We start from the raw sequence: 72,089 nt of genomic DNA, 5'->3' as shown, positions 1-72,089 counted from the left end.
AACCAGGCCATTTCGGGTCTGAGAGCCATATTCTGTGCTTCATTTTATCCCATTAATTTTGGACTTTTATTGACCTCTCCACAAAGTAAGGCATGGATTCTGCATGAAACTTTCTTTGAATGTTATGATTGAATACAGGTAGTTCAAATATACATTTTACATTTTTGAAACATGGCTGAACCATCTTTTTGAGCATGGTTAAACTAAGAGCATTTATTTAAAGGAAAAACATGAGTAGAAGAGCAAAAATTGCATCCTGAGTTGACTGAAAATTCAGGAACTTACTTGAAAGGTTAATTAATTAAAACAGCAACAACAGCAATAAAAAACTTGTTACTAATTCAGAGAGACATTGACATTATTTTATTTAAAATTCTTCACAAATTTAATATCCACAATCTGTGGAACAATGTGGAAACCTTAAAGTGCATTTATAAGGTTCAATAAACTATATTGTGGTTGCTCATCTCAGCCCTGGGTTAATAACTAGCTAGGAAGAACTGGCCCATGATACAGGCCAAGAGGTAAAATGTCTGTCAATCACCTGGTCCTTCATTCATTTAGAAATATTCATTGAGCACCTTATATTTGCTAGGCTCTGCTTATTTGTTTCTTTACATTATTATTTGTTTACATTTGAGGGATTTTTATACTTTTAGGCAGAGGAGGGTTTTTTTTTTGTTATTTTAGATTTTTTTTTGCAATAAGAAAATATTTCTGAAACTTATAGACAGTATTCTTTCCATTGAATCACAGCCGAATTTTAAAATCAAAGACAATTGATAGAGTACTTTTTGGGTAATATTCAACTATTAGATAGTATAACGCTGTTATTTTTACTTTTTCATCATTTTCTGGGAATATTACTGTCCCTCTCCAAAATCAAACTTGATTATGCTCAAAGAAGCACATTTGGACTAAAAAGAATTAGAAAAGATGATCAGTGTTCCTGGATGGCTCAGTCGTTTAAGCGTCTGACTCCTGATTTTGACTCAGGTCATGAGCTCACAGTTCATTAGATCAAGCCCTGTGTCAGGCTCTGTGCTGACAAGACAGAGCCTACATGGTATTCCCTCTCTCTGCCTACTGCTTTTCTCTCAAATTAAATTAAAAAACTTTAAAAAAAGAAAATATGATCAAAATCAGTTTTCCAGAAAGAAAATCTCCATAAACATTTAAAATATATATTTAAGGGTAAACATTAAAATGACAAGCATCAAAATAAAAATGATATGTTTATATTATTTATAATATGTGTTATATATTATACTGTATGTATACTTATATATTGTATATAATGTTATTATATATTATATTAATATATAGATATAAATCTATATCTACATTTACATCTATAATGAATTGCTGTTATCAGGTATGATACAGGTATGGGCCCCAAGGCCCATAAACTTCCTTTTGAAAATTCTTTAGAGAAGACTTGCAACCTCTGAGTAATTTATCATGATCACTCTCCAAGGAAGTTCTGAGTTCACAAGTCTTTTTTCTCAATTTATTTCTGATGTCATTTCAGGTGATACTCGGGATAATTCTACTCCTAGAGCAGAGTCTAAGGAACAAGATGCAGGATTATAGGTTCTATAATGGAGCCTGCATTTTATAGTTTCCTTAAAGCCAAATAATATTAATCAGAAAGTCATGCAGGCAAGCCATTGTTGTAGTTATCAAAATTCTGAGTAAAGCAGAACCTAAGGACCCCAAGTATGTAATGAAGAAGAGGGGAAGGTAAAGAAAGAGATAAAGGAGATAAAGTGGATAATACCAGCTATGAGGGCATTCAGAATCATATGAACATCATTTTTTTATTTGTCTTTACATTAAGTCATTATAAGCCAATGTTGGTCCAGAAAGCAAAATTGTGCTTTTCAAGATTCCCGGTAGAGTAACTCCTGATCCCTTTATTCTATTCTTTCACAACCCAAAGTGGTAATGAGCATTAGAAATTATAGAGATGAAATGCTTCATAGAAAATGCAAATATGTCTTTAATTTTTAGCTGAGTGATAGCTATCAATGAATAAAATCTTATTCAAAGAACATTTTATAGTCGTCATTTTTAAACTGAGAAAATGAAGTACCATCATCATTCACTTTAGTGTTGGTTAAGAATTGAAAATTGGATTCAGTCAATGATAATGAAGATAAGTGTTAACAGTAGCTTTCATGTACAAGATAGGTCACTCTCTGTCTCACACACACATATGGAATGAAGAGTTAGGCAGGCTAGGATTGGATTTTTGCATCTAGAAAGACATCTAAGTTTGCCCTAGGTTCCACCCCCAAAATCACAAGATAGCCATCTGTGCAAGAAAGAGTTAACTAAGCAGGCCTGTATTGCTCAAACCTTGCACAGCAGGCCCAACACTGGACCTGTCTGTGAGTGGATTGGCCCTCAGCTGCTCCTAACAAATGAGGTCTTTGAATGTTCTAATTGATGAAAGTGTTTTGTAGGCTTGGAGCCTTTAACCATGCTGTACCAGTTTTTCCAGATAACCTGTGCAAGTGTGATTTACAGTGAACACCTGCTTTGGGGATCTGGAGGAACTGTGGCAAGTCCTGTAGGCATTGTATGTCCACGTGACCAATCCCCACTGAAAGCCCTGGGCTCCTAGGTCCAGGCACAGGTGAGCTTTCCTGATAGAAAACACTGTGTGCATGTTTTCATATATTGTTGCTAGGGAAATTAAGCACATGCTATGCAACCCCACAGAAAGCAGAATCTGGGAAGCTTCAGACTGGTTTCCTTTAGACTTTGTCCCATGAACATTTTTTTTCTTTGATAATGTTGTACTATATCATTTTGCTATAATAAACTATAACCATGAAAATAAGAACCCCTGGCTCCTGTGAGTCCCTTGAGCAAATCAACAAATCTGAGGGTTATTTGGGAACTCTTAACACACATAATATTCTCATATGAGGCATTAGAAAGGAAGATGTACAGGGGGAAGAAAAAAAAATCCTTATCTTGAATCTTCACACAACATCTGTTTAAATCTCCATTTGCTCTCTTATCTTTATCTTCATCTGGGCACAATGCCCAGGGTTCTGTTGGCAAGAAAAGGAGAATGAATATTGGGCAGGCAACCAGCTGCATATTTGCCCACTCAAACATCAACATGCCCCTTATTCCACCCCCCCATATATGGAAGAAACACAACCTTCTCTCAGAGAAAACCACCCCATAATTCTCATAGGATTTCTACACAGACCTCAAGGCCCAGGATCTCTGAGTTACATGCAGATCTGTTCACATTATGTTGGGGGTGGTTCTTGTGACTTGTAGATTAAATTACTATAAGGGAAGAATGAGAAATACATAGCAGTCAAATGCCACCTAATAAAAATAGCCTTGAGACTTGGCTCTAGCAGTGGAATTTGTTTCTTGATTAGCCAGTATGATAGGCCTTGATTCATCTCTTGCATAGATTATCACCTGCTCATTTTCCTGCAAGGCCCTGACTTTGACCTCTGAGAGAATTTTCCTTGCCCAAGATCTCCTGATTGTATCTGAGGTGAGTATTGAACAGTATGCCCTTCTTGGGGGTTGTATAAAACCCATGGCTTGCTTCCTACTGTTACAATTTTAAAGGCCCAGAGATTTATTTGTAAATTGAACTGTCATACCTCCTTGAGACAAACATTTGGGATTTCAGCAACACAGTTGCCTAAAATTTAATATGCTTCTGGTCTATTTGTGTCCAATCATCATGACAAGTGTCCATGTGGAATGATTATTTTGTCATTGTTACCATATTTCATTCATTATTTATGACACTAGTGCATCAAAGAAAATCAAAATATTGTTTGTCTCCACCCTTCAGGGGCTTACAGTCTACTGAATGAGATGATACTTCAAAAAATGAAGCATTAAGAAAATAAGATGACAGCCTATATGTATATATTTAAAAAAAAGTAGATCAGGTGATAGGTGCTATAAATACAATTCAATAAATACAGAGAGTCTCTGCTGGAGTAGTCCTGAAAGGCTTTGTGGAGGAGATTTAGAGGTGATCCTATGAAGGACAGATATTTAAAATAGCTGGAGAGAAAGAGAAAAGAACTGCTAAAGATTCAGACCAACCCACGTATAGGATGGCATAGATAATGAATGCAGAGTATTTCCCTAAGGAAAAAGAAAGCATGATGAGATATGGACCTACAGATTGGTCTCAAAGATGTCTGTGTTTAGAGAATAAATATAAAATGGATAAAACATAAGGGATATGCTATCCCAGATGGAGATTTGGCTACACCTGAACTGCTGTTGTTCAAATAAGAGTAGGCAACCTTAAGGAGTCTTGGGATACTCGGGCAGGATGGTAGGGAACTGGGTAAGGTGTCTAGGCATTTGACACTACAGGAAGCAATGGAGCACAGAAGTGATCCAGTTAGTATCTGAATGCTATAAGCAAGTTCTAATAGCCTGTGACCCCAAATTTAAAGGCAGCCTTCTTTTATCACCAGCATCAGTTAATATGATGGAAACTTTTCACCAACATTTCTGAGGCTATCGCAATGCCCGCAACTCCTTATTGCTTCCCCCAACTCTTTCCATCTCTTTTGCCACCTCCTCTTCTCCTTCCTTCTAGGATTTGGCCTTCCTCTACCCACCCTCATGTCCTTAGGGACCAACAAGGTATACCCTTTTTAATCCAAGTGTAGTTTTTAGCCTAAATAAGTTTATCTTTCATTATTAGCCTCTGTCTTTTGTTCTCTTTCTCTGGCTAGTTTAAGTAGAAAGAGGTTTATTAGAGTGCTAGAAGAAGAATCTACAATAAGTCCAGCAGCAATAAAAGTTAGGAAAAGCTCACCCTTTTTTTTAATGTATTTTGAGACAATGTGTGCAAGCAGGGGTAGGTATAGGAGGAGAGAGAGAGAGAGGCAGAGGGAGGGAGGGAGGGAGGGAGGGAGAGAGAGAGAGAGAGAGAGAGAGTGAGAGAATGAGAGAAAGAGAGAGAGGGAGAGAATCTTAAGCAGGCTCCCCACCCCGTGTAGAGCTGATGCAACAGGGCTTGACCCCACAATGCTGAGATCATGACCTGAGCTGAAATCAAGAGTCTGACACTTAAAACAATTGATCACCCAGGTGTCCCGTATTTTTCTCTTTGAAAGTAAGCTCCAACTCTGCTCATCATAGCATTAGGCACTTAGGATGCTAGAAACTGTATATTAGAACTTGTACTAAAGATGAAGATAAGGCATTAGTGCAGTAAGTATCTCCCAGTCCCTGACTATACTTGCTTCTTTGTATATTTTTCATTGCTCACTTCCCCCTTCTAAGTTCATGTATCTGTACCTACTTAGAAGAACCATAACTGCAAGGAAATCCACCTTCAAGGGAATCTGAAAATATTATCTATCTATCTATCTATCTATCATCTATCTATCTATCTATCTATCTATCTATCTATCTATCTATTATCTGTCTATGTAGCTATCTAGCTAGCTAGCTATCACCTATCTAATTTATTTATTTACTTTCAGTTTACCAGTTTATTCATTATAGGAAATTTCATTAGAAAGGGGTTGAAATATTATTGACTTAACTCCTAATTCTCTTAAAACATCTCACTTCAATTTGTTGGAAACTATTGAAAGATTAAAATCATTCCCAATAGCAAAAAATAACCAATTTGATGAACCATATATGTGTATATGTATACTATATATAATACATGATATATAAACATGTATATGCTATCTTTGAATTAAATATAGAGAACTTTACAAATATATTTAATCAAATTGTTCAAATCAAGCATTATTCAGAATATTAAAATATGTTTCATTTGTCTTGTTCTCAGTTGCCTAAGTACAGATTTAACATTAAGTTCAAGGGCTATTAGGCCCATTCATACTTCCAGGATAAGTATCCTTGAAGACACATAATACTGGTTTGTTGTCAATTATTTTCTTTCTGGACCTGTTCAGGTTGCAGGAGTTACCAAGTTTAGAATAGCATTAATAAAGGTTGAAGAAAAAAGACCACAAACATGAAAAAGTTCAATGGAAACACCTATAATGTAGAATTAAAGATAATAATGTTGGGGCACCTGGGTGGCTCAGGTAGTTAAGCAGGCAACTCTTGATTTTGGCTCAGGTCATGATCTCACAGTTGGTGAGTTGGAGCTTGTGTGCTGACAGCGTGGAGACTGCTTGGGATTCTCTCCCTTTCTTTTTGCCCCTGCCCCACTCATGTGCGCGCGCTCTCTCTCTCTGTCTCTCAAATAAATTAAAAAAACATTTTAAAAAGATAATGTTAATAAAGGGACTTGACCTGAAGCATTCAGATGAAACAAAATTTTGAAAGCTATTGTATGAGCCCTAAAGTGATCGGTTTACTTTTTCCCATCGTTTGCAAAATGTTGCCATTTTTTTCATCAGTACTTTTACAGACTTCAGAGCACAAGGGCATGAACATTAGGTGATTTAGAATCTCAAAGACCATATTCACTATGGTGTTTGCTTTTCATTTTCCTACCCAAACTAAAATACAAACATGCTAGGCCACTTATTTTCAGAATAAATCCTGAAACAACAGAGTTTTAACAAAAGATTGAAATAATTGCTCAATTATCAACACAAACTAAAGTTGCAAGTTCTTATTAAGAACTGAATATTCAAAATAAAGTCCAGAAAGAAAGAATGAGTAGCTACAGACATCTATTTCACTCAAGTATCCAGGTCTCAGGTCGTTGGTGCAAGGGGTTATGAACAAGATTGTAAGCCAGTGGACCAAATGGAGATATTAGGTTCTATATGTTTGTTTACTTTCATATAATTAAAAATATATATTATAGAACCTTTTTTGGGTTCTATGTTTTTACATATGCTTCCTGTTTCTTTCTGCCAAAGTTTTCTCCAGCCCAGTTTTTAATTCATTATATTTTCTCTCTTGATATCTCAAAAATTATAACACTATTTTATTTTTCAATCTAGAAATCCAAAACATAATGATCTTTTTCTGCTTCCAGAAATGTGGTTTTTGCATTTGGATGTATAATCTATAATCTGTAATCTATATATATGGATATATGCTCTGTCCCCCGTGTGTGTGTGTGTGTGTGTGTGTGTGTTTTCTTTTCCCCATCTTTCCTTTCCCATCGTCTCTATTTTCATGTATCTTGCTTTATGGATCATCCTATAATTCATCTGTGGCTCTAAATTTCTCACTCTATTGTGCCTTTCAAGGAGTAAACATTTTCATCATCTCCAAAAATAAACACAAATTTTTATTTGACCTTTACATAGTTGTAATCTACTAGAGCTACACCATCTCTCTCTTTCATAGCTAAGGGTCTAGAAGCAGTATTTTCCTCTTCCTGTATTTACCACATTCCAATTCCCATTTGTTTTTCAGCTCACTACAGTGTGGCTTCAACTATTCAAGTGGAAAATGTCCTTAGAAAATTACAAGTCTCCCCACATTGCCAAATCTCAGACACGCTTTTAAGTTGGGATCCTCTCTCTTTTCAATGGCATATAGTCTTCTTAGATTGCTTCATATCCTGACTCTTGAAATGTACTCATTCCTGGCTCCCAGGAAACTAGTGTTTCATGACACAGCATCTCAAAAATTTTCCTCAATTTTTCTGAACATTCCTTCTCAATTAGTTTTCTGGGCTCTTCTTCTTGTACATATTATTTAGTTGGTGTCATATAGCATTCTTTTCTTGGTTCAGTTTTCTTTTCACTCTACAAATTCCCTTCTAAGTGATCTTATGCATATCTGTGTACTAATAAGTGATAAATCTATGGTTGTATCCATATAAGAAATAGTTTGGAGTAGTGTATATAGAGTTTTAGGTGTACATAGTTTAGAACTTGTATATTATATATATATATATATATATATATATATATATACACGTATATATACACCTACAGTATATATGTGTATGCATACATATGCACATATATGTGTGTATGTATATGTGTGTGTGTGTGTGTGTGTGTATACATGCATTGAGTAGCATTGATTGGGTTTCTTATATAAATCTCACCCTTAGGCTGTCCAAAACTAAATTTAACACTCTCTTCCACTATTGCCCTCATGTCCTCTCTCAACAATCTTTTTTTCTCTGTACTAAGGGGATTGTTAAGCAATTATTCAGTATTCCAACCACTGGAAATAATCCTATTTATTTATTCTCCCCTTGTCCTACACATGCAGTCTTAAAAATCAGTGAAGCTCATTTCCAAAAGACCATTCCATCCACATCTATTACCATTTCGTTAGTTCACACCCTCCCTACTTCATGCCTAAATTACCATGGCAGCCATCTGTCAGGTATTCCTGTCTATATGCCCTAAACATCACTTCACTGCTCTTCTTAAAAAGTATTTTATCAATTCTTATTAATTCCTGAGTCTTTATTCCCAACCAGTAAGTATTTTGTCTGGAGCTGGGAGGGTGGGGAGAAGAGAAATATGGAATTGGAGTATGGTTGAGGAATCAGGGCTCAAGTAAACATTCCATGTTGATTAAATGCTTACAGCACACTATGTATTTTACTCATATTATCTCATATTAATCTTATCAGTATCCCTATGGGCAAAGTATTATGATCCTCAAAATTCTACAGATAGAGAAACTGAAGTATGAAGACATTAAATTTCCCACCCAAGGTCACATATCTACTAACTGGAGTGAAAACTGAATCCGAGAAGTGTCAGTACAGGGCCATATTCCTTAGGGCTACGTGCAATCATGAAATCACAGTAAGTGACACCTTTTGTCTTCCTGGATGAATATAAAATATCAAAAATCTAGTATAACAGACTGTTCTTTGAAAAACAACTGCACTAAGATAGAGTGAGTTAGAGGAGAAGAAAGGTAAATGGACCAGAATAAAACATAAAAAAAAAATCAAAAAAGGAAAATTTTCTTCAGACAAAAGGATGCGACCCACAATGTTAAGACTACTAAAATGGTAGACACAAGCTATTTCTTTAAAAGCTTTCCAATTTTTCTTAGACAATAATTCATTACAGTTGGAAGTACACTATTATTAGAGTGTGAATTGTTTTTAATAACTATGGGTTACAACATTTTAATATTTTATCATAGTTGATAATTTGCAAAAACAAAATAAAAGAAGCAGTTTTCCAAAATTTTCAATGTGGCCTTTTATGCTAACAACAAAACACTTTATTTGCTACTAAAAAAGCACAAATACAGAGAATAGAGAAACTGTGTCATGTTATTTTAATAACTATTTCAATATGAATAGAATGAGACATAATGAAGAACACATGTTTGCTTGGTGCTAATGACATAACATTTTACAGTTTTATAGATAAAGCAAAATGCATAATTTGAACCAGATGTTGAAAAACTTTAGGATTAGTATCTAAGGACAAATATTTCAGAAAATATGTGGAAAGGTTACCACACATTTGCTACTGGGAGTCTTCTATGCGAGTGTCTTTATATTGAACTTTACTCTGTTTCTCAAAATAAAATTGCAATCTGTTCTCAATACTATATGTATTTTTTAAATCCCATAGGAGAAGCAGTTAAGCAAAGTGGTTAAGTGCTCAGATTCTGTAGTCACATTTTTGGCTTCATCATTTTCTGGCTGTGGGATATTGAGAAACTTAACCTCTCTGAGCCTGATCCATCATTTGCAAAATGCAAATGAAAAGTTGAACTTACCTCATAGGAAAATTGTGTGGCTAAGATTAAGTTAATGCCTGAAGTACTCTCCACTAGAACATAGCACTCGATAAAAAGTAGCTAGTATTATTGTCATTGTTATTACTAGTACTTTTTTTTTCATTATTACTGCTAGTAAAACATTCTTCAAAATTATTTACTGCTAAATCATTTCAGTCTCGCTCAGTTTCAGTATTAGTTTGGATCCTGAGAAGTGTATCGATTAGGCTTAAAATTTGATGGTACAGAATCACATTAGTTATCCTCAGGTAATTGGGGCTTTTTTTTTTTTTTTTTTTTTTACAATATACAGGGAAGTTTGAAAAAAATAGGAAGTGGCCTTAGAAGCCATTCCAGACCTAAAATACAATTTATTCCCATTCCTTGTACACCTCTGGTTCTGTGTATCCGGCTATAGCTGCACGGATTCAGAAGCATCTCTACTGGTGATTTTTGCAGAAACAGGTACTGCCTGGGCTTTAGGGAAATGCTTCTGCCTATCAGGCACCCAGCTGCTTCTGCTGAGCCTGCTCTCCTGAACTGACTCTAATGTCAGTGTGATTTCAATTCAAGCTCATCTAGAAGGACTGCCTTGAAAGATTGGCCACCATAATCTAGCATGGTGTGTCTCTCCTATGTGGGGTTCTCCCCTTCATTACTACATAAACTGCTAGGCAGTAATGCTTTGTTAACCATGTAGCTAGTGGAAAGGGAACAGGATGTGGCAAGACAATACAGACATGTTTTATTATTTTCAGGCTTCTCAAACGGATCAGTGTAACTGGTAGATGTGTTGTGTAGAGTCACAACACTCTTGTTTAACTCAATGGTTTCTCTGATAACTCATTGGTTTTCTCTACAGTTTTAAGGCAAAGTGTTTATATTCATAACAGATTCCTCCAGGGAAGTCATTTGGTCCCATCTTTCCATGCCATCTTTGGGGACCACCTTTCCTTTGCTTCCACAGCTTGGCCAGGGACAGTCTGGACAGACATTTTACACACCATGACCTTGTTCTCTCACCAGGCCAGGCAAGCTCATCAGATTCTATTCCCTAAGGATAATCACTTTGCCGAGATACTTATGGTTCACTTCCTGAGAAATTAAAATTGGGATTGAGAAAGAAAAATCTGCTAAAGGGTACAACATGTCAGCTCAGGATTCATCAGCAGCGATGTTTTCTCTGATTTTATTTTGTGTTTTGTTTTCCTTTTGTTTGATTGTTTGTTTTAATTTGCTGTATTTATGGTCAGGAAAATAAGAATAGGCTTATTTTGAGAGAGAGAAAATTGAAGCAGCCATAAAGAGAGGCACAAGCCTTGAAGTTCCCATTCCCAGGCATTTCCTGAGAGTTAAATGTACACCTGTTGTCAGTTATGTGAGGTATTCTTGCACCATAGTAAGATCCCACTTGCGTAAGCTAGTGCCTGTTAGTATTTATTGTTTGAAACTAAGAGTCCTAATAACCAGTACAAAGATAATTTTTTTCCTTAAATTAGGCATTGAAATGGCATAGATTATATATAAAATTTCTAGAACAAATTTTGCAACCAATTTTCTGTCATAAAAAGGGGGAAATCTTTAATTATAAAGTTACGGGAATAATATGGTTTCTATGACCTCAGCTTCTCATTCTACCTTTAAGTTTTTTTGTTTCATCCTTGTTATTGAACTGTTTATACTTTTCAGTAACATACAATAAAAAATATTTAATTATCTTGGATCTTCAACTCAAATAGACACTAATTCTCATTGTTTAGAAATATAGATATAAATGTAGACAATATAAGATGGTATGTGGTTTGCACTAAATCTAGGATATATGTTAAATTTTTAAGATGAGTATCTATTACTAAATCCAAACTTTGATGTAAATTTTTTTTTTGGCCATTTGCCTTTTTCTCTAAATAAGTGTGTCTGTGAATGCATGTGTACATGTGTCTTATATATATAATTTTTGTATTATAAAATTTTTGTATTATACATATATTCGCATTCTAAGACATAGACACAGAACTGGTCAGGTGGGTGATATTTAGTACAACCTGGCCTTAGTCATCCCCCAATCACAGTCCTAAAGACATTTCAAATTCCCTCTAATAGCTGTTTATAAATATTAGAGCTTTAGTTTTTAATAATCTATCCTGAATGGTTAGATCCAGATAAAACCTACAGAACTCCTAAAAATGATATACATATCTAATAATTCTCTTTCCCAGGAATTTTTTCTTTGTATGCTTCATCTGATGCCTAACCATATTGTTGGAGACTAGGGGAAAGTTTTTTTGATTTCCCTTCATCCACACTTTTTCTCCAGCTGTTCTAGTCATTATTTCTGGAAAACAAACTATCTCTAACTTAGTGGCTTGAAACAATCACCACCTGGTAGGTGCACAGGTTCTGTGGGTCAGGGATTAAGATAGGGTCTTGCAAATATGTCTAGTCTCTGCTCCACGATTCTGGACCCTCAGCTGAGCAGACACAAATAGCTGGGGATCACTCAAGTATTTTGGTACTAGATTATTCTGGAGCCTTCTTGGGATAAGAGACTTAATCCTGGGCTCAGTTTTACTGTCAACTGGGCTCTGAGATACCCAAGAGAAAGCATCTGGAGAGTGAGTGTTCAAAGAGAACAAAGTAGAAGGCATGTGGCTTTGTTATGCTATAGCCTCAGAAGTCATATAGCATCACTTTCCCACTCAGTTGCTAGGAGAAGGGATATAGACATCATTTTTTAAACAATTTTTCATGTTTTTATTTATTTTTGAGAGACAGAGTATGAATGGGGGAGGGGCAGAGAGAGAAGGAGACACAAGCTGAAGGAGGCCCCAGGCACTGAGCTGTCAGCACAGAGCCCAAAGTGGGGCTCAAATTCAAGAACCGTGAAATCATGACTTGAGTTGAAGTTGGACACTTAACCAACTGAGCCACCCAGGCGTCCCTAGACATCAGGTTTTTTTAACGTTTATGTATTTTTGAGAGAGAGAGTGAGAATCAGTGGGGGAGGGGCGGAGACAGAAGGAGATACAGAATCCAAAGGCAGCTCCAGGCTCTGAGCTGTCAGCACAGAGCCCAACACAGGGCTCGAACTCACAAACTGAGTTCATGAACTGAGCTGAAGTTGGACGCTAAACTGACTAAGCTACCCAGGCACCCCAACACCAATTTTCAATGGAAGGAATGTCAAGGAATTTGCAACCATTCTAAATCCAATCAATTGAAAGTGGACATGAGAAGCCAAATGAGAATCTAAATATACATCATTGGTAAAACTAGATTGGAAATACTGCAGGGACATGTTACTTCCTCTTTCTATTTGAATTTGCATACCTAGTTGCAGTTAAAATCTCAGAGCATCAGCCTCTTCCATATCTCTCCATTCCATTATAGAGGAGGATAGGTCCCAGGATATTTATTACTTTGGAAGAGGAATGAGAAAAGAATTCATTCTGCTTGAAGGCAGGCAAGTCAGGGAAGAGAGCTTTTGATACACCAATGGTTTCCATGGACAAATTAGATGGTTCTCTGACCCAAATTCAGTGAAAGAGGAATCTCAAAGAGATTAATAGTAAACCAGTCTTCAGTTGAGTTCATGTGCCAATTAAATGAAGTTGTGCTTTAATTTTCATGCTTTTGTGGTCATGATTCTCAGAAAGAGACCAAAAGGTTTACAAACTAAAATAATATCGGTTAGATTATAAATATAATACAACAGAATAGAAAATATGAGGCTGCATCAAATCAGAATAATTTTTGTTGTTTGGGGAGAATTTTGTTATTCACTATGTAAAATAAATTTCATATTATGTGCCATGGTTAAACATTATTGAAAGCCACTTCAGGGGCACCTGGGTGGCTCAGTTGGTTAAGCGTCTGACTCTTGGTTTTGGCTCAGGTCATGATCTCATGGCTTCATGGGTTCCATGCTGGCAGTGTAGAGCCTACTTGGAATTCTCTCTCTCCCTCTCTCTTTGCCCCTTCCCCACTCAGGCTGTGTCTTTCTCAAAATAATTAAATAAAAACTTTTAAAAAGAGAGAGAGAGAGAGAGAGAGCCACCTTACCAGGAAAACTCCTATATATAACCAGAAAAAAAGCATGAGAGCATTCAAATAGCATTGTTCACTTTAGAAAAACAACCAGACACATTCAAACATCTGTAAGAATTTACAAAAGAATGGTAAATAAATTGTGGTATATCCAGGTAATGGATACTATGCAGCAGAAAGAATCATGAATAGCAGTGAAAAGGACCAATATGGCTAAATCTTAGGGACAACTTAAAAATCATGCTTTTGAAGAATATTTATAGTATGATTTCATTAATATGCATTAAAACATGCAAACTATTAAAAAATAAATATAAAACAGATGCAATTAAACTTTAAAAATGCAACACAAATTTTACAAGGCTCAACAGGCTTGCATTTTCTTGAATCTTTGTTTACCAAAGTCCCTGATTTACTGATGCCCTAATATTAAATTCACCCAATGTGATTGTAATTTCTGTGTATTATTTTGGTCCCTAAGTGCCAGACCTTGTCTATTTCTTAATGTTCCTGACAAAGAAAACAAGTTATAAAGGTTTGGGTGCCCCAAAATTAAAGATCCCTCCTCCCACTTCATGGAACTTATTTGCTCCAATAAGCACTAGGTAGAGAGGGAAAATCAAAATTAAAAACCACATCAAACAAGACTCCCTGACCTTATTGTAAATTCTGGAAAAAGGGCAACAATTTTGTAAATTCCATTAATTCTTTGACATGATAACAAGCATTAATGATCTTTCCCCCCTCTAGCTATGATAAAACATGACACCCTGGTTATCCCTGATAGACAGACTTATGTCAGCTGAGCTTAGGTTCACAGATCAGGGGCTCTGGATAACTGGCCCTGAATAACTGGCACATTAGCAAAAGTAAAAATCAAGATTCTCCTTCTCTCTCCACCCTTCATCCTGCAGTTGTTCTCAGGCTCTTTTTCTTTGGTGCATCTCTTGTTTCTGGGAATCAAATTTTGCTTGAATGACTGCTGAATACACAGTTGCTACCTCGTAGAGCCAAACCATGAATAGGCAGACAGAATCAAGAATGTAGTAATCACTATATCATGGAGAAAACATTTTATTTTCTGGGAAAATGTACTTTAAAGCTCACTCCTTCCTTTTATAATGAAAGAAATAGCACTGGTTATATTTCATAGCATTTTCATGTTTTATGGATTTATTAGGCATAAAATAGCTTTTAAAAGGAAATTATCAAAGTGATGAGTCAGCTTCAAGAAGTTCAGTGTTTTGGTTCAACTGAGTACAATTACTCACATTTGATAATTCATTATAAATTCCAGGCTCCATATCTCATTTTTCTTCCAACTATTCAAATTTTATGTTCCTCCAACAGCTGTATTCAAGGTAAATTTGCCAAATGTGAAAATCATTTTCTATGCTGCAGGGACCAGTTGCTAGGAATGATGCTTCATTGTTTTTCTCTTCAATGGCATCATTAAAACTCCAGTCAGTTAATCATCAAAGGAATTACACAAACAAGTTTTTCAATTGCACAAAACATAACAAAGCTTGTCAAATTTATTTTTATACAAAATTTCCATGACAATAATGAAGCAAACACCAATGTCTGTCAGGCATCACAGTTTCTGCATCAGTTTTACATTTATCCATCCTCAACTTGTCAAAATATCATGACCATCCCCAAGCAAATGTATTTGCTTGAGATTTTTTATGTACTTTTGCCAAAACAAGTTGTTTAAACACTGTGTATATCTGTAAGAGCTCAAACCTAAATGATAACTAAACATAAACAGGAATGGAAGTGGGCGCTTTTAGCTTTGTGTTAAATCTTTTAAAAAAAACCTCTCACTTGCATTAATGCTCTAATATAGTCTCATCAATCATCCATTACTAACTAGATTATGAGCTATTTCTCTGATGTTGCACTTTATTTTTTTTGTTTATTTATTTTAAGAGAGGGAGATCGAGCAAGGGAGGGGCAGAGAGACAGGGAGAGAGAGAATCCCAAGCAGTCTCCACACTATCAGCGCAGAGCCCAATGTGGGGCTGGAACTCATGAACTGCAAGATCGTGACCCAAGCCCGAGTCTGATGCTTAACCAACTGAGCCATCCAGGCACCTCTGATGTTGCACTGTAAGCGGATACCTAGATGTATTTCTATGACATTAGAAAAGAAAAGGGAAAGAGGTTAAGTGAACTTCTTTTTTTCCCTTCTGCCAGGCCCCACCATTTTCTCGATTAGAGAGTCTCAGACTGAAGGCTACAAAATACATAACACAGGGCTCTGAGGTAGTAGCAGAAGTCCCAAGTTTAGACATATACCAAGAATATCTTCTGATTTTATGACTCAAAGTTGAATACACGGGAGGGTGTTTGAATATAATAAAGATCTGTCCGCTAACTGGTCCACAGGGTGAGCCACACTGATCTTGGTAAATTATTTGCCTTTCTCTATGATTCCAAAGATTATTTCTAGGTTTTTTATTCCAGCATGAATCAACTCTACAGTTCACAGGTGAACTTTTTATCAGCATGCTCCAAAGAGGTTTTTTAAAATTTTCTTTTTAATAATATTCACCTAATGAAATATATTAAGAGTTTAATATAAATGCATTTCTGTATTTTTCTTACTTTCTTCTCCATCCCATTAAAAATTTTAAATATTGAAAAAGAATCTCTTCCTTGAAATAATAAAATTACATTTCCAAATGCATTAATAGAGTGAAAAACAATTTGCTCCAAGTTATTCAAAATAGTGTACTAACAAATCTTAATACTAAAACTAATGTATTATAATCAAAATAAATCACAAAATAACAGTAATTAAAGCAAAAATGAAATATAGTACCAAATATTCACAGCAGTCTAATTAGCTGCTTCATCCTGCTTCAAGATTTCTAAAATAACTAGCAGTGCAAGTCCTAAAGCTTTAACAATTTGGTTAAATTTGCCACTAGCAAATGTTCAGTAGATACATAATGTCCAATAATAAACAAATTCTTTTTTTTCGGTTTTTGTTTCAAGTTTTGTTTTGTTTTTTTTTAATTCGAATTAGTTAACATATAATATAATATTGGTTTCAGGACAGAATTTAGTGATTCATTACTTATATATGACACCGGTGCTCATCACAAGTGTCCTCCTTATACTCATCACCCATTTAGCCCATCCCCTACCCACCTCCCCTCTATCAACCCTCAGTTTGTTCTCTATAGTTAAGAGTCTCTTATGGATTGTCTCCCTCTTTTTTCTTTTCTTCCTTCCCCTATGTTCCTCTGTTTTGTTTCTTTTTTTTTTTTCTCTAATGTTTATGAGAGAGAGACAGAGTGAGAGTAGGGGAGGGGCAAAGAGAAAGAGAGATACAGAATCCGAAGCAGGCTCCAGGCTCTGGGCTATCAGCACAGAGCCTGACATGAGGCTCGAACCCACCAACTGTGTGATCATGACCTGAACTGAAGTCAGACGCCCAACCTACTGAGCTACCTAGGCGCCCCCTTTATTTTGTTTCTTAAATTCCATATATAAGTGAGATCATATGATATTTAATAATAAATTCTAATGTGCTTGTTTTACTTTGATCTTTTTGCTTTAATATTCTATGTTGTAATGCATTATTAAGTACATAAATAATATATGTAAGCTATAAAAAAATAATATGAACCCACTACCCAATCTTCAAACTAGACCATTTCCAATAATTTCCATCTACCTTTAGGCCATTCTCCTATTCCACCCCATTATGTCCCCTTTAGGGATAACCACTATTTTTCATTCTGTTTACCACTTTCTAGATTTTCTAGTTTTATTGTGTGCTGAAGTAGATATTCGTGTTGCCTTTTTTTTTGAGTTCTGTCATTATATATACAACTGTTGTAGTCTTTCAGGACCCATTATGTTGTCCTGATCTGTTTCTAAAGGTCCATTCCTGCAATCATATCTAGCTGTAGTTTCTTTCTTTTTATGGCTGCATTTTATCCAATTGTGTGAATGTGTCCCAGTTTCTTTGTCTACTTTCTTGTCAATGTGATTTGAATTATTACAAGTTTACAAGTTTTAGAGGGACATGCCTTTCTTCTTCCCTTTTTTTTTTCTTTTTTATCCTCACAAACATTTTCTCTATGTTCTCTAGGGTCTATGTACAAGCTGCTCATTAAATATATGTTTTCCCTTTTTACTGGGCACACAGACGACCTTTCTCAGATTTCCTTGGTACAGGCATGTGACTGATAGCCAAATGGGATGTGATAGCCAAAGTACCTTACATTTGGGATACAGCTGTCAAGAAGAGTGTTTGTCTTTTCTTCAATCTCTTCCCCCTGTACCACTGGTCACAGAAAATAAGAGGCTTCAGAAGATGGTCAAGGCTCAGTATGGAAATAACCTGGGTCCCTGTTAGTTCACAACCTTGGGAGTTTCCCCAGATGAAATTTGGAACTGTCTCCCATACATGGAGAATCAGGAGAGACCAAAGAAAAAGGCAGACCATTCCAGACTGGCAGGTGGCAGCTTCAGTTAGCAAGGGAACTTACAAATGAGGCTGGCTGTGGGTGGCGGCAAGGTGAATAGATCTTCCCACCTGCCTTCCAAAACCTTAAAAGTTTTTATAGAGGCCTTAATGGGGTCCAGTGACATATTCAATCTAAGTGGTCTCGACCGCATATTACTTTCTCAAGGATACATATTTGAAATGGTTCAGACTGTGGGAACGGTAGGTGGAACTCATATTCCCGGGACAGGGGAGGGAGTAAGGAGCCTCTCCAGTTGCCTGGGTCCAGCATGCAAGTCAACAGGCAATCCTGTCCTTTGGATGACCTCCTGTGACAGGAGGGGAAGTGAGGCAGAGGCACTGTTAGTGCAGAGTCCGATGTGGGGCTCGATCCCACAAACCATGAGCTCATGACCTGAACCAAAATCAAGAATCAGACGCCACCTAGGCACCCCTGTTTTGCTTTTTAAATTCTACATATGAGTGAAATCATATGATATTTATCTTTCTCTGACTGACTTATTTCACTTAACGTAATACATTCTACTTCCATCCACGCTGTTGCAAATGGCAGGATGTGATTCTTCTTAATGGCGAAGTAATATCCATTGTATATATATGTTCCACATCTTCTTTATACATTCATCAGTTGATGGACATTTGGGCTCTTTCCATAATTTGTCCATAATCAATGGTGCTGCTATAAATATCAGGGTTCATGTGCCCCTTCTAATTGGCATTTTTGTATCCCTTGGATAAATACCTAGTAGTGCAATTACTGGTGGAGGGTAGTTCTATTTTTAATTTTTTGAGGAGTCTCCATATTTTTTCCAGAGTGGCTGCACCAGTTTGCATTTCCACCAGCAGTGCAAAAGTGTTCCCCTTTCTTTGCATCCTTGCCAACATCTATTGCTTCCAGAGTTGAAACAATTTTTAGCCATTGTGAATATCAGCCATTCGGACAGGTGTGAGGTGGTATCTCATTGTGGTTTTGATTTGTACTTACCTGATGATGAGTGATGTTGAACATCTTTTTATGTGTCTGTTAGCCATCTGGATGTCTTCTTTGGAAAAGTGTCTGTTCATGTCTTTTGCTCATTTCTTCACTGGATTATTTGTCTTTTTGGGTGTTGAGTTTGATAAGTTATTTATAGATCTTGTATACTAACCCTTTTTCTGACATGTTGTTTGCAAATTTCTTCTCCCAGTACGTCATTTGGAATGCCTTTCTTCTCTTACCTAATCTTCTATGTTACTATCTGCTATATGTTTTGTTTGCTCTTGTGCTGTTCATATTGATTCATTAAACAAATGTCCATTGGGTGCCTACTATGTTCTATTCTTGTTATGACAATGAACAGAACAGATGGAAATCCCTGCCTTCATAGAACTTAAATTCTAGTGGTTGCTCTACCCATATCTTGACTCACAAGATTGTTGGTTTCTTGATTTCTTTATGGTTGCTAATGTGATTTTCTCACCTGAACTCTTAAATGAGTTGTTTGGCTATCCTCAATATTCCTTCTAGCCCTTTCAGCTACAAACAGACGAAAACAGCTGACCAAGTCTTGACATTGGTTCCAGCTCCATGCGCTATAAAAATCACTGCACAGAAATGAAAAATAAAGAAGTCCTGAGAACTCATTTGTCTGATCCTTGAGACAGATTTATTCTACATTTCACCAGAGTAGGAGCAGATAAAAGTAATAGAGATAAGAGACCACATAAAAAGATCAAGAAGTATCCAGAGGAAATTTAGTTTGGAATCTTAAGCACTGTGAGTTACTGGGATCAAAATGAAAACTTTTTGCATGCCATTGTACATAGAGCTTTTGGAAATTTCTTGATCATTCATAGATGTTCTAAAGGTATTCTTAGATTCTGAAATTGTTTTTCAATGTTATTTTTTTTTTCTAAAAGCTCAACACAAATGCCGGTCTGTTTTTTATTATATTTTTTGGTGACTATGTCAAATACAAAAAATGGGCTGAATAGACTGTGTTTGATAAAATGTACCAATTCTTACATAAGTTATATTTTATTGAGCAAAATTTCAATAATGGAAGGTAGAAATCCTTTGTTATTGTACAGCTATGTAAGAGTGAACTTCATTTCTTACTTATGTTCTATGTATTTTAATGTTTTAATTTAAAAAATAACCTTAGGTAAATTACACAGCAGGCTTTAAAAATGAATAATCACACACTTTCTACATCATGGATATAGGGCCTTAAAATTATCTTTGAAGCGAACAGAAGATCTTTAATTCACTACTGACTAATGCCATATGCCTTTCAGTACACAAGGGAAGGATTAATGATGTGTAGGAACATGTAAACGGAGAAAATCAGTCACAGGTGCTAAAGGCACCATAATGATTGCTTTCCTATGAAATAATAATCCCGATGTTCTTCAGATAGAAAACGGGATTCCTTTTGGGAATATAAAATCAAATTTTGTAACAGTTAAAGGCTATTTTTGTGAAGACATTTTTAAGTGGATTGATGAAAGAGCCATGTATGCTTTTGTGATTTATATCAAAACAGTTGTGTTACATTTTCTTGTGCACAAGAAACCTACTAAGTGAAACTTCTGAATTTTAAGCAGGAAATAGTAAGTCAAACAATGCTGAGCAATAGTATTTTTTTTGCTTGCTTGCCTCTGAAGTAAAAACTACAGGTTTTTTTCTGTCATATTTTTATAACTTTTAAATTAGTTATTTTAGCTTATATGTGGAAATTACTTTCTAAGTGAATGATAGGGCTCAAAACTAGTAATATTTAATAACATTAGATTGTCTGATTAAGGTGCAGTACTTTATAATCCCACATAGTTGAAATATACATATATATATATGTCATATATATGTATATATATATGTCATATATATATGAATATATATATGTCATATATATATGACATATATATATATATGACAAAGACTAGACAAACTTGCCTCCCTAGCTCAAACTAGTTCAACAATGAATTGTATCAATTCTTTCGGCAGTGAATTAATGCATTACTGGAAGAGTTTAGTCATGTTCAAATACTTGTCAGCCAAATGGCTGTCTAAGATATGACATGGGAATCTTTTACTCTGTCAATTACATAAATTGTTTTTAAATTATACTGTGGACCTGGAAACTGTCTTACAAAGATCAGTAAGACACTTCCATCAGCGTCAGAGGCCACTAACTATGGATTATGTGATTTAGTTTTTAGTAAAAGCAGATACAAGAAGGTGGTACATCCAAAGCTGTTTTTCATCCCATACAGAAAACCATATGAATTTAATCTGGTTTTGGATATTCATGTGAAATTTGAGCAACCTAGGTTACATACGAGCCTATAAATCTATCTTTGAAATAAGAGTCACAATATTTTATTACAAGGACGTGTGAAATTCTAGAACCTTGTCCATCTAGGGTCTGATTTTGGCTCATGGCGCAAATTATAAAAGCACCCCGTCCAAAATACTCTTAGATGAACAGCCTTCTCCACCCAACTGAAAATTATGGATGCAACATTTAAGAGTGTCTCAAGAACAATATATGTTTAGTTAGTACTTCTGTAATTCCTGTAAAACACTCAAATTTTCAATTTTTTTAACTAAAAATAAACAAAAAATATTTTTAACAGAGTCCCTCTTTCATTATTTTACTAACTGGCAAGGAAGAGTTCTTCAGGTTAATGAACTTTCTCTTCTTTAGTGAAAGATTGGGCATAAACTATTGTCAGTAAAGTATAAGAGACTGGCTTCATTCAAACACAACAGCTGAAGCCAATAAAGCAGTTTAGAATGAAACTATTATACCTGCCTTTCATTGCCTTTGATTTGTCTCAATAAAATTTGCATTTAAACATGGTAAGATTAGCTTGCTTTGCTACAGTTCATATAAAAAACACTCCCCACCCCTACAAAGAAAGTTTAATTTATTTTCCAACTTTTATTTCCATAGCTTGATTGCTACTACATCTGTTGACATTTTGTATAAACATTCAGTAGCTATAGTACAAAAAATATGTGTGTGGTCATCCTAAATAAAAGGTAAATATTTGTTTCAAAAATACCACACATAGTTTAATTTGTGTTAAATATTTATCTCATATATAGCAACCAGATGTAACTGAGATTTAGTTTCTTCCTAGTATTTAATTTTTAATTAGAATGCTTCCTTTAATGTCTACTTGCCCATAAAAAAAGTATACCTTCCAAATTTAAAATATCAATTTAGATTATATTTACTGAGTTGTTGATTAACTATGACATGTCTTACTATTTAAGCCACTTTAAAGGAACTGCTTCGAAGTGTTGTCACATTATTTACATTAAAGAAAATCTGTCTTCAAAGTGAGCTACTTAGCTTTCTCTAATCATCTTGTAGATTTAAATTTTTTATGAAAGAATTAGTGTCCATAATAGTAATATGGCACTCTCCCAGTAGAAAATATTCAATGGGTATGTAATAAAGGTAAACCAAAACAAATCAATATTGGAAATGAAGTTATTTAAACATATTTTCCATATTTCCAATGTTAAACTAATTCTAGATTTACTAGAATAAAATTAAGACTTGTGTAAATTACATGAAACAAAATGGCAAGTTTTGAACCGTTAATTGATGTTTCCACTTGTGGAAGAAGGGGCAGAGAGTGTAGAAGAGGAATAACTTACCTACTTTGACTCCACATGGCTGAAATTTACTAGGATAATTGACAACTTTCCCTTTGTAGTGCCCAGAGTGGATCTCAAATCAGTTTAAATCATCCCATGTGGTGAAGTTTATCCATTTATAACACACTTAAATCTGGGAAATCTACAGCTATATGGCATTAACAGCAGGTCAACAGAAAATCACATCTGAAATTCAAAATAAACAAGAAAAAGATCAGTCAATCTCAAGCTTGTTAAGTGCATTTTTATTGATTGTATTTTCTTCTTTCGGTGTGAATCCAAAGGACACAAACTGGTCCTGTGGCTTTTACTCTTTCATTTTCCCAAACAAGAAAGAAAGGATGGTATAGAGAACAGGAACATAAAATAGCTGTTTCTGCAAAAATGATCACCTTCCTCATAGCTTCATAATTTACTCCCAGTCCATAAGGTCCTCAGTTCCAGTGATTGGGATGATGGATGACTCCACTTCAGCTACAACCAGCAAAGATGCTGCAATGCATCACTCTGCAGGATATACAATAGAACAAACGAACCAGCAGGACAGAATGGCAAGCAGGAGCGCCAAGGGAATTCTCTTCGGTGGAAGAGTGGATACTCGTTCCCTGGAATTATGTAAAATACAGCTTGTAAATATCGCTCCCATTGTGGACAAGTGCATGTGCATCTTGACAGAAAAGGGCAACACTGGCATAGAAGAATGCAAAAATATTCTCCACTTCAGTGCCCATATTTTCCACATGGCCAGATTTTGCATTAAACAAAGCTCCAGGTCTATGCCCAGTGAATTGTTGAGAATGTAAATATATATATATATATATATATATATATATATATATATGTATATATTTGAGTACAGATAAAACCATTTATGGTTTTATCATTGAGATCTGATTTACTCTAAAGCTTGTAATTCAATACTAAAGTAATGCTAAATTGTTTGGTAATACTTGGTTAAATCACCATTCTAGGAACATCCCCTATGTCCCCTATGTCTTTATGAGACAATATTAAATTCGAGCTGAAAAAATTAGGAAGTGAAACAATTTCCAGCAAATGTTAGCTCCTCTGCCCTTCTGCCATCAGTTAACAAAAGGAGCTTTGAATTTCCAGACTACACAGGCAGACATATTCATTCCCACCCTCGTCCTGTGCAGCTTGCATAGGAAAGAAAAATCCTAACTATATTTCACACATTCTCACATAATCTAATAGAAATCTGCTCTGTACAAAATAAGGCTAAATGCTTATGTCCTGATAGGATCTTAGCAGCTAAGGCCTCATATCAACAGGGAGTAAGAGTGGTTATTAGCAGTTCCTCTGAGTTAATAGCAACTAGCAAGAAGAAACTCCTTGAGAGATTCTTTTTATTCATTTATTTTTTTTTAATTTTTTTAATGTGTATTTATTTTTGAAGGAGAGAGAGAGCACAAGCAGGGGAGGGGCAGAGAGAGAGGGAGACACAGAATCCAAAGCAGGCTCCAGGCTCTGAGCTGTCAACACAGAGCCCAATGCAGAGCTCGAACTCACAGACTACAGGATCATGACCCAAGCTGAAGTCAGACCCCGACTGACTGAGCCACCCAGGTGCCCCACTCCTTGGTGGATTCTTAAAGCCAATTTACAGATTGCTTTTGCCAAGTTCTTCTTTATCTTTTACATTTGAAAATTTCTATTCTACAAGGGACTCTATTTGGGAATTTGTTTGTTCATAATTTTTATGCAGGAAGCCTGCTCTTCTACTTCCATTAATTACGAACAGGAACAGGGTCAAAATCATTAAGTACAACTCATAACAAGTAGTGTAACAGAATTTTGGGCGCTCAGGTCTATACTGCCCTGACACACTTAATATATATAGCCATAAAACAGCCTGTGTATGTGTATGTGTGTGTGTGTGTGTGTGTGTGTGTGTGTGTGTTAGGGATAGTGGATAATCCATAATCTTAGCTAAAGTGATTGGCCTCATGACAGATGCAATGTCCTTTGTAAGCAAATGAAAAGATGTGGGTTTCATTTTTTACCTATTCTAGTAGACACATTTAATGTTGTATTTCTTAAATCTCATGCAGGTCTTTAATTTGGCGGTGGGGGGGGGCATTGGAAAAGGAAAATTGAAGTAAAGGAGAGATATTAGTCACAAGATTATATTTTGTATACATTTTATTTTCAGGAAAGAGATTCAAACAATACTTTTGTTTGATGATGGATAATAGAATTCCTTGCTTTGGCTTCTCGGGACATAAGCTACATACTAAATCAACGTTTCCCATTGTGTTCTATAAAATTATTTGTAAAAAAAACAAAAACAAAAACAACAAACAAAACAAAACAAAAGGTTCTGTAGTCAAATAAGTTTGGAAATACTTGGAAAAATAGTTAAATAGGTATCTTTAGTGTACAACTTTGCAGAGACTTTCATACTCTCACATGCATTGTAAATATCAAAAAAAAGGGATATTGTACGCATTTTTTCCTCAAGTATATTTGTATTTGAAACTTTTGTTTTCACTTAAGACTTCTTAATATTCTGAAGACCTTACATTCTGCAAAGCATATTTTGAAAAATAATGCTTAATGTTGCATGCATACATACAAGAAAGAACCTTTGGTTGATCTTATGTTTGGATCATTGTTGTTAATATCCTGAATTAATGCAGTGTTACAACCTGTGCAGACTTCTCTCTGTTTATGTATTCTATTTTATTTTCCTTCTGCTGCTTTATAGAGCTGCAGCCTTGTCTAAGTAGCCCATTTCTTTATTTGAAAAACTTCCAAATAGGTTGATGACGGTTGGTTACTTAAGTGACCTATGTTGAAGGAAAGAACTCCTTCATAACTATGACTGTGTGGCTTTGTAATCTAGAACTCTGGGTTGTTTCCAGCCTGCTTTACAAGAGAGATGCATTGTATTACAAATTATAAAATAATATACAGTTTATAGCTTTAACTTACACTTAGTTATTAAAATTCACCTCCATGTGACATTCAGACTCAACGTCAGTGAAGGAATGTGGAATCTTGCAGTAGAAATAGCACAACAGTAAGGTTCAAGACACCAGAGTTTAATCACTAATAACAGTATAATCCCAGACAAGTCATTTTCAGTGTCACAGTTTCTCATATGTAAGATGAAGAGTGTGATTCATATATTAGAATCTTTCATTCTGAGCATGGATTGGGAAATGAAAACTTGATAAGTATGAAGTTATGATGGCAATTCCTTTCTTGCACATGGGCCATTGCAAATGGAAGTCATTGAAGACTAAATTTGTATTTATTTTTTTTTTATTTTTACTCAAAACGTATAAACAAAAATAGACTATGATATTCTGTTTCTTTATCAAAACCTTGAAAATTAAGGCTACGCTTCTACCCTATGTTTGTAGTCAAAGTATTATAGGTAAAAATATGTGTTGTTTACTACAAATTGGGCAAGGAAATCAGAGACTTTTGTTTCTAGCATAAGTATTAATCTATAGGCTCTTTTCTCAAAAATAGCTGTTAGCCTAACAGATTCAGAATTGACTTGCAGCTCTTTCAACACATCAATCTACCAACACAGAGCTTTTTTAGTGTCTCTCTTTTTAAAGATGGATGTGTACCTACTTGTTAGAAATCTTGGTACCATTTCTCTTAGGTATGTAGAAGATATAATAGCTTGACATTAAAAGAACTTAGCTTTAACAAAATATACCCATTAAGTGTCACAGCCAATTCTTCTTGGCAGGGAAGAAAAGGTATGAAAGAAGAAAAGTGTGAGTTCGTGAGAAGAACACAAATTAAGCCTTTTAAAATTCCTTTGGTTTAACAACCTACATGTCATCCATTGTTCAGTAAAAGACATTCATTACATTTTTTATGATTCATTGCTATATATATTATTTTAAATGTTTTAAATGTGTCAATTTTACCTTCCTTACATCCATGCGAGATGCTTTATGCCATTAAATACCTTGAGGGAAAACACAACCTTGAATATTTTTGAAGCTGCTCTTCAAAATTCATGCTTAAAAATATATTGTGACAAAAGCATATTTAAATGTTTACAACTTCCATGAATTATGAAAAAAGCCTTAGAGAAAATATAAATGTAAAAACAAACAATATTTCCTCTTGAAAAAGAATAGAAAAATATTTTACATAATCTGCCGGATAAAAACAAGTATTTTTCGTTTTGAAAACAGAGGGCAAATGTTCTACTTAATTTGTTGGGCCACTGTATTGTGGACTGTTCTTGTTTGTCACTTTACTTCTACATCACTGGGGCACAATTGCCCGGATTAGAGACTACAGTAAGCTTGGTGAACGGGATAGGTGTTTAGTTAGGACTTTAAGGCACACAGATGGACTCCCCAGAGCCCTGAAACACTGAACCTTTTTCTACCTGCAGGGACCCCAGCAGGTTTGTGCCGCTGATGGGGCTGCTCTGAATGGAACATACCACAGGTCATGCTAATTAAGGAAGCTCAGGAAAGGACTGGGAAGGAGCACACAGTTTACTGCTGATGGTGGAGTGCCAAAGGTTAGTGAAAAGCGGGATTGTCTGCTGGCCTGGGAAAGATAAGAACACAAAGGGCAGAGAAATGGATTTGAATACAGGCACTTATCAGTGTGCCTTTTAAACTACATAATGCTGCACATAATGGTGTGCTTTTAGCAGTAAAACTGGGAGTCCTGGTATGAATGTACCAATTTATTAACATCAATTTGTGTTACCATTTAAGTAGTTATTCTTTTTTTTTTTTTTTTTGTCATGAAGAAGCAGCATCGAGAAAACATTAGGTTAACTTCAAATAAGCTATGATTATAATGAAAGTCAGATGTGTCATGTAATTATAAATAGTTTTATATAGCGCAACTTTACTACCACATTAAGAAAAAATCTTTTAATTTCAATAACATATGAATGACATAAATCTCTATCTTTCCATGATTTACCAGTTATTTAAAAAATGTACGTTTACTTCCAGTTATTTTAAAAATAAATATGTTTATGTTTTCAAAATAGTTTTAAAATACACTTATGTTCATGTGGAATTAAACACCATATTCCACATAACAATATAATTGCATTTTTAGTGGCCTTGTGATCAACTAACTCTGAAAACAATAAACCAGAATTAATTCATGTTAAATCCATTGTAGATAATTTTAAATTTAATAATTTTAAATTAAATTTTAAATATTATATATGCTACTTCATTATTAGTTACACTTCATTTGAATTATATTAGCCAACAAGTAATATTGCCTAAAGAACAATGACTGTTTAAACAACAGAAGACCCGTGACATGAATATTACAGATTTCAGTGTGTTTTACCGTGGAGCAGCTACTTGTTGATAAGCTGTGTGCAGTCACCTAAAGTGTAACTGGTGATATAATTGATCATTATGAAACTTAATTAAGGTAAAGTTTGTTTTTGTTATCTGTTGTTGCTCAACCAACTACCCTAACACTTAGTGGCTTAAAATCAGAATCATTGTGTTTGTGCAAGGGGTCAGGAATTCAGGGAACAGGTGTACTTGACTAGACATTTCTTATGTTTCTTATGGCGTTTCCTAGGGTTACTCATTTGGCTGCATGTAGGAGGGTTATCAGCTAGAGATTGGGTTCATTGGAGGCATTAAGCTAGCAGAAGCTGAAAGGCCCAAGATGTATTTGTTCACCTGCATGGTGTCTCCATTTCAATGACTGGAATATCTGGGGGCCCCTTGGATAGCTCTCCTTCTCTCTCCATATCATCTCTTCAGTAAGGTAGCTGGACCTTTTCCCTGGCAGATAAGGGCTCCAAAAGAGAGGAATTGGAAGCTGGAGACAAGGTTTGACCTCAAAAGTTACAGTGCCAGTTTCATTTAATTCTATTCTTCAACACTAATTCACCAGAGTAGATTCAAGGGGAGGGCAAAATAGACTCCAAAACGTCATGTGGCAGAATAGGAGATATTATTGTAGCCATCTTTAGAAGGACAATTTAAATCAGTTTAATATCTTTTGGTTTGCTATTTAAAAACACCATATATTGGGGCGCCTGAGTGGCTCAGTAAGTTAAGCGTCTGACTTTGGCTCAGGTCATGATCTCATGGTTCGTGAGTTTGAGCCCCACATCGGGCTCTGAGCTGACAGCTCAGAGCCTGGAGCCCCTTTGGATTCTGTGTCTCCCTCTATCTGTCCCTCTGCTGCTTGCACTCTGTCTCTTGCATTGTCTCAAAAATAAATAAACATTAAAAAACAAATAAAATAAAAACATCATATATTTTATGGAATTAACATTTAAAATTATAAATCTTATAGACATTATTATCTCTGGAGGAGAGGTGAGAAATATTTTGGGAAAGTTCCTTCCTAAATATATAAAATTGCAGTCATCCTGAAGAACAGTTTAATAAGTCAGAATCTGCACCCTCATTGCCCTGAAGTAGTGTAGAGAGAGCTGTTTCAACAAGAAACAAACCTCAACACACCTGGCCTCTCAAAGAATCGAAACTGGAATGAAGGAGATAAACTGTTATGCATGAGGATTTTCACCACCACTTAAGAATGGCTTTCATCTAGGGGCGCCTGGGTGGCTCAGTGGGTTGAGCGTCCGACTTCAACTCAAGTCATGATCTCATACTCCGTGAGTTCGAGCCCCGCGTCGGGCTCTGTGCTGACAGCTCAGAGCCTGCCTGCTTCAGATTCTGTGTCTCCCCCTCTCTCTGCCCCTTCCCTGCTCGTGCTCGGTCTCTCTCTGTCTCAAAAATAAATAAAAACATTAAAAAAAATTTAAAAAAAAGAATGGCTTTCATTTAGAAACAAACTACTGACGTCTTGGTGGGCCATATTGTAGCCTTGCTCATGGCAGTTGAAAGTGGCCATTTCAGGAATTTTATAGCAAGGTATTGAAAACATGGTAACACCAATTTCCTAAAGGGTATACATGCTCACTTCTATACCCAAAAGGTGAAGAACATTTTGTCTTAAGAGATTTTTGCAAAGAATAGTACTGAAATCATGAACTCTAATTGAAATAAAATGTTCTTTCCTTTATAGATACCAACTCTTAGTTCTGAAAGGTAATAAAACAAAATATAATGTAAGAAGAGGATTTGATGCTCATGTATTTCAACACCCTCATTTCATTGGTTGAAACAAGAAAGCATTGAGAGGTGGATTCTGGCTCAGAGTCAAAGGATTAACACGTTATCAAGCCAAGACAGGAAACCAGGTACTTAATCTGATTCCTTTCCACCTCCCATTGCACCAAATTGATTTACATGACTTGCCTCTAAGGCTCTAGATCAGGGATCAGCAAACCATAGACCAACTGTCAAGTCCCATGCACTGTTTTTGTAGAGAGCATAATAAGAATGTTTTTTTCATGCTCAAAAGGTTGAAAAGATATTCTGTGATGTGTCTTTGTACATACAGAATTTAAATATTAGTGTTTGTAAAGTCATATTGGAAAATGGCCATACCCTTTCACTTATATAATTCCTCTAGCTGATTTTACACTATACAGACAGAGTAAAGCAGTTTTGAAAGAGCTTCCTTTTGGTACATAAAGCCTGAAATATTTATCGTCTTTCCTTCTAGAGAAAAAGTTTCCCTCCCGCACACTAGGTTTTTTCTTCTCTTGATTTATTATCTATTTACCCTTTCTTTCCCTGCGCTTTCTGTCTTTTCTCTTTCTCAATCTTTTTCTTTTTCTTTCTCTCTCTCACTTTTTCCTAACTTCCCTCATTTCTCTCCTTTGTTCCTCTCAGAACTTCCTTTTGTGTTACCAACTTTTTCTTTGACTTTTGCAAATTTTTATGTCCTACATATATTTATTTACATATACCCAAACAAATATTTTTCCAAGTATTTTTTTTTTCAAGATGACACTTTGCCCCATAAGCAGAAATTCATTTCCTTCTAGTATAGGGAGAGATGCAGTCATCAGTCTCTTTTTAATAATTGCATAATTCACCTAAACCAAAAACATATGAAACCTCTCCATTGTTCACTAAAACAGAGAACTATTTAGATTTGCACTTGGGCCCCAAGCATTTGCACAGCACAATTCTTCACTTTCTTCAGGTCTTGGCTTGAATGTTTCTCGTTCATTAGTGTCTTCCTTAGCCATTCCATTTAAAGTTGCATGGGCCCCCACAATTCCATTTCTCCTCCCTATTTTCATTTTCTCCACTGAGCATAGGTCTGAAGCACATAATTTACTTATTTGTTTGTTATATTCCCCTCTAGAGTATGAGCTTCACGTGGTCAGAAATTTCATCAGGTTTGTTTACTGCACATCCTCAGTGCCTAGAACAAAATAAGGAGTCAATCAATGTTTTTTGAATGACTAAAAGAATGAATCTTGGATGTTTATACACATATAAGAAAGTCTTAATGACACAATAACCTTGATTACTTGGCCAAGATTGAAGCCATAATTTTTAAATTTTATACTAAAGAAAAGTCATTTCCCAAACTGACAAACTAAATTGCGAGGATTTGGCCCAAAAGACAGCTCCATCTTCTAACCAAAATTTTATCTCCATTTTCTCTAGCAAAATAGGACAGAGAGGAAACTACTGAGTTGTTTTACTATAACTTAAAATATTTAATCCTTTAGGTGAGAAGACAATGCTTTAAAATCCTTTGGCCCATTTTGGATGACAAAAAGTAGTGAAAGAAATGACACCTGTTAATGGAGGACAAGAGAAGCTTATATAATCTCAAATTTACAGACAAATTGAAGGTAGAGTAGAAAAAAACAATATTTTTCTTAATCAATGGTTCTAAAAATGTCTATAGCACAAAGATCCATCTCAGAACCAGCCATTGGATTTAATTGTTATGTCTTGTGTCCTTCAGTTTGGAATAGCTCCTCAATTTTTCACTAGTTTCTTGACCTTATTATCTTTGAAGTTTACAGACCAGTTGTTTTGTAGAATGTCTCATTTTGGGTTTGTGGAATGTTTCTTCATGATTAGAGAATAAGATTATGCATCTTTGGCAGGAATATCATAGACATGATGCTATTTTCTTCTCATTGCATTCCATCAAGTGTCATGTGATTTCTGTTTGTCCCATTGTTGTTGATGATACATTTTGATCACTTATTTAAGATGACATCTGCCAGCTTCTCCATTGTAAAATTACACATCTTCCCTTTCTGACTAATAATGGTAAGAATTTGGATGAGAAGTATACGTACTATGAAACTACATAAATATCATATTCACATTCCTCGTAAAAGTATCAATTAACTTATTTAATCTATCTGTATACATTTGTGTTTTCCTAATGCATTCATTGGGCCATAAGATACTACTATCATTATTGTTTTGACATTCAATGTGTCCCCTCTGTGTCTGGAGGGAGGCCTTCTAGTTGGCTTTTGCGTGTGTGTGTGTGTGTGTGTGTGTGTGTGTGTGTGTTTGTTTTTATGTTCTCATCATTCTTTGAGTATGTCATTGCTTTCTGGCACAATAGTGTATTTTGAGTTGATCTTGTACTTTCCCTTCCCTGCCCTGGTATAATTTTCACATTTCTGTCTTTCCATTGGATTATTACCATTTCCAGGTCCTCTCAGAGCTGGGAAATGTAGAAGTGTGGATATCATGGCTTTCTTTCCCATGTGGGTCTCTGCATGCCCACCAAACCTATGTTACTCCATAATTGGGTAACAATTTGTTCTTTTAGAGCATTCACAAGTGCAATTAGTCACTTGCTCTTTCAGTAAAAGAGGTGAGTGGCCAATTTCACCTGCAATTAACCAATTACCTCATTGTTTCATTTGCCATGCTTGAGCCCAGGTGTTTTTACACATTGCTTGTACTGCATCCAAAACATCCAGAGACAGGTCAGGGGCAATTTTTCAAACTCTGGATTAAAGCATTTGAAGTAGCACACACTTTATACAAGGGGGACTAAAAAATCAGAAATGGAATAACACAATTACATTTTTTTTCTGGTTATAATGAAATGCAGAATCCTCACATAGTAAAGTATAGAACTGCAGAATGGAATATCATTAGTGCCTGTAAAGCTCACTGGCTTGTGCAAAGGCTCTCATTTCATAGACCATTTGTTGCAGTATCTATACTAAGTCAGCAGATTTTAAGAAATGCATAATGGTGCTCTCATTTTATTTTCCTTTTCTACTTTTAAGGTAAATATAGACCTAGGTAGATAAATGATAGATAAAGACAAAGATAGATATGATTGAAAGGGATGGCTGCTAGTTTTCATTTCTTTGATGCATTTCAACAGCAACTAAAACATTTTATTTTCAATGAGAATCCCACAATTAAAACACCTTACTTCAAATTTAAGATAGGGAAAGAATAATTAATTGTGTCTGTGTTACTCGTTGGTCCCCATCCTTGTGCCCACCATAGATCTCACCTCATCTCCACCCCTTATCCTTAGTGCCTCTCAGTTGCAAGATTTAGATTTTCCAATTCCAGTAACGTGTATAATTAAAAGTGAGGGAATGATGCTGTACAAATGGTTGATTGCACCAGGTAAGTTGTAAATTGCTGCCTTATAGGTTAAAGAGTCACCTTGGCCATATACCATATGACTGATCTTCCTTCACCTGAGAAAAATGAGATTTGATCAACTGTTCTAGGAAAGCATGTGAATACATGTCTTGATAGTCTATTCCCCAGAAACAATTTTTTTTTAATATTAAGTAATGGAGAGAAGGAAAGCATAAGATGCTCTTAAAAGTCTTCATACTTAGCTCTATTTGATAACAATTAGAAAACATTAAGATTTTGATTGAAGGTACTTAAAACCATTTAATATTTTTTCCAAAAAAAAAAAAAAAGCTTATTCTAGGGGTGCCTGGGTGACTCAGTCAGTTAAGCATCCAACTTCAGCTCAGCTCATGATCTCACAGTTTGTGGGTTCGAGCTCCGCATTGGGCTCCATGCTGACAGCTTGGAGCCTGGAGCCTGCTTCAGATTCTGTGTCTCCCTCTCTTTGCTTCTTCCCCACTCATGTTCTGTCTCTCAAAAAATAAATAAACATTTAAAAAAACTTTAAGCTTATTCTTATGTCACATTTCATAAAGTTACTGGCAATTTACTTTTTAACCCCCAAAAAATGGAAGTCCTTGGAATTTTCTTGACCACCTCCCCTCTTTTAAACAGATAGGAGTTCTGTTTCCAAATACTTGTGTAACTGAATGTGTTACACACAGACTCACTCTATCCTCTGTATTCTTATTGGAAAAGTCTCATTTTTCCATTGATTTAAGCATATCTAAAGAATAGAACATAGTTAACCTCACTCTGGGAAGTCCAAAAGGCTAATGAGAGGCAGGCACACAATAATTTAGCAAAGGAGATTGTGATCAGTGATAACAAAGTAATTAAACACACACATACACACATACAAAATAAGAAAATAATAGTAAGAGAATATGACCAATTTCATGGTGGTAGTGTATAAGGCATTGGCATGGTAGCATGGCATTCCTTACAGGATTAAGAAAGATATAAAGCCATCCCTTGAAGGATAACTACAGAAGCAGAGCCACAAGGATTTGGGAAATGTAAGAAATATTTGGAGGAGTGAAATAACCATTCACTCAATAATTTTCAAGCACCACTTCTAAAGGTTGATACCAAATCTTTGACACTCCTTCCCTTGAATCTAAGAAGACTCTGCTTTGATTAATAGAATATAGCAAAAATTATCCTGTGCTACTTTCTGGGCCGAGGCCTTTTAAGAAACTGGCAGCTTCTACATCTTGTCTTTTGAAATACCTGCTTTTGAAACCCAGCTCCTGCAATGTAAGAAAATCCAAGCAACAATGTGAAGAGGCCCATGTAGAGAGGAATCAAGGCAGAATAACCCCAGCTTAGCTCCAAGTGGATAACCAGTGCCCACTTACAAGTCTCATGAATAAGCCATTTTTTAACATGTATCTTCATGTTCCGGTCAAACTGCACCAGCTGATGCAATATGGAACAGAGATAAGCCAATCTCACTGATTCTTTATCTTCCCATATGCATATTGTTGACTAAAATATGACAAAAAACTTATTCTTGACAAAATAAGTTTTGGGATAACATGCTGTGAGATCAATAAATAACAGAACAACTGACATATACTCAAACTATACCAAGTCCACCATTACATAGAGAAACTGACAAATGTAAGTCCTGTGTTCATGGAACTTAGTCTGGTGCAGTGGTGCTGGGGTACAGGTATGAAAGAGAGTAGGATATGGTGGAACAAGAATTGAGAAAAGGAAGTTTATTAGTGAATGTAGGGGGGTAAATGTGGTTTTAGATGTAAACCACAGAAGTTTTCTTAAGTAGAGACTCATGCTTTAGGACAGTGAAGGGTAACATCAGTATTTGGGTTCACCTGGGGAAGGCAACACTGAAAGCAGACTGACTCACCATTTAATCTTCACTCCACACTTCTCTTCTGCACTTCATGCCTCTCTTCCAAAGAGCCATGTATTGCTTTAAAAAAAAAAAAGATAAAAAGGATGTATCCCTTGACTATGTATAAGATAATCCGAACTACATGTAATATCTCACCCCTCCAGCCACTTACCTGTATTTTCATGATGTGTAGTTTCTTTGCTTTTGTTCGCTTAATATATTCCAGAAAATGTATTTATAGATGGTACTGCAGTAGAAAATATGATGAATAAATATGAAGACATTTTTGTTCACACTCTTCCAAAAGAGGAAGGACAAAAATGGTACAACAATAACCACAATATGAGTCACATACCTGGTACCATAAAATATATTTTCTTACAGCATTCTGATTCTTAGGCTCTAAGATTACCTTCTTCATCAAACATACCTGACAGTACCTTTGATGTTGGTTGACTGAAAGATAATAATCTTTGTTTCCCAAAAATACACATGATCATTATCATAGGATCTATATCCACTGGCTTCTGAAAAGTCTACATAATTTAAATGGCAAAAAAAGAAATTTGCTAAAAAGATTTGGGAAACTAACCAAATGTCTTTGGTCACAATTACCTATTGCTATAGTTTGTAAAAATGAAAGAAACCAAAAAAGACAAAAAAGACAGGAAAATGGTGTGTTACTTCTTAAGTTAATAATGAACCACCAAATGCATATGTGGAAGTTCATTGAATATTATTTGATGTTTGGGAATTATTGACCCTACTTATATTTTATTTGTAGCAGTTTGATTGTTTTGCATCAATGTATTCAAAATAATCTAAAACAAGAATAAAAACAAAATATACTTTATCCATTTTTTTGGAAAAAAATTTGGTGACTAACTGCCCAAATACATCCTCTTATTTAAAAAAAAAAATTAAAGCTCTAACAACTTATTTGTTAAATAACAGTTCAAAATTACTGACAAAACTTAATGTCTTTATATTTTTTTAAAAAGTAGGCATACACATATTTTTAGTTTTTCAGATGGTATGAGGGAAACTTCACAGTGTCTGGAAGCCATATGCCAACAATGCTCAGTTATTATTAATTTATCTATGCATAAAGCATTGAAAATGATATTTCATGTCATAATTCATCTAAATGTTCATTCTCTTGGAACATTGCTTTCCACAGATAGTAACAGGACTTGGAACAAAATAAAATAGCAATATTATACACATTTTCTATTTCTGCATTTTTCCATTTCTGGAAATGGTCATAGGATCAGTTTGTGACAGATTAATATCATCCATGATCCTAAATCGCTAAGAATAAAAGTGCTAGATTCTTTCGGTAAAGTTGCCATAAGGACCAAATTTATTTTTTTAACCAATTCCTTGGAGTATCAACTGATTTTTAGTTTTACAGCATATGTATCTCATCTCCAACCATTTTGCCCCAATTCTAGTTCTTTTTATCCTTCAATAGTGAGGATGAGAAAACCTGGATGCATATGGATATGGTTGATTTGAAAAGTACTTTTTAAACATTTGGAGGTTTTTCAAAACCAAAAACATATTTGCCAAGTGATCTTTTTCCCCTACATTTTAAACCCATGTGCAACTTAAAAGAAACTTTGTCCATATGCTAGTTCAGATTCACTTATATTAAAATCATGAAAATTATGTTTAATAGCTATTTGACACACAAGGAGCTTTTAAATTAAGCTTCTCTAAATTTTATCTTTCAAAACACACTCTGTTCCCTATCCATCCTCACCACTCCTTACTACTCTCCAAGAAAAGATCAGATTTAATTCAGGAGCTCTAAATTAGATGCTTTCAATCTATCAACGGTGATTACATAATAAGGAAAAATGCATTCAATATTTTACCTCTTTCTACAGTTTTTTTGCTTAAATATCTCCATACAAGTTTTTAATGGCTTGACCTTTATCAGGATCAATAATCTGAGGAATAAAATAAATGTTTGTATTTGTGATTTTATATTTCATTTACAGTACATTAAATACATGAGCATTTTAGTACTTTGATATTTCCTTACGAATAATGCATGAGCCTTGTATCAGCACAAATATAGTAAAATTGTATAAAGAGAAAAATAATCTCATTTTCCTTATCCTCTGCCTCCTCCAATCCCTGCTGCACTAAGATAATCAATGTTAATGGTTCTGCATCAATCCCTCCATACCTTTAAGAGACAGATTTATATAGTACAATTCTTTTTTAGGTAAAACTACGTGTGAATAAAACCATGTGTGATTTAGAACTCAAGATTGGGATTTCTAAGTAGTTAAGGAAGAGGAAGGGAGAATGAAAAGTCAGGTACACTTAAACTAATGGTAGAATGGAGTCTCCAGTCTTTGTCATATCTGAAGTCCTAACCATTGGACTACTGCATACTCACATTAAATTATGAATAAAAAACATAATAATAATGAATAGACAAGTGTTTAAAGTGTGAATGAAGGATGACCTGTGCTTGTTACTATTATATCACTTTATTTTTAATTTTCCCAAAAAGGTTTAAGTCAAAGTATTCATATGTTGTTCATCTCTATTAACAAAATATTCATGAACTTATAAATTAGGTAAAATATATATACATATATAAAGTAGGGATATATGTAGTAGGGATATATATAATAGGGATATACATATACATAGTATGGTTCTCATACTGCAGTGTAATCAGAGCACCTCATTCCTGTTTATAAAAAATTGATTCTGTGTTGCCAAGAAATAACAATAAAAACAACAAAAATCAACTTATATGAAGTCAGTTTATAGGTTAGGGAAATTCAGGTTCACAATAACAAACAAGTTATCTTCAACTGCAGAAATTTTAATAATATAATTTCCTCTTTACAGCTATAAATATATGGTTATAAAATCTAAATACAAATAAGCCCATCCAATGTTTGATTATATAAATTTTGCTTAAAAGTAATGGCCTTTCTTTTGCTCTTACCAGTAGTATTACCAATAGCACAATGCCTCATGCACATCCTTATTATTTCTATCACCCAGTGTTATAATTGACAAAGCACAAAGTCATGCTCAAACAGCCATTTATGCACACAGAGCAGCATTTATCCTAGGATAGACTGTATTTTGGGTTTCTTAATTTATAACTCTTTATTTCCAATGCACAATTTGGAAAGACTTGCTGTTGGAAAACTATCTGAATGGCTATAGGATCCCTGACTAATCCCCTCCTCCCAATGAACACACCATTTTTTTTTTTTTTTGGCTTATTGTTATAACTGTAATTGCTCTTTAATTTTTGGTGGATTATAACTGATCTACATTTGCATCCTTCAATCTAATGCCATTGTCAAAACCCCACCCTTCAAAACTCTTGTTTTGGTTTCTTTTTATTTCCTTTTTTTTTTTTTTTCTCATTTCCTCAAACAAAGGGAGTGTTTGTTTGTTTAGCAAATCTTTGTCTGAGCCTCTATGGTACAGATATGAGGACAGTAGTAAATTTAAAGGCTCCTTCATTCACATTAGATTTGGGGAATGCACTGATCACTCTTTCCTCTGTGCACAAGGCAAAGTAGCCACTGTAACAATCTTTAGTGTGAAAACAGTCTTTCCACATTTTCCCAGGATTTGGTTTTCATTTCCACCACTGATGCAGGCTGGCTGGTTCTGAGGACAGAGAAGGGTACCCCAGAATCAGCTAAGGGGATTCTTGGCTTTGCATAGGATGGAAATGAAACATGAACCAAAGGGAAGTGAAAGCAGAGTTTATTGAAGACCTAGAACAGAGTATAGATACAGACAGAGTAAAGAAGACAGGAAGGTAAGGGTAGAGAAGAGGGTCTTATCTTTGTTTGGGGCCTACAGTTTTTGTTTTGTTAAGGATGGTGGTCCAGTGCACAGGTCTTCTCTGTAATCCTGGAACAAAGCTGGAGTACTTAGGTGTCCTCCATAAGTCACTCATGCCCTAGAGCCAGGGGTTTTGATGAGTCCTCGGCCTTGGAACACATTCATGATGAGGCCATATGGTTACTCCTTAGATGTTATATTGTACTAGAAGGCTCCAAAGAAATCATTAAACCTTGACCTTTACAAGGAAGTACATGATCTGTTCTATAAAGTGTGCATAAGGCAGGGATGTAGGTCCTAACAAGAATGGAAGCAGGAAAGGGAGTGAATAAAACAATTTTTCACGGGATCACTTTAGTTTCCCTCTGTCACAGCAATCTCTAGATATTTGGAAAATGATGAAAACAAAACAAAACAAACTTCAAAGATCAAAACATCACTATTCTATTCACTTTTTACTAAAAGTGAAAACTCATGCACAATTATAGCCAAAACAGCTAAAACAGGATTTTCCCTTTCTAACTTAGTTTTCACTGCTGTATACCTGATGGGCCATTTGGTAGATCAGATATCTCCTCTCTGGTCTATACCTGAAAATGAAGTGTATTTTAGACATGTGAAGATATTCATGAGTCTGAAACCACACTGACATTCTGTCAGTTTGATCACTCTCTGGCTATGACATTTCCTAAACCTTCAAATTTAGTAATACAGTAAAAAAGAGCCAAAATTTATGGAGTACATTCATTGAGACCTGAATATGTTTTAGATACTGCATTGAGAACTTTATCTGCAACATTTAATTGAATGCTCACAGCCACCCTGAGAGAGAGGTATTATTGCTTTACTTACATTTACATAAAGGGATTAAGACTTAGACAAAGTAACTTGACTAAGATCACATGGCTAACGAATTTAAGTTAAAACTGTGAACTTTGAGAAATTCCAGCTCAAACAGAAGGGACTCTTAACCACCCCCCACCACCCCCTTTCTTAGATGTGACCAAGCTGTAGATATACACTGTAAAATTTTTCTCTTATCAGAATGGTCCCCTGACATTTGGGAAAAAACTAAGAGAATCTGTTTCCACAAAGTACAGACTTAAGTCTATACTGGGTATCGTGTATATGGGAGTTCTCTGTGCTATATTTATAGGTTTTCTGTCAATCTAAAACAGTTCTAAAACAAAAATTTATCTGGAAAAATGGGTCCATATACATACCCAATTAGTGTTTAAGGACAATCCATTTTACCACTAACACACATCTTCCATTATAATTTTATTATGTTTTTGCTAAAGAGGGACATAATAATGTACTCAGCAATGAAAAAAAAAAGCTGTTTTCATTAAATCCATTTTTCTTATGTCAGAGTCTTTATTCCATATCTCAAAACCCAGATATTGCGTGGATCATGAAAACACACAAAAGCAAATTAAAGTAGTGAAAAGAAAAGTGTTTACAAAAATGTTATTAATGAAACAACCCATTTACACAAATGTGAACATATTTTATATTCAGGGATACAGCAGGGAGTGTTGTAATGTAAAAAGAGATTTACAAGTGCAAAAGCTGAGGCGGAAAGTTTCAACTTCAAGCATTAAGATCTTAGTTCATAAATCTGAAGGGAAATAGGTATAAAATAAAAGCATGAGAAGATAGGGAAAAAATTGTAAAAGAATGTCTCTTTCATGAATCTCTGTGAATATACAGCAACACATAAGCTATAGAAAACCAGTTTACTGTTTAAATGATGAATGGGAGTTCAGTGGCATCAACATGGAATTTTCAAGTCAATGGAAAATAAACTCATATTGTTTAGGCAATAAATTATAGTATCCTAGTTAAAAGGGATTCTAGAACATAACTTTCCCTACTGAAACACCTTTTGCTGCTTTAAAAATGTACGGTGTTTTGAGAACAGATTGAAAGATTATCAAATACATACTAGTAAATCACAAACACTTATCCTAAAATCAAATTTAAAACTATTACACAGTTTATTAAAGAGTATTTGTTCTCTTGCTTTAAATGGAATGTATAGATGACTAAAATTTAAACCATGCTAATCTTAAAATGTGCTTTGGATGTCAACTAAAATTAATACATTCAAAGTTTTTATTTTCCTATTCAATTTAATAGGAATTCCAAAAGACCACTTCTTTTCAGAGAGAAACTTGTTGAAATAATTACCTATTGAGGACTAAAAATCCCAGAGGATTAGTTATGGATACAGAGCTTTCAAGTTTCTAGGCCACTGAATGGAATCTGAAACCAAACCCACAGGGACTAAAGAGCATTACTAGGAAAGGCTGTTAAATGACCTTTATCATATGGTCTCAGTGAGAGACAGGTGTCCACTGTTGTTGACCATCTGGGTTAAGAAGCAAGAACATAAAAGGGTATGATTACCCCTTAAAATGATCACCAGAGATTTGGTTTAGGCAAAACATTGGAAGTGGACAAGTCTGTGTGCAGTGAGTTAACATAATCTCTCTCTCTCTCTCTCTCTCCACGTGCATACACAGCCACACACACACACACACGTGCATATACATACACACATTCTGTGTATACTTAATGTGAAGATATTTATTATAAAGATGATTCAGGGAAAGGAAGAAATATTATTTTTCCTTGAAAGAAAAAAAACTAAATTTTCTCAAGAGGTACTGAACGTGGATAAACGATATGTCAAAATCTTACACATGAGAAAGGAAAAAGTGTGTGTTAACTACACAGGTTTTGGAATTACGAAGACAAGCACAAAACTTGTTACAAGATAGTTTCAAAATGCAGTTTCAGAAGTTTATTTTCTCTGGCTTGGGAAACATTGAGCCATTGTCAAGATAGGTCTTTGAAAAGCTTTGGTGGGTGGAAAAACATTATATAATGTGCAACTGGAGAGCATGAGAGTAGTGGGCTACATACAAAATGAAGGATGATATTGGATCAAATTCATTTCATTTTTGCTATAAAAATTGTTTTCATAATCAAAAATGAAATTGAATCTTTATGTTTGCTATTGAGTATGAATATTAATGAGATTCATGTGGTAATGCTGGGGAGTGGGGTAGTAGTTACAAGTCGCCCCACCCCACCAAGAGAAAGAGTGAATCTAGTACACAGTCTCTGTTACTTATTTTGGCCACAATCAGTGTGGAGACTTGTGTCTGGTATTCAAATCATCTTTCTACGTAGCATACTAATTTTAGCTAAGCTTCTTCTTTGAAAAATGTGCTTTACAAAAAATTAGAGCTGCTATACAAAGACTTGAGAATGAAATGGGGGAAAGAGAGCCTGTGGTTGATGAAATGCAAATGAGGCTTGGCTCAGACAGCTGGCTGCTTTGGGATGACATGGGTGATAAATGGTTCTTAAAACATGAGCAGGCATCAGGCTCCCGATTCAGTGTCAGACTGGCAAAAACAGCAGTATTACTAGATGCTTCCTTTAATTAATGCAACACTACTGCATTAGTCCGGACACTGCCGATAAATGGGAAAGAAGTGATATCAGAGGTAATATCAGAAATCTTTCAACCTTGAAGCTGGGATGTGTTGGCCAAAAGCTGCAGTATCATAAGAGGTTTAATTGTATTTGTAATGTACCAGTGCACCATGACAAAAATGGGGAGATAGTGTAGTCAGGACCAGGAAAGGCTGTGATAAATGAGAGAGAATGAGTGATTACACAGCCAAGAAGACTGTGAAAACAGACAAAGGACAAGCAAATGGAAAGGGGGATTTAGCCACCACTGCAATTTGAACAGTAAGAACTTAGAGGAACTTTGAAGTGGGCAGAATGGTAATATTTGGTCCTTCAGGATTTGTCAGAGCTAAGGGATGCATATAACAACGTGCCCCTAAATATGGTCAGACAGCATATACTTTGTAATAAATTACACTCTTTAATCTGTATCTAAATGCATAAGCTCTATTGGGACAACGTCTGAGAAATATCTTTAAGACACACACATACACACCCATACATGCTCACACGATATTTTAAGGAAAATATAATCTGAGACTGGCTTCCTTTTAAGAGGGTCCCCTTAGTCTTGGCTCAAATCCCCACTTAGAAATCAAAAAATCTTTCAGATGATACCAATATTGTAAGTATGTTGCAACAAAATAAGGCTTTATTAAAGAAAGTAAGCCAGTAAATAATTTTCTGCAAGAAGCAAATGACAGAAAATTTGCCTCAAACGTGACAATAGACCCCACTCAGAATTCCCTGAAATCCATTCTCCTTTCCCATTTTGTTAAACTACAATCACTACAGCCACAATCACAACCACAACCACACATACATGCTGCCATCTCTCAACACCCTTCACAAAATCTCCCTACTCTGGTCCTGCATCTTTTATAAAGCTTTGCCCTCTTATATCCCTTTAGAGCAAGGGTAAGCAAACTTCTTCTGAAACAGGCCAGATAGTAAATATTTTCAATTTTGTGGGCCATAACATCTGTCTCACCTACTCAAACATGCTACTACAGAGCAAAAGCAACATGAGGCATTAATAAATGAATGGCTATGCCTGTATTCCAATAAAATTCTACTTATAAAAACAGACAGCTCATGGGCACTTGGGCTACAATTTGCCAATCCCTGATGGAACATCCAAACTCTCTGTGGTTACTTTAAGCACAAAAGAGAGTCTGGCCAATAATTATACCTCTCCCAGCAGTGTTTACAAAGATAGTGTATGAGCTGGTTGGGGATAACTTCCTCTTTGTGTATACTCAGGAGTGTACTGGGAAATCACCACATTACATTGTGGGATAGGACCCTTTCCTTCCCTTTCCTTCTGACCTTTGCCCTAGAGTAATCGAGGTCACCAAGAACTATTTTCAGTTGTAAAAATTAATCTGTCACCTACACCCAGGATTTTCTGCCTCTTTTTTAAAATCTTTATTGAAGTATATTTCACAAATAAGAGTGTAATAAATTTAAAGTGTACATGATGATTTCTTATACACTACCAATGGATTTCTACCACTGAGTTAATTAACATATCAAGCCATCTCACAAATGTATCTTTCCTTTTTTTTTTTTTTTTTTTTTTTTTTTTTTTTGATGAGAAGCTTTAACTTGTACTCTCTTAGCAAATTTCTATTATACAAAATGATACTATCACCTATGGCCACCTGTTATACATTAGATACTCAGAAGTTATTCATCTTATGACTGAAATTTATATCCTTTTACCAGTGTCTCTCTATTTTCCCAGGCCCCTGACAACTACCATTTCACTCTCTATTTCTACGCATGAGAATTTTTTTTTGGGGGGGGGTGGATATTTCACACATAAGTGATAACACACAGTATTTGTCTTTGGCTTATTTCACTTAGCATAAATGTCCTCCAGTTTCATCCATGCTGTTGTAAAAGACAGAGTTTCCTTCTTTTTTAAAGTTAAACAATATTATAGATATAACACATATTCACCGATGGACACCAGCTTCTTCCATGCCTTGGTTATTATAAATAGTGCTGAAGTGAATGTGGGAATACGAATACAGACATCTCTTTGAGATAGTGATTTTCTTTCTTTTGGATATATATCCAGAAGTGGGGTTTTGGGATTATATGCTGGTTCCTTTTATAATTTCTTGAAGAATCTCCATATTGTTTTTCAGAGTGGATGCACCATTTACATTCCCACCAAGAGTGTGCAAGGATTACCTCTCTCACATCCTTCCTAGCATTCCTTATCTCTTTTTGATAATAGCCATCCTAACAGGAGTGAGATGCTATCTAATTTTGATTTTGATTTGCGTTTCCTTAATGATTGGTGATGTTTAGCACATGTTTGTGTATGTATTGGCCATTTGTATGCCTTATTTGAAAAAAAATGTCTAATCAGGTCCTTTGCACATATATATATATATATATATATATATATATATATATATATATACACACACACACACACACACACACTGTTGAGTTGTATGAGTTCCTTATATATTCTGGATATTAAGTGCTTTTCAGATACATGGTTTGCAATATTTTTCCCCATTCCATAGGTTGTCTTTTCATTTTGTTAATGGTTTTCTTTGCTGTGCAGAACCTTTTTAGTTTGATGTAAACCCACTTGCTTATTTATTTGTTTATTTTGCTTCTTTTGACTTTGCTTTTGGTATCAAGTCCAAAAACTTATTACCGAGATCTATGTCAAGAGGCTCACCACCCCCCCACTTCTTTCTAGGAATTTGAAGATTTCAAGTCTATGTTCAAAGTTTTAATCTTTTTTTCAGTTGATTTTTGCATTTGGTGTAAGATAGGGATCCAGTTTCATTATTTTGCATGTGGATATCCAGTTTCCCAATACCATTACTGAAGAGGCTATCTTTTCCCCATTGGACATTCTTGGCTAGTAATGCATTATTATTGAGCCAACTACTGTTTGTTTGTTTTTTTTTGTTTTTTTGTTTTTTTTTGCAACACCTTTTAATTTTCAGGGTTAAGCTACAAAGTCCCTTCCCTGTGATTTGAAAGCAAAATATTTGAATTCTCATATAAATTTCATGTAATTATAAAGTGTTCAATAAAGCCTAGACAAATGATGTATTATCTTTAATTCTTTGTCTTGTAATGACCATGATTAATTAAATATATGGAAAAATGTATTAACTGTCTTTCTCCAGGCTTAAGTCTCACATCTATCTCTTGGATTTCAATCAATAGCACTGATTTTAGAATTGAATACATTATTCCTAATGTAAAATCATTAGTCTCTAACTTAGAGATTTTTTTCACATGGCTGTAATGGAGATCAAGCAGCCTTGCTATTCCTTAAGAACTTTCTTTTGTAACTTTAAAACTTATGTCAAGGAGTTAGAGCAACTAAAAAACTAAGGATCTGTCCCCCGACCCCGTCCTTTAAGTGGCTCCTCAGGGAAGATGGATTGGACCGGGATGGGTTATAATTCTTTTTTCTACAATGTTCATGACATGCACTAATGAAAATGTTCACCTTTATGTTCCTCTTGATTATAACCAAGGAATTTTTGATGCTACATAGGCATAAATTTTTGTTTCTTGAACGGAAGAGGACAGGCTGGTTGTGGAATCTAATTGCTGAAAAGATGAAATTTGAGAACAAGAGGTCATTCTGAAGTTATAATTCTTTCCCACATCCTGACAAATTACTCAAATTCCTTTTTTTTTTTTTAATTTGAAGTCAAACTTTATTTTCTTAGGTTGCCTTATGGATTAACACTTCCAAAGACAGCTATCTAGTGTAGAGTGAACCCCCATAGAAAATTCACCTTCCAACATAAATGTAAACATACATGTATAAGTTGGCTGAAGAATACTTTTCTGAGGTCTATTGCAGTACAGACAACCGGGGGCGAAAAAAAGGTTCTTTAACACTTGCACCATTAAAAATAATGCATTAATAGACAGAAGACATGAGTGATTGGTTAGAATCTCAGAAAGATGACTGATGTCTGATTTGTTTCCTTTGTCCAGAATGGGATGTATGACATTTAGGTGCAGGTGAGGATCATGAATAACTGTAACCAAGACTGAATCAGTTATATAAGAAAAAAAAAGTTTTATAACTATATTTTACTGGTTTGTATTGAAACAGACTATTTTCCTTGTGGTATTAGAAAGCTTCCAAACGTTCAACTCTTGAAGCTTCAAATCCTTAAGTGATCTATTTAGTTATCATTTTATCAGTGTGTCTATCTATTTAATGTACTTGGAATAAAATTTTTCTTCATCTAAGACTTGATCAAAATATAATGAGGGTTATTCAACATTCAACTTGCAAGGGCAGGTGACTCAGAAGTTAGTTGCATCTCCAATCTATTAAAAAAAAAAGAAGAGTAATTATTTACCTTTCTCATCTCTCAGGCTTATTCTGAGGATCAAATGAAGTAATGAACAACAGCAATACTTTGTAAGCTGTGAGATCTGAGATACTATAACATAAAGGAGATATTTTGTGTTTAAATATAACTAGGATTAAGGGGAAGAAACTGTTGGCATGCCTGGGTGGCTTAATTGGGTAAGTGGCCTATGCTTGACTTTGGCTCAGGTCATGATCTCATGGCTTGTGAGTTTGAGCCCCACATCAGGCTCTGCAGCGACAGTTCAGAACCTGATTGGGATTTTCTCTCTCCCCCTTCCTCTTTGCCCCTCCCTTGCTCTCTCTCTTTCTCTCTCTCAAAATAAATAAATAAACTTAAAAAAAAAAAAGGTTAAAAAAAGGGTGGGGGGAGAAAATGTTGAGATATCTGTGGGCATGTCGATTTCTGTAGTTCAGTCTAGGAGCCATCATCATCTGGCAAAGAAACAAATTTATGGAATGATAACAATATTCATAATTTTTCATAGTCCTATAGTTATGTGTTATGGGCATTTAGAATATGCATACTCATATGCAATATATTTGAACTTCAAATTTTAAAGCTTTTTATGTTTCAAAGTCCATTATTATCACCACCTTTCATTCTTTGTTCTTTGCTAGAGTCAGGCTAACTACTTGTTGCCATCTACATTAATCCAGGTCTTTGCTCTTGACATCCACCTGCATTAAATATCTTTTCTTTCTTTTTTTTTTTCTGTTTGATTCCTACCATCTTTTTAAGCTTCAACTGAAAGTTGAGTTCTTACATGAAACTTTCTCTGAATTCTCCATCATATTCTAATCTCCTTTTTTTTTTTCCTGATGTCCTATTGAACTTAAGCTGTAACACTCCATTTAGCACATGCCCCATCTCCAGTTTTGTCACATTGTGTTAATCTTGTCATTCCATTAAGCCTGTAATCCCCTGGTGAGCACAGACTATTGAGGAAGAGTGAGAATTGGTTCTCTCAACCTCCATGTTACATCCTTTAAATCTGAAGAAATTAGAAAGCTAGAAATATTCCTAGACTTTGTGGCTACTGTGATTCCAGAAGAGAATGAGGTTCCACTAGTTGAATTATTTTGAGAAGAACTGGAGGGTAGGAATGAGGCAGAAGCCACTTTTTTTGCACCTCATTGATTATGCTGATATGCAATGTTATTAGCTATGTGCTGTTTTTCTTCAGGAACATTATTCTATTTCCCATCTTACCAGACTTACATGCCTCAGTAGCAGCAGCAGCTCTGGTGGAGCCTTTTTAACCCCATCTGCCTTATTCAGCTATATAGGAGTGTGTTTTTTAATTCCTGGCACCAGCAAAAAAAATCAAATCAAATCAAGATCAGTAGCTCCCAGAGGCCTTGCCTTGACCATGCACTTGAAGTTTTCCAAAGTATTTCTAAGTACCTATTTCCTTCTGTTAAAACTCTTCCAGTTCAGAATTCCTACAGTGATTTCTTTGTTCAGCATTGAGTCCTAATTGATATAGTGGTCAGATATTATGTTTCCTCATTATCTCTGATAGGTCTTTACACAAAGTAGGAGATCTACTGAGATATTAATAAACACTTGGATGATTGTATTAATTATTTGTTGCTATATAATAAACTACACCCAAAACTTGGCAGCTTAATCCAAAACAAAAACAAAAACAAAAACAAAAAAACAAAAACGCACAAAAAACATTTATTTTATCGCATAATTTCTGAGGGTCAGGAAGAAAGAAATACTTTAACTGGATGATTCTGACTCAAGGTCTCTCAGGAGGCTGTAGTCAATCTTTAGGCTGACATGGGAAGTAAACTTGACTGAGGTTGGAGGACACATTTGGAATCACACCTATATGGGTGTTGACAGCAGCCCTCAGTTTGTCACTGGGGGTTGGTCAAGAGTCCCAGTCCCCTCAACACGTGGTCCTCTCTGTTAATGCTGCTCATGACATGACAGCTTACTTTCCCAGAGCAAGTGATCTGAGGGAAGGAAGGGAAAGAAAAAGAGAGAGAGGAGCCTAGCAAAATGAAAGGCACCGAATCTAATGTAATCTATGTTAGAAGTTAAGTACCATTAGGTCTAAAAATTTGTCACATGGCCTAACCTTGTTACAAGGTGGGACAGGACTATAATACAGTCTGGATTCCAGGCTATGAGGGCTATCTTGGAGGCAGTCTGCCCTTTCCACTAATAATTCCTGTGTGTTCTACATGCAAAATAGTCTCACTTTTCTCCAAGGGCCTGAAGTCTCATTCCATTACAGCCTCAGTGTGATATCCAGAACCTCATCATTTAATCAGGCCCAGGTTCAGGGAGTTCTGCTTGTGTGTAATTCCTTAAGGAAAGCTTCATGAGTCCAGGTCCTTTCATTTTGGGGTCCTGTGATCTAAAGGGACATAGGATCCTGCCCCCCATCCACACACACACCCAACAGACAATGATGGAGCAGACACCAGAGAACTTCTATAAGAACTCCTATCCAAAAATTGGGAAAACAGGAGGCACACTTACTGATCCACAGCTGTTCTAAAATCCATCCAGGCAAAATGAAAATTACTTAAGACTCAGTTCAACTCCTCTTTATAAATGACTTACTGTGGTTCTGGGGTCCACCCTCTGGGATCTTCATTCTGTGCTGAGTTATCCTTTATGTTATGTTTTCCTTAACACAAAAAGAAATGTGTGTTTGCAGCTGCATCCTGCTTGTAGAAGTCTGAAAATCCAAAGGTTTTCATTTTCTACTCCCTTTCAGTCAAGCTTTCCATGATTCTCCAATTTTCTTTAAAAAAAATTTTTTTGGGGGGCGCCTGGGTGGCGCAGTCGGTTAAGCGTTCGACTTCAGCCAGGTCACGATCTCGCTGTCCGTGAGTTCGAGCCCCGCGTCGGGCTCTGGGCTGATGGCTCAGAGCCTGGAGCCTGTTTCCGATTCTGTGTCTCCCTCACTCTCTGCCCCTCCCCCATTCATGCTCTGTCTCTCTCTGTCCCAAAAATAAATAAAAACGTTGAAAAAAAAATTTTTTTTAAGAAAAAAAAAATTTTTTTTTTTGGTCTTCTTGAATCTTTTTAAGGTTCATTCCATTAAACAAAAACTCCCATCACAAATAACTCTGAAGTAAGTCCTTCTCTAGCTGAGCTTCTGCTAACATAGTGGAGGGAAACTCCCTAAAACTTAATGGGGCCTATTGTTTAAAGGGATTTGTGAGTCATAGCCTTAAACATCTTTAGAAAACCCTATCTGACTCAATAGTACTCTGAAATTCCAACTTAGGTTTTTCTAAGGTTTTAACAATGCATTTGACAGGCACACCCTCCACTTGAAGACTGCCCCCCACCCCCAACCGTGACTGAATTTGCTCTTTGTAGGAAGACATTTCTTAGTTTTAGCATTGTTTGTTAGCCTGAAAAGCCTGTATTCCAGGCCATCAAGTTCCAGTTTCTTCATGTTCAGCACTTTTTTCCGTAGCTTTTTTTCTTCTAGCATTTTATGATAAGCTCAAGAACAAACCAGGCAACATCTTCAACCCTCTGGCTGGAGTTCTCCTGATCTAAATGAAGCTGTTCCTTCGGTCTATTTGCTACTTTCCACTTTACCGAAAGCAACGGTGTCGCTAAACTTTCTGCCAGTACATACTAAAAATTCCCCATCTACTAGTTTCCAGTAAGACGGTCATCCCTCCTTCGGGCCTTTACTGTTAGTTAGCCTCTTCAAAGGCTACGACACACATTAAGCTTTCAGTAATGTTCTCTTCCAAATCTTTCCAGCTTCTGCTCACTTCCCAGTTTCCAAGCCACCCCTGCGTTTTTAGGTATTTGTTATATAACACCACATACTTGGTAGCAAGGTCTGTTTTAGTTATCTATTGTCATGTAACAATTTACCCCAAAAGTCAGCAGCTTAAAACCCACCTATTTATTATAGCACGCATTTTCAGAGGCTCAGGAATTCAGGAGCAGCTTAACTGGATGGTTCTGGCACAGAACTTCTTATAATGTTGCACTCAAGAAGTTCACCTGGGATGAAGTCATCTGAAGCCTTGAGTGGGGCTAGAGAATATGCTCCAAGCTTTCTATCATGGCTATGGGCAGGAACCCAAAGTTCCTCACTGGCTATTGGACAGAGACTTCAGTTCCTCCCCACATGTGTATCCCCATAGGTCTGCTTACAACTCTCAGACAAAATCATCTGAGGTAGAGACAGGAAGCAGTCAAAATGTGAGATACAGTGACTTTTATAGCCTAATCTCAGAAGTTAATATACTATTGCTTTTCCATATTCTTTTGGTTATACAGACTAATCCTGATATAATGTGGGAAGAGACTACAGAGAGATACCAATATCATTCAGAAGCTGGGATCATTGGGATACATCTAAAGAGTCTCCTACCATAATTGTTGAAAGATTCCCAGATAATGTGTAATGTCTTTCTTGTTAAATGTTTATTGAGTACCTATATCTGCCGCGAATTTTAAATATAAATATATTTAATTAATAACATATTTTATGAATCATATGAATTAAGGTTCTCCAGAGAAACAGAACTGATAGGATATGTGGTGCATATGAGCATGGGTGTGTGTGTGTGTGTGTAGGTAGAAAGAGACAAAGAAAGAGAAAGAAAGAAAGAAAGAAAGAAAGAAAGAAAGAAAGAAGAAAGAAGATAGAAAGAAAGAAGAAAGAAAGAAGAAAAAGAGAGAGAAGTTTATTTTAAGGAATTAACTCACATGATTATGGAAGCTGGCAAGTCAAAAGCATGCAAGATGGGCCAGCTTGCTGGAGACCCAGACAAGAGCCAATATTATACATCAAGTGCAAAGACTGTCAGGCTAGAGACCTAGGAAAGAGAAGAGATCCAATGTTTCAGTTCAAGTCTTAAGGCGGTATGCCGGAGAATCCCCCTTGCACCTGGAAAATCAGTCTTTTGTCTTCTTCAGGCTTTCAACTGATTGAATGAGGCCCACCTACATTAAAACTGGCAATCTGCTTTACTGGAAGCACACCAATTTAAATCTAAATATTATCCAAAAATGCTCTCATAGAAGCATCCAGAATAGTGTTTGACTATCTGGGCATTGTGGCCCAGCTAAAATTTGACACAGAAAAATGAACCATCACAGAATTTAAGCACTATACTCATATTTAAATAAGGTGCTAAGGTATGGTATTTTGGCATAATGAGTTAGAATATTTCTCCCACAACAATATCTATCTGTATTCACTGATTTGCCATTCAAATGAGGCTCAATCTCAGTTCAGAGGTGGTGGGAAGGTAATTTTTAGTCAGCTCTTACCAATGGGTAGAAAGGTAGTTTATTCATGTCTACTCTTGGTGTTCACAGACTTATGACTATCAGATCGGGGTGAGGTAACAGAAATAATATTTCAAGGAGGGCCATAATTGATCCCAGGAGAAAATTATCCAAAGAGAAATAAGAACCTAAATATCAGCTATCTTACCTATATGACCTGGGCATCTACACGAGAATGGTGAATTCATGTACAATGAGTGGCAGAAACAGTAATCTGTTGCAATTTGACCATCTGATGGCATTACAACCCCTGAGGAGAAAAAAGAACTAAGGGAGTGAGTATAAACAGCTTTTATTTTGGCGCTCTAGACACCCTTCTGCAAGAACACCAAAAGAGAGTGAGATATCTTATTTCTTTTCTTCAAGAGACTGCCATGCTATATCGGACTTGGAAGGGAAAATTGGAAGCTGACAGTATTGGCTGGGCTCTAAAGAAAGGAGGATGATACAGCAATTAAAGCATATATTGGCGCCTAAAGGGCCGGGGATAGATTGTGTCTCTGGAACACCATGGTGAGTAGAAGCTTAGACTGGTTTATGATCAACATGGAGAATATCAGCAATAGTAGTGTGAGATTAGACTAGAGATTAACAGTTCTGTGTGAGCAACTAGAAGCTTGAAGCTCATAAGACTGCAGTAATAACCCAAAGATTACCTAAACCGCACCTATTGGTTAGGGAGGGCTGGGAACATTTGGTTTACAAAAAGTATGTACATGATTTCCAAGTTTTCTATTTTCTAGAAGAAAGCTGTATCTTATATAATGTTCCTTGCCTTTTAAAAAAGCAGCAGTCTATACCAATCAAATATTTATTTTCCTGTGTCCTCATTCAAGAGAGAAGAAAGCATTAAATAGAAAAAAAATGCATACTGGGTAACAAGTAATGAGGTCATGCCATTTACTAAGCAAACATTTTAACCTAATTTCTCAAAATCTCAGTTTCTTCTGTAAAATGAGAATATTAGTCCTATCATTTGGATATAGGCTAAAAAAATTAAATGAGATACTATTTATGAAATAATTGGGTATGCTTCACATGGTGAAGCATAATTATTTTATTTTATTATGATTATTTACTGAAGAGCTATTCCCAGTCAGGAACCGCACAAAATTCTATCTTTCAGTACACACCTTTAAGTAGAGCAATCTGTGGCTGAGTACAAGATGTGATTTATTCATTTAATAATTTCATTGGAACTTATTCGTAACCAAACATCGTGATCATCTTTGCTTTTAATTTGTGACTTGATTTTCTTGATGCTAAATAATTCTACAATACAATTACCCATATTGAGGCAATGGGCTCTAGACTTATACAATCCCTAGCCAGCTCTAATAAAGGATCCCTTCTAAGCAAAAAGGGTAAAAAGGGCCAGATAATATATATTTTAGGCCTTATGGGCAATATGGTCTCTGTTGCGATGACCCAACTCTGCCATTATATTGGGAAAGCAGCCATAGACAATATGTTAACAATGGCTGTTTTCCAATGTACACTTTTGAAAGCAAGCATCAAGATTTGAGCCCAAAAGTTCAACTTTGATGACCCCTACTTTAAATAATTATTAGAATATATTTTGGTGAGTATATTTGTATAGTCTAAAGAGATCTTCTATTCCTTGTCTTAAGATATACTTATTTTACAAGTTTAAAAAAATCCAAATGCATAGATGATAGATAGATAGACAGATGATAGATAGAGATAATAGATAATAGTAAAAACTAACCCTGTATCCCACAGTAAAGACCTTTTATTATTTATTTATTTTGCATGTTGTACTTCTAGAATTTTTTGAAAATATATTTTTATTATAGATAATGTAAAGCTTATTTTGATTACTACCCAAAGTCATATTACCTTTACATTTTCTCTTCTTGAGGAAATCATTGTGATGATCTTGATGGATTTTTGGACTAAAAAAATATTTATGTGAATATAAACATATATAGAATGTATCCATAAACAAAAATATAGATTTTATTTATATATGTGAGCATGACCATCTGCCATTTATTACCTTTACCAATGTATATCAGTGGTATATAAATATATCTTCTTCCCACATCCTACTGAACGAACACTTGATATTGTCATGTTTTCAATTTTTGCCAGTTCAAATAATTAAGAAAATAAATTTTTAATCTTTGCCATTTCAATGGGTTCAATTCAATCACTTCTCATTGTTTTAATCTATGTTTCCTGATTACAAATGAATTTAAACTAATACCCTATGTTTATTAGCTGTGGTAGGCTAAATAACACCCCCCTAATAACTATACACTAATCTCTAAAACCTATGAATATGATACCTTATATGAAAGAAGAAACTGAATATTAAAATTAAAGATTTTGATATGAGGAGATCATTCTGGATTATCTGGATTCTTCCAATCCAATCCTATGAGGTCCTACAGCATAAAAGATGGAAGAAGAGTCAAAGGAAATTAATGTAAGGACTCCACCTCTATTGCTGGCTTTAAAAATGTAGGAAGGGGGAAAATTTTCAAGGAACATGGTATCCTCTAGAAACTAAGAATGACTCAGTTTACAGATTGCAAGAAAATGAAGATCTTGATGCCATGACCTCAAGAAACAGAATTCTTCCAACAACCCAAAGGTATGGGAAACAGATTCTCCCAAAGAGCTTCCAGAAAGAAATACAGCCTGCTGATAACTTGATTTTAATGCTTTGAGAACTGTCAGACTACTGACCTTGAGAACTACGAAATAATAAATTTATGTTGTTTCAGCCACTAAGTTTATTGTAATTTATTATGGCAACTATAGAATTGACATTAGTATTTATTCTTTTGTGGTTACCTGTTCTTATCCTTTGCCCATTTTTCTATCAGTTTGCTGGGCTTGCTTATTAATTTGTAGTTCTTTGTACATTTTGTTTACCAATCTCTCATTATAGTCTCTATTATATGAGCTACAAAAATCCTCTTTAGGTCTATCACATGCCTTTTAACTTTTTTATGAGTATCTTGATATACAGATGACTTTAATTTAATATAGTAAAATGTATGAAAATATGTCCATTAAGGTTATGCTTTTGTTGTCTTAAGAAAACAGTCTTGGGGCACCTGGCTGGTTCAGTCAGTGGATCATGCAACTCTTGATCTCGAGGTTGTGAGTTCAAGATCATGTTGGGTGCAGAGATTACTTAAAATTAAATCTTAAAAAAAAGGAAAAAAAAAGAAAGAAAAAGCAGTCTTTCTGTTTCAACATGAAGAAACAACTAGACTATATGCCAGTTTCATCAGTAAGCTAATTCCTAGGTTGAGTGCTGATAATGTCAACTGGCTTCTTTTAGTTTCATGTAATAAGACACAGAATAGAAGAGCAGAAAAAAGGAGATAAAAAGAAAATATGAAATTTCACTTTGTAGTTGTTATCCACTATAACATTTAGTTTCCATTTTAATATTTTAAGCAGTATAAAACTGACAGTTTTGAGTTTAAACAGTACAATATTGGCCATTTCACATGATTTGATGTATATATTCTTACACAATTTGGCAAAGTTTATAGTTTTTACATAGGTCATGATAAAAGCTAATTTTATCCAGATAATTTGAATTCCCACACTAGATTTTAACTGTTTTATAGGTCATTAAAAAATTTAAAGGAAGCGATATTAAAGTTATCACTAAAGGATACACAAGAAATACTCAGCATTGTTAGGCAAGATGTTTCTACAGGCATCTCGCTACATCTTTCCTTGGCCTTAACTCCCAGAACCTTGAAACTGAAGATTAGACTTGCAGACCATCAGAATAGCATTTTGCGTGGCCTGACGTTCCCATTTAAATCCTATTTATGTATTATGACTGTTATGCAATCCAACAATTTTCCCTAGTGGATCTACCCAGGTTTCTAGTTCATTTTTCAGCTTATACCCTTTCAGATAGGTGTTTTTGTCTGCCTTGCATGGATTTGAAAGATCGCCAGAGCAGATGTTAGCATAGTTTTCAGTTGGAACGTCTTTGCTGTCTTGCAGAAGTGCAGGCTATCATTACTTGAAAACTGGATTTTAAATGTTTTGTGTCATTGTTATTGTTGCTGTTGTTTCTTTTTAATTGAAATCAGGCAAAGAAGGAAGTCAAATGCAAATATTAGCTATTGTTGGCTGATGGATACAGTGACCTCAAGTCTCTCACACAAAATGCTATACAACTTCATGGGTTTGATATGGAAATATAATTTCTGTATCTAGTGCAGGCTTTTATATATTAAACCTTTGGGACGCAGAGGGTATAGAGAGCTATCTATATTTAATGAAGCTCTTCATTATCTGGGGATATGATCTAGGAAATATGTAATGCACTTGTTTCAAAGTCCAAATTTTGTGGTGGCAGATGGAATTAGTCTAAGAATACCCGAAAGTTAAATCTCTTTCTGAAGAAATGATAATCATTATAAATATTGTTATTACAATGATTTATTTCATCAGGGATCTAAGTAGTTTATTAACCAGAGGTACAGCCTGGTATAATTTCAGGCTCTTTTTTTTTTTTTTTCTCCTTCTGACAGACAGTTTTTTAGGTTAAAATTAAAGCACATTTTAATGATGACCTTCTTCTACAGGTTAGACAAAAGGGAAAGGTTAACCAGAATTTAGATAAAAACCAGTACACGATTCAGTTAACTGCGATTATTTAGCATTTTCTGACCAGTACACTACCATTTAGTCTATTTATTAGTGAATACCAGTACAGCAACAACAATCTCAAAGACTTAGTGGGTGGATTGAAGAACATTTATTTCAGTTTTTTTAAGTAGGGTCTACAGAACTCTACTCCATGAAATGCTCTGAAATATATATATATATATATATATATATATATAATACATTTGAAAACTGGTCTCTTTCTATAATATACATATATGATAGAAATAATATAATATATACATGTGTGTATAAATATATACATATATATGTATATATGTATATATAATTTATATACAACAGTCCAAGTTAACATTTTAAATATTCTTAGAATTACAGCAATAAAGAAATTTGTTTGACTCTTTTAAACCGGTTTTTCCCAAATATATTTGCCAATAGAGCTTTTGTCTTAAATCATAACTGTTGATACCTTTGAAAGCATTTCTGGAAAACAGATATTGTGAAACTTTGATTACTGATGAGGTCAGAATCTTAAATATTAAAATTCTTGTTTTGAAATATACAGTTGATCCTTGAACAACATGGGGGTTTGTAAGGCTGATCCCCTGTGTAGCAAGAAACCCACATATAACTTTTGACTTCATCAAGACTTAACTACTAATAGTGATTGGCTGGAAGACTTAATGATAACATAAACAGCCGATATTAACAGATATTAATATCTACGTATATTCTTACAATGAAGTAAGCTAGAGGAAAGAAAATGTTATTAATAAATCATAAGGGAGAGAAAATACATTTATAGTATTATATAGAAAAAGAAGCTGTATAGGCAGGCCTGCACAATCAAGCCCATGTTGTCAAGGATTAACTGTACTTTACCTTAAATTCTGGCCATGATCTACACAGAATGAGGATAATATACATCCAAATATTTTGCTTCATCCCTTTCCACTCCAAAAAATTAAATTGGTCACATCTGTTACACTGACCTCACTGCTCTCAACCACCTCAAATGACCCTTTTTTTCTTTACAAAGAAAACAAAAGAAGTGCAAAATATTCCTCTTCATCTGTTTACCAATTAAGCATAGTGGTGAGTCATCATTTTTTTTCCTGTGAGTTGCAGAATTATTAATGTATAAACACAAAGTATGTCTGTTTTTAATAAAAAATCTGAGCTTTTAGAATATTTTCAGGTATCTTTTTTATTAATGCTATGGCCAGGCTAAGGAGGTTAGATTATATATGTAGCTATGTAGCTGTCCATTTTTTTTTTAAATATTAGATTTGAAATTCCACTTGGAAAAATGCCAAACGCTAAAAGAGATTTATTATATGCATGACTATCCTAATCCATATACAGAAACTTACCTATCCTCACAGTACAGAGAGGATGAGCTCAATTAGGGAGGAAATTATTATTTCACTTTTTCAGTGAACTGTCATTTTTTTAAACATTTTTAAAAATGTTTTAATGTTCAAAAACATTATACATAAGAAGACAGTATGTTAAGTATTGGTTGAATGTCTGAGAAAGACAAAGATGGTTAAATCTCAGATTCTTAAAATCATCATGCAACTGTAAAAATGCAGGTATTTTCCCATGAGTATCATTATGTAAAGGGCACTTTAGAGGAAACTGGATTATTGACTAGGCTATGGCCTGAAATTTCTTGGTGCTCTCCTACTCTAACACTATTTGTGAGCTTAATTTGGAGCCCAGAAAGAGACCAACATCCCCAGTCCCGCAAAGTATTTTGATCCTCATAATTTTACCATTTTAATGAGTAGTAAGGCCAATCACAAATTTAAAAAAAGAAAGAAAGAAAGAAAGAAAGAAAGAAAGAAAGAAAGAAAAGAAGAGAAAAGAAAAGAAAGAAAATAGCATTTACCCCAAAATGCAAAGAATATCTAACCTAACCAATCTGCTTCCTGCCTCCTTCCATCTGGATCTATGAGAATGCTGCTGGGTCTTTCTTCCAAACATCTGAATTCATTGTGGTTTGAAGATTGCCTCCCAAATGGGAGATAATCCATCTATATTTCCAAGAGTTCCCAGAGAAAAGAGTAACCAAAGACGTGTTCCAAACAGAAAAATGACAAGTTGATGTGGAAGGCCTCTTAATTTCTTAGTCTGAAAACTCTGTAACATATCACTATAACCCATTTATGTCCTTGAGTTTAGAGTTATAAATGGGGAAGTAGACAGTTATTGAATTCCACCAAGAGGTTATATGTACGTGTGTACTTTTAGGGAGCTTATATTATAGGGGTAGTTAGTGGCTGTCAAATAAGGCTACACTTCAGATTATATAAATAAAAATGTACCTGAGGCTCCACTCTAGACATCCATATGTTTTTACAACACATCAAGATGATTTTTAAAGCTGCATTCTTTGCTTTAAATAGTCCTAGGATTGCCTTTAGTAAACAAATTACAATGACAGTCACTAAAAAAGTATAGGGAATTATCTTCACTACATGAGTTATACTCAAAAGTCAAGTGGTAGAGTTGTCTATAGCAAGGAATATGTTTACAAGGCTAGTGCCTATAGTCACAGCATCTCTTTGTAAGTGGAGAGTTTATTAACACAAACCAAGCAAAGAAGCTGGACTTTAAGTATAGGGTTAGGGATCAGAACAAGAGCTTAATACTGAGCAGAATTGTTTTGTTTTTTTTTTTTTTAATATTATTCAAATAGGTGTGTGGAAGGAGGCAAAAAAAATAAGAATAAAATTCACTAAATTCAAAAACTGCACTGACCATAATTGAAGCTTTCATTCATAATTAATGGCCTCTGAATCTTTTGTATGAGCATTAATTCTTACAGGTGTAGCAAAGTAGTAGTAAAACGTTTCAGGGTGGTGAAATAAAAGATACATTTCCATTCCCCCACTTACCTCTTCCCATAACATACACACATAATATTTCTGTAAATAACAGAAAACCTAGGGATCTGCATATCTGTGGATGAGAGTACATGGGGATAATATGAGAGAATGTACAGCTGTCTCATAATTTTATACATTTTTACTCTCTCATATTAAAAGGAGATATGAACTTTTGAAATGTAATTGAAACATTACATATATAATATATAGCATATATGCACACACTGTTTATTTGTTTGTACAATACGTTTGGGGCACCGGAGTAAATGATGTAAGTTTGCTGGGTGTAGTGACACTTCAGGAAGGAAATACATCTTACATAAGGGACATTTCTTAAACATTTGATGTTACTGTCAATGAATCTATGGCTTGCTTCTAAATGAAAAACCTATTACCTTTTGATTCAAATTTAAGTGACAAAATTTTAGGAACATTATGGGCCTGTGTATATAATACATGGGACAATTTTTAATAGGAAAAATATTAGTTCACATAGGTCACTCAGAAAGAAAGTCAGCAAGGAGCTACCATGGGAAAATACTCTAGCAATGATTCAAAATTGGAGCAAGTTCACAGATGTTTGGTCTCTGAAAAGAATGAGGTGCCAGTTATAATTTGCCTGTGGTGACCTTTTAAAATAATGTCAAGTCCCAAAGAACTACCACCATCTGGATGGCTGCTGGCTCTAAGACATGGATCTAAATTAGGCATAGAAAGTAAACCAAGGATTATCTTAAACAATGACAAACTGAACTTAATTTGTAATAGGTCTTTATTGGCTTCCTGATTTAGCCCATTACTCTCTCTATGTGGTTTCTGATTTCCTGGGTATTAATAAGCTCAGCCTTTCTAGCTACTCTCATAACAAGACTATTACACAATACACAAGAATGAGCCACTGCCCCTCTTCTACTTGCTTCTAGATAGAGGTGCCCACCAGTAGAATAGAGCATAGGATGTGTGATAGGTAACCACATAATTAATTGTCTATACCTAATTCTAGCAAAACTATTAGGAAAAACAATGGGTCTGTACTGTATCTGGGAACTCTTTCAAGCATGTAGGATCAAAATAACTCTTTAACATATAATTAGTTCTAACGCACAGTGCAAAGGTCTTCCCAAACTTTCTCCAGACATTCAACAAAGGTAGAACTACCTAGACAAAATATGGCTCAACTATCAATTAGTAGTTACTTGATTTCTTTTTTTAATTATAATTTTTTTCATAAAGCACTAATCCTTTATTTAAAAATATGAGAAATATATGTGTCTTGTAACCCCTACTAAAATCTTAACCCCCATTGTAAAAACTCTCATTGCGTTCTTAAATGACTTCACAGCTTCAGGTAAAAAAAAAAAAAAAAAAAAATCAGAACTCCTATAGTTTTTCCTGCTTTGTCTCCTATTTTGTCTGTGTCTCCACAAATTCTTAGGTACCTATACCTTTTTTTTTTTCCAGCTGCATTGAAAATCCATTTTATCCCTACTATCTATTCAAAATATCTTTTCCTCCTCCTACATTCAGTGAATAAAGCCCATTCAACATCATTTGTATTTTGTGTTGTTTCATTTTGTATTTCAAATTAAATCAGCTACACAAACCCTAGTAATTACTAAGGCTACATCTTTATGTTATTAAACATCACCGCCCCCCTCTCCAGACACACACAATTGGCTAGAAAAATGTGTTAATGGAAGCTTCATCAGTTATCCATTCCAAAAGTAAATAAATCTACCCTCCTGCAGGCACAGCTCCTTACCTGGTTTCACATATACACAATTTGAAAACATGGAATCTGGGAAGAAATAGTTGGGGTCTATAGGACTTGCCTACTATCCTTAAACTTTGTAAGTAATGGACTTAGCATTTAGGTTTTCCCTGTTGGTTTTGGTCCTTTTATTCAAATGCCTTTTCCTCCCTCATATGCAAATCACTTCTCTTTGGCCACATTGCCGTGCAGGGGGAAAAAAAAAAAAATCTTAAAATGTCTCTTCATTCAGCAAACATTGAATGAAGACCTAACTTTGCACCAGATACAATATTATATTCTTGGGATATGAACATGATTCCTTCCGTAAGGAGCCACCGTCTAGTGGGGAGAATACTAAGCTAAGAACTATGCTAAGTACTACAAGAGACATAAGCACCATGTTCGGGTGATACCTGAATTCTAGCACAGTAGGAGAAGAAGCATAGTGAAGAGTTAAATATGTTCCTATACACATCCCAGTTCTGCTGCCTAAAACTTAAGCAAGGAAATGTTATACAACATCCGTGGATAATTTTAGCCTGTTTCTGTTTTAAGTGTGCCATTAAGGGTAATGACATTTTTTGAAAATTACATGCAACATAGTAGGTGAGAAAAACAGGCCAGTTGTGATTATCAAGAAGCCCAGGGAAGAGCTTAATTCTCTCTGAGGAGGATCCAAGTGTATGTGACTCAAAAATTGACATGAGCCAGATCCTGAAGTCCCCACAAGCTGAATTAAGAAGTTTGGGCTTAAACCTGAAATTACTTTGCATAATTTTGAGGAGGGAAATGGCACGATTGAAGTAGCATTTTAGGAAAAAAACGTTCGGGTCACGTGTGTAGAACATGAATTGGAGACCTCACATGATGACTGTGAGGAGGAAGGAGAATTGCAATGCTCTTGAATAGCCAGTGGAACAGTTCCATAGAGCTGAATTAGCTTAGTGGCCCTGAATTTGGATGGAACAGATACTGACAGTCAATTGGATGTGATAGAAAGGGATCAGAGTTTAACTCCAAGCATGCTGGCTTAAAAACTGGACATATGGCGTTACTGTTCAGTTGCTGACATTATTAAGGCATAAGCTTTCCCTAGCTCTAGTAGTGCCAAATGTTTGTGAAGAAATGTAACTAATGTCCCTTTGTAGTTTGTGGAACCAGATTCATAACATGTGGTTGTACTGCCTAGAGGAGAAAGGTAATTTGTTTTTAGGATAGTGCCAACTGTACATTTCATCTACTTGTTGAAACTTACTTTAGGTTTCCTGTAATCTGAAAAAAAAATAAAACATGCTAAACCCCTCACACTTCTCCTTTATAGATATATACTATTTCTTTTAAAAAAGGTTTTTAATGTTTATTTATTTTTGAGACAGAGAGAGAGCACGAGCAGGGAAGGGGCAGAGAGAGAGGGAGACACGGAATTGGAAGCAGGCTCCAGGCTCTAAGCTATCAGCACAGCGCCTGACGTGTGGCTCGAACTCATGAATTATGAGATCATGACCTGAGCCGAGGCGGGATGCTTAACCAACTGAGCCACCCAGGCGCCCCTAGATATATATTATTTCTTTTTCTCTTAATATAGGCATATACACAGAATGAGAGCTCCAAATTTATAAAAGTGTAGCTTTCATATCCAGTGATCTTATCTTAGTTAAGATCAAAGCAAGTATCTAACCCATTTTTGACAAAAGCTTTTTGGCCATATCTTCTTTCTTCTCACTTATCTAACAAAAGGTGGTGTATTCTGACAGGAAAAGCAACATGATCAATTATCTTTAATATGATTATATCATACCTTGACTTTCACAGAAATGTTTTTTTTTGCATAATCTTAATATCGTAACTTCTTTTAAACCCTAGATCATCTACATTACATAAAATCACATACATCATTATATGTATTATATATATTATTGTTAAAAAATAACAACACTTGGATAAATGGCCAGTAACGAATTTATAATACTACCTTTCCAGGCCACTAAAACATAATTGCCTTTCAGAGTCAACTAAAACTAGAAGACAACAACAAAAAAAAAACAATGAGGGATAATATCAAGCTATGGCAGGCTTAATAATGGCCCCCAAAGTTGTTGACATTTGAATACCTGGAGCCTATCCATGTTACCTTATACAGTAAAAGAGATTTCGTAGATGTGATTAAGTAAGCGATTTTGAGATGAGATTATCCTGGATTATGGGAGTGGGCCCAATGTCACCACAAGTGTCTTTAAGTGGGAAGCAGAGATACATTTTACTAAGTAGGTGATGTGACAATAGAAGCAGAGATGGGGGTGAGGTTGCTTCAGCAGCCTCTAGAAGTTGGAAGATTCACGGAACAGATTTTTTCCTCTAACTTCTAGAAGGAACCATTCCTGCTGAGTCTGATTTTAGCCAAGAAAGACTAACTTCTTATCCTCAAAATTGTAATAATATAAATGTGTGTTTTAAGCTACTAATGTAGTGGTAATTTATTTAAAAAAATTTTTTTTTTTAAGATAGAGACAGAGCATGATCAGGGGAGGGGCAGAGAAAGAGGAAAACACAGAATCTGAAGCAAGATCCAGCTGTCAGCACAGAGCCCCATGAGAGGCTCGAACTCAGGAACCATGAGATCAAGAGCTGTGCCAAAGTCAGATGCTTAACTGACTGAGCCAGCCACCCAGGTGCCCCAGTGGTAATTTATTAGAATAGCAATAGGCATCGAATATATATTTGATAGCAGAGAGGAGTGTACTGCTGAAAAAATACTTCCAGAAGTATGGAAGTAGCTTTATAATTGGGTAATGGGGAAAGGCTGGAAAAATTATAGAAACATGATAGAAAAAACTATAAATTCAATAGAAAATGTTCAAATCAAGCTTGCATTATAATTGCTTGATATTTTCTTGTAAATTATATGTTGTTTGTCTCCTCTAAATATAATGCAAGCTCCTTGAGAACAAAATTCCTGTGTTAATGATTATTATGTCCCCTATTTCTTGAGCAGTCCCTTACACTTACTAGGCTGTCAAGATATATGGTGTAGATTGAGTAAATAGTTTTTTAAAAGTATTTGAAAATGAAATTTCAAAAAATGTAAATTGCCTTAAAGAGACTGTTATAGAAATATAGATGTTAATGACTCTGCTAGAGAGAACTCCGAAGACGTGAGGGACATGATAAGCCTATCTTCAAGAATACCCAAAGTGTCATAAACAGACTAGATAGAAATATGGAGGGTAAAGGTGCTGCTTGTGAGATTTTGTAAGGAATAGAGGAATATGTTATCAGAACTGTAGGGAAAAGTATCTTCATTATACGGTGGCAGGAAACTTTGCAGAACTGTATTCTATAGTCATATAGAAAACAGAACTTGTAAGTGATGAACTGGAAAATTAGGTGAAGAAATTTCCAAGGAATGTGTTGGGGTGCAGCCTCATTTATTCTTGCTATTTATAGTGGAATGCAAGTGGTTAGAGATAGATTGAGGTAGTAACTGTTAGGCAAAAAAGACAGCATTAATGACTGGGAGAATTCTTAGACTATCCTGATTCCTCAAAGAATGCTACATTGGAGAGTCATTGTCGGGAAGCATGCTCTGGAGAGAGAGCCAATTTTGTGGTTGAAAACCTTTTGCTAGTGCCTCTGAAGGATCAAAAAGTAAATTGTTCAGTCACATAGAAGTCCTTTGAAGAGGGTATGTATGTGACTCGGTGATCCCTTCAGCCATCTCAGCAGTAGCTACCCTCTGACTTCCAAAGATTCATGTTCATCTCACATGCAGAATACATTCACCTCATCCAAGGTCTTCAAATTTCTCAACCCATTATAACATCAAGTTGAGATTTTCATATAAGTCTTATCAGCTGAAAATTCCCAAACCTCATCATCTAAATTAAGGATGAGTGAGGTTTTATAAATAATCCACCCTGGGGCAAAAATCCTCTCCATCTGTGGACCTATGGGGACCATTGTGGATTTATGACCTTCAGAACTGTAAGAGAATAAATGTCTTGTTTTAAGCCACTACCTTTGTGTTACAAAAGTTAAGTTAATATTTGTTACAGCAAGAATAAAAAACTAATAACCTGGCTTTAAAACTTTAAAAACTTTGGTGTTTGTGGTTGGTAACCTCTCTAAACAATAAATAAAATTTCAATGAAAATTTGTCAAAAAAGTTATCAAGATTGTCTAGCAGATTTTTTTTTCTGACAACAAAGTGGAAAAATTTATAGGTTCATAGGAAGTCAGTAAAGACATTCTGTCTAACATGATATATTTTCATCCTTGTTTGAATGAGAATTAAGATATTCTTTTAACTCTAACCTTACTAAATTCCCTTAGGTCAGCAGCCTTTGGCAAGTTAACTTCTCTGAGGCTCAGATTGCTAATGTATAAAGGATGAAAAATAATACCTAATTTATGGGCTAACTAGCGGTGTTAATAACAGCCTTTGTAAATTCTAAAATAATAGAAATGTTAACCTTTATTATTTTCACCTTACTTGAGTATTTTTTATTATTTTAATATCTGTTTAAATAAATCCCTGTTGACCAAGGAAGGAAAAAAAAAATTTTATTTTACTTAGGGATTTATTTTTTAAATGTCTAGAATTACAAATTACAAAGTTAAAAAAGATTTTTTTTGCAGTGTTCAAAATTGCTTCAAACTTTAATAAATGAAATACTTTTAAAATGAATTTCATTTTGTGTATGAACTGAGAACAATTAAGGATAAACTATCAGGTATTCCTTATTTTTAGGGAAACCTAGTTTATAATTTAAATTTACAGAGCAGATTAGGGAATTGCTATTTATTTGAAATAAATCACCTAATGGCTTCTTTGAATAACTACCAACAGGAAAGAATTATACATATACATATAAAGTGTCTACAATATATATATTTTTAATATGCTGAGACTACAGGACATTCTCCAGAAAAAATAAAATAAAATAAACATAAAACCAAAAAAAAAAAAAACAGATTTTCTTTCCATGTATATACATTTTTTTTTAACTTTGAACAAAGTCCCTCCATGCACACAAGGGCTATTTTTAGTTCATCATGAATATTCACAAGAATGCATGTTATTAATAGTTTTGGAATCGTTTGCTTTTATACTTATGAATTTTCTTTACAGATACATTTCAAAATTCAAGAACTCTTTTTATGTATTTCCTGTCTTGAATTAAGAAAAATGTGTTTTAAGATAAAATGCTTTATGAATTTAGTTTCAATTAAAAACAAATATATTAAATAGGACAACACATATAAGGTACCTACCCAAATCCTTAATACACAATAGGTGTTTAAAAAATAGACACAACTGTAGAAAAATAAAAAAAATAGAATTATATGACATTATTATATTATTACTATTGTAATCAATTTAGAAGAGCCCAAAATGTTTTATGTATATAGATTTACACAGAGTAAGACTCATATTTATGCAAACACATTTTATACATTTTTAATACAGCAAGAGAAAGAAGTAAAGTTTTAAAGGAACAAATTAATTGTTTTATGTCATATTTTAATTTAACAACATGTTTGGTTTACTTTTTAAGCTAGTTACACATTTTTAAAAAATTCAAATTATTTAGGTTCTATGATACATATAGGTGCTATGATACATACAAAACTGAAAAAAAACTCACAGTTATGTTTTCTTTTCTCTCATAGCATGGATTTTTCTCCTTTCCACCTTTTTTATGTGCTAAGTAATATGCACATATTATCAGTATATAACGTCCACTTATATTGAACTTGAGATGGCATTGAGATTTAGCACTATTAGAATCAGAATCTGAAAAAATGAGAACAGAAATCAGATCATAAAATCAGAATAAAAAAATAAAATCAGCATCAGATTCAGACATAAGAAATAATCAGAATAACACAATAACACTAGAAATCTCATCTGTCTAACTTTGCTCCATAATCTTGCTATTTAAAACTATTAAATAACTCTTAACCTTGAAATATAACTTAAAGTACAAATATTGTTTAAAGAATTATAACTTGGGTGTTTTTCTTGTCATTTTCATTAATTATATATAATTTCATCACTACTGAATCTTAAGTAATATTAATATTAACATAGTAAAATATACTATATTTAGTCTCACTTGCCCTCATTTTTATTCATGTTTATAGTAGAACATCTGTTTGGTTGACATTTTAAAAGTGCCTGTACTGAAATAAGGCTAGCAAATGTTATTTGACACCTCATATAACTAAAAGTAATAAATCTAAAAACGCACAATAAGACAAGGTGATATTTACATCATTAAAAAAACTACATAAGTGCTATAAACATAATTCACTTTTAAACATCTTTATGTGACATGGAAATACATTCAGCCAATCATAGTGCTTAGATATAAAAATGATCCATTTTTAATGTATATAGCAAAAAGTAGCTCTGGAAGAAAGCATATCTTATGGTATGAAATAAGAATATACCCGAATAAATAAGAGTTAATAGTATACATAGAAAAAAAAAACAGCTTAAATTCAAGCTTTCTATAAAGAGAAGCAATGTGAATACTCTCAAAAGCAATGTCCTATATATTTTCAATGTGTGTTTGCCTATTTACACATATAAAGAACTCTTACAGTAATGACACATCTTTGCTGTGCTCTATGCTTGTCAGGGCATTTTCATATGCGTTTAATTTTAACCTTATAGTCACTCTTTAAGGTAGACAGCAGACATTTGATCCCCATTTCACAGACAAGATAACTAAGACTTAGAGAGAGTGAATGGCCAACTAATGAATTATAGTAACATGGAAGCTATAGCTCTAATTCAACTTTTTTCAATCCAAATTCCCCAAATCTTGACTTTGGGATGGTTTTTAATAAATATGAGAATCCAGGGGCGCCTGGGTGGCGCAGTCGGTTAAGCGTCCGACTTCAGCCAGGTCACGATCTCGCGGTCCGTGAGCTCGAGCCCCGCGTCGGGCTCTGGGCTGATGGCTCAGAGCCTGGAGCCTGTTTCTGATTCTGTGTCTCCCTCTCTCTCTGCCCTTCCCCCGTTCATGCTCTGTCTCTCTCTGTCCCAAAAATAAATAAACGTTGAAAAAAAAATTAAAAAAAAAATAAATATGAGAATCCATATACATTAATCATGGAAGGAAACAACATATTTCCCATTAGAACTAGCCTCCTAGGGTTCTCTGTAGGAATGAAGATGATGAACAAGGTTTGAGTTCAAAGGTCAGTCACACAAATATTACCTCTTCTCTGCCAAAGTATGAAAGCAACTGGAAAGACAAAAAGATTATAAAAATGGGAACCAAATACTACCTTTATTGGTACTAAAGTTGGAATTGTAGAATGTGGCTTGGACAACTGACAATGATACACTTCCTACTATTGATCCCAAAAAATCAGAAAGACATAACCCCTCCCCCCCACCCCCCAGTCCCTCACAGCCCTGGACCACCATGAACCTTTCTGTGGGGCAGAGCCTTAGCTTTTAGGGTGATCCTATAACCAAGAGCATCAGACTTCTGTAGGCAAGCAGACCTCACAAAAGAGAGAGGAAGAGGCCAAGGTTCTCATGCCCAGTTTATTCCAATACTTAACAAATAGATGAATGAGGAGGGGGAGAGGGGCAGGAGTGTTAAATGGGAGAGCCCACCCTACATGGAAGAAACTATCAGAAATGGGGAAGAAATGTGTCTTCTCCCTAAAAGCAGGTGTTAAATAATCACACAGACGAGAAATATAAGTGAAAACTATTTAGGTTTTCTAAAAGCCTTTTTAAAAGTCACAATGTGTCAGTATTTGCCATGGAAGGATATATTATTCAGATTAATGATTTTATTAAAATGAGACATTATGGTAACCCCATATTTATATTGGACCTGCAGTCTCCATTGAGCTATTTTAAAAATAATCTATACAAGCATGGCATACTTGACTTTTTCTGCCATCTCTTAAATTGATATAAGGAAAGAAGGATGCAGCTTATTAAAACAACTTTGATGACGAGCGCCTGGGTGGCTCAGTCAGTCAGTTGAGTATCTGACTCTCGGTTTCAGCTCGGGTCATGATCCCATGGTCATGGGATGGAGTCCTGCATTGGGCTCCACGCTGAGCATGGAGACTGCTTGATATTCTCTCTCTCCCTCTGCCCCTCTCCCCCATTCATGTTCTCTCTCTCTCTCTAAAAAAATAAAAATTAAAAAAAAAAACAACTTTGATGAGACAGCATTATCTCCCAATTAGAGCTAGATTTAAGTGGGTTCCTCCCTTCTCCTCCTGGCAAAGGGAGACTTGTACTGAGTTTATTTACCTTAACCCATAGTTTTGAATTTCTAATATGGTAATAAATCTTATACCTCAGTCACCCCACCTCAAACCCCGGCTGAATTTTTAACTGTAAACCAAATTCTACATCTCTTTATCTATATGATGGGGTAGCAAAGATATTTGGTCCCTGATACCAACTTTTGCTGGAGTTATGACTAGAGAGAGTCAAATTGCTTGGTTACCATCTGTGTCATTTTGGATTACCTTGTAGTGTCAGTAGCCTCGTTTTCAGCTTCTGTCACTTCCCATCGAGCATCATTGAAGTTCTTTGCTAACCTGTTCCATTCTATGTATGTATGTGCCTTGATGACAGGCTTCATGATGTCACGAGAAGCATATAACTAAATTGAAATGTATTTGGCAAACGTCAAACACTTCCAAACTTTACACTGTTAAATTCACATAAATAAAATGCAGTGAGAGGCTATGTATTTGTTTTCTTAAGGAAATCAATAAGCACATGCAAATTTAGAAAATTCGAAGGTCATGATTGGGGGTTGGGGGATAGAAGGTAGAGAATAATGCATATTCGACTCAATTTGTTTTTCTTCTGCCACAAAGAGACACTCTGATAACTATTGCACTAACCCACCACAACTCAGAGTGTGGTCCACACGCCAGCAATATCCCAGAGGCACTTGCTAGAAATGTAGACTATCATACCTCAACTCAGATCTACTGAATTCACATAAGACCTGATATTGAGAAAGCACTGTATGATTCCATGAAAACAACTGTTCAAAGAGCATTCAGAGCCCAAAGCACGTTGGGATTTTTTTTTTTTTAAAGAAGCATTTAGGAATAAAATAGAAATTATTGCCCTGTCCTTATTCAAAACAACAAAGAATCCACACCTGGAAAGTCTCCTTGATCCACTTCAGGAAATAATGGAGTTGAAGAACGTCTGGAGAACTATAAACTTAAATTACTGAGCGGAAAGAGGGCCTGCCACATGTGGAAGGGCTAAAGACTCATTCAGCCTGCAAACATGAAAGATGAAGCAACAGTGATCAAAGTTTACAAAATCATGAAAGGCACAGAGAGCATGTTCACTGATATTAGTGTCAAGGAGCTGCCTATGCTGGAGAAATATGTCTGTCCTCCACCCCAGCAAATGTAGATTAAGTGTCTTCTACTCAGGCAGCCAAGCAGCTGTTTGTAGTTACCAGGTTTACTTCCAAGGCAGGTTCAGTCAGGACCGAATCTCAACCGAGTGAGAGGAATATAAAGACAGTGGAGGCCAAGACAGTGCACTGGCTCTGTGTCAAAATTCTTCTTTGCTTCATTTCCATCCCCAATTACCTTTCCTTTTCACCCTTCCAAAGATGCTCCCTTCACTTATTTTTGCTGCCTGCCAGTAGTCTCATATTATTTAACTGGACTTCGCACAGTCTTTACTCCTTTGCTCAAGGATGTGAAATGCTCTCTTGATCTGATCTCTGACTGACCACTGCTCGGACACGCCCGTTTATCAGCTTTTGATATTCCTTCAGGCCACCTCAGCTCTTTTCAGTGGTTGATTTAGGATTTTTAGATGTCACTCTTTGGACCTTGCAGTGACTTCACTCAAAAAATGGAAAGTATTTCTCTAAATAATAGTAAAACTATCCTGTAAATGGTAGGCTACAGAACTACAAATAAATTTAAGGTTTGATATTGAAATCATTAAATCCATAGATTTTTTTATCAAAATCTATGAGACTATTTAAAGGAAGAAAGAAGACTTAAATATTCCTGGTTAATATGATGGAGGATCTTTCATAAAACACCTCTAAGCAGACAGAGGCACAGCACTGAGGAAGTGAATTATACTTCTACTCACTGTGACATCTTTTTATCCTCAGTTGTAAATTAATAACATCATTTAGTTCTAAAGTCTCATTATGGTTGAGAAAAGACAAGTAGAAATATCTGGTAATATTTCATGTATTTTTGTTGTGGTTCTCAATTATTTCCAAACACATAGGATATAATTTTTTAATTTTCCATATACTCCATATTTATACTTAATATTCCTTAATGATGTTTACTTATAAACCCAATCTCCTTCCTTTTCCATGTTATGGGAAATGAATTGATAAAAGTGTACAGAAATGTGCATATGATGTATTTATAAAAGAGGACATTTGTAGATTTGAAGTTGTGGACTGGAAAGAAATTTAGTTCAGAGAAGGGTTTTTTAAGAAAAAAGAGAGAGTAATGGGAAATAAAAAGGACTAATCGATATCTCCTGAGTACCACT

This window comes from Felis catus, chromosome C2 (assembly GCF_018350175.1).
Source record: "Felis catus isolate Fca126 chromosome C2, F.catus_Fca126_mat1.0, whole genome shotgun sequence".
In the NCBI taxonomy this organism is placed as follows: Eukaryota; Metazoa; Chordata; class Mammalia; order Carnivora; family Felidae; genus Felis; species Felis catus.
This window is presented reverse-complemented; position numbering follows the sequence as displayed.